Source organism: Micrasema longulum, unplaced genomic scaffold (genome assembly GCF_059751315.1).
Source record: "Micrasema longulum isolate JH-2025_06_02 unplaced genomic scaffold, ASM5975131v1 h1tg000916l, whole genome shotgun sequence".
Taxonomy (NCBI): Eukaryota; Metazoa; Arthropoda; class Insecta; order Trichoptera; family Brachycentridae; genus Micrasema; species Micrasema longulum.
The window spans coordinates 1-54,967 of NW_028278107.1; the positions used below are offsets into that span (position 1 = coordinate 1).

The 54,967-nt window shown below is 32.6% G+C and overlaps 3 protein-coding genes across 3 annotated transcripts; all 3 read right to left on the minus strand.

The window, feature by feature from the left end:
• Positions 1-1,718: 1,718 nt before the first annotated feature.
• LOC148278190 (circadian clock-controlled protein daywake-like) lies at positions 1,719-12,909 on the minus strand. Its single transcript, XM_088231777.1, has 5 exons — positions 12,789-12,909; positions 9,611-9,839; positions 6,997-7,127; positions 6,706-6,858; positions 1,719-2,027 (listed from the first exon to the last, which is right to left on the minus strand). Exons 1-5 carry the CDS (start codon positions 12,865-12,867, stop codon positions 1,876-1,878), a joined length of 744 nt encoding a protein of 247 aa, XP_088087903.1. The 5' UTR covers positions 12,868-12,909; the 3' UTR covers positions 1,719-1,875.
• A 6,055-nt stretch (positions 12,910-18,964) lies between these two features.
• LOC148278191 (circadian clock-controlled protein daywake-like) lies at positions 18,965-35,360 on the minus strand. Its single transcript, XM_088231776.1, has 5 exons — positions 35,239-35,360; positions 31,188-31,416; positions 28,832-28,962; positions 27,329-27,481; positions 18,965-21,724 (listed from the first exon to the last, which is right to left on the minus strand). Exons 1-5 carry the CDS (start codon positions 35,318-35,320, stop codon positions 21,573-21,575), a joined length of 747 nt encoding a protein of 248 aa, XP_088087902.1. The 5' UTR covers positions 35,321-35,360; the 3' UTR covers positions 18,965-21,572.
• Positions 35,361-46,953: 11,593 nt separating this feature from the next.
• LOC148278192 (circadian clock-controlled protein daywake-like) lies at positions 46,954-52,903 on the minus strand. Its single transcript, XM_088231781.1, has 5 exons — positions 52,876-52,903; positions 52,053-52,281; positions 51,228-51,358; positions 50,370-50,522; positions 46,954-47,114 (listed from the first exon to the last, which is right to left on the minus strand). Exons 1-5 carry the CDS (start codon positions 52,901-52,903, stop codon positions 46,954-46,956), a joined length of 702 nt encoding a protein of 233 aa, XP_088087907.1.
• Between the last annotated feature and the right edge of the window lie 2,064 nt (positions 52,904-54,967).

A 54,967-nucleotide genomic window follows, 5' to 3' on the forward strand; every position in this document is an offset into this window, starting at 1 on the left:
TCTGAAGCAGACCTGAACAGCAATGTGATTGGTAGACGTGTTTTTTAAATTTAATCATGACGAAAATATAAATAGAACCTAATTATTTGATTTTAATGTTAAAAACATCTCGAACGATGACATACGTAATGGAAATAATGTACACGAGTTAATAATTGCTGAGATAGCAAAAACAAGTTTTGTAAAAAAGCTATTGCTATTTACAGTGTATTTACATTTCCGAGCCTAAGCGTGAAAAATATCAGCAAGTTCCTAAGCTAACCAGGAATACCCCAGGTTAAATGTGAAATATAAATTGTTGGGTTTCTGGCATAAGTTGGTAACCAGAGTTTTTCGGAAGATGTCTTTATACGAGTAAATGGCATCCAATAATATTTATCTAAATATTTACCAAAAACTTTAGAGCCATGAATTGCGATATTTGTTTTTTTGCAAGGGGAGAAAGCGAAAACGGATGTGGTATATTATCGAAAGAATTCGGGAGAAAAATAGTTTGTGAATTTTGATACATTCTTAATATGGAATAATGGGATTGGATAATGCAAAAAAAACAATATGATGACTCTCATCTATGGAATAATCTACCCGCCAATGTCAGAGACGCTCCTCTTTTTTAATGTGTAATAACTATGTCTCTTTAGTGTGTAGATATGTCTACTGCAACGTACGCTTCCCTTTGTTAAATATCGATGAACCTATCCAAAACATAAATGTTGGGGGTTGGTAGTGTATCTTCGTAACTGCTTGAGAGAATTTATCTTCGCCGTCGTGGTGAAGGTATGACGTCCTTATCTTTCCATCATAATCGCGGCCCAGACTCAACTTTGATATATACATATATTTTGTTATACATCAATTATATTTTATATTATTATAATAGACACGAAACATGCACTTACTTCATAATTGGTAAAAAATTAAAACAGTGAAATAAAATTAACATTTTACAACAGAGATGAAGAACATTTAAGAGAAGGTAATATAGACGATTAGGTATTTATAGGGCTTATGACCTGTCAATGGCTGGTTTAAGTGGCAACTTTACACACTGTGTAACATTCACCATTCTGCCTATATTTGAACATATATATTTCTTCAATTCTTTCATCTGTTGATGTTTGTGAAGTTAAAGTTTTAGGCGTTGCTAGTATTTAGGTGAAATAATTCAATTAGATGAATCTCACCCGCATAAATAAAGGTTTCAGCTTTTTAACTTCACAAACATTTACAGATGAAAGAATTGAAGGAATATAGATGTAGGAGTATAGATGTCCGAAAAATTGGGTTGTGGTCCCGTGGCTAGTGTCTCGGACTCACGAATCAAAGATCCGTGGTTTGAATCCCACTCTACCCCAACTTGATTTCCATTTTCTAATAGTGAGTTATTTACAACTCGTTGAAGTGATCAAGCCCTCAAAATAAAATATTTGCGTAAATTATAAGAACGCAAAATGTATTTTTCCAAAAAAAAATTAAAAATACGGGCAGAATGGTGAATGTTACACAGTGTGCAAAGTGGCCACTTAAACAAGCCATAAGCCATAAGCCATAAGCCATAAGCCCTGTAGATGCCTAGAATTCTATATTACCTTCTCTTAAATGTTGTTCATCTCTGTTGTAATATGTTAATATAAACAGCTCCCAGGGAGTTGAATCCAGTCCTTGTCTACAAAAATTTGGACAAACTCAAAATATTGTTGACTAAAATAAAATACATATTTATGTAAATTCTATTTATTAGATTTAGATAGAAATTAAAATTTTTAAAAAATACTCATAATTATTGATTTATCTAGAATACTACAACATATTATTTTGCCGGTCCCTTGAAAGCTTGGAATGAGATTGGTTTCAATGTTTTTCTGTTCGCCTTGTTTATGGATCAAACATTTCGTCTATGGGAATGTTTGAAAACACATTTTGAACGTTTTCTACTATTGAGTTGGTAATGACGTTCATCAATGGTGCCGCAAGTTGGTCACTTATTTCCTTCCAGTTCTCGTTGGCGAAATTCAAAACTGCGTCCGCTGAAATCACCGGAAAGTAAATTAATGGACCGATGGAATAACTCACATACCTTATACTCGCACATATTTTTCTTTTTTGGTAACTTGAAAGGTGGTAATTTTCTCAAACATAGTAATTAACTAAATTAACGTAGGTCAAATCATTTTGTTTCAATACGCTTTTAACTTTTTGTTTATGCGATAGTGTATTTAAAAAAAATAGATAAAGAAATATATAATCGAAATACCATTTAGAAATTGATTTTTGCAACTTAATTATATACAAGTAAACACAGCTTTTGATACAAAAAACAAACAAATTATCACGCCGTTTCTCCTTAGGGGTAGACAGAGAGGATAAAACGCCATATCACTCTATCATACATCTTATAATGCACGCACGCCGATTATTCCTACTTTTGACAGGTCCATCTTCAAGTATTTGATGGACTTGATTGTGCCATGTCTTTCTCGACCTTTCTCGTTTTCTGCATCCATCAACATTCGCATCGTAGATCCTTTAAGCCGTTCTTTCGTTGTCCATTCGCTCTACATGTCCCAACCAACGCAACACCCTTTTCTTGATTTGGTCGATAATGCATCTCAGCCTTACACAGTTCATGGGTCTCGACATTTGTGCACCTATTATACATAGTTTTACCACACATTCGCCTGAGGGATCGCATTTCGACAGCATTTAACCTACTTTCATCATCATTTATCCAATTCCATACTTCGCTCCCATACATTAGAGTTGGCATTAGAACTCCATTGTGAACTGCATGTTTAGCATTTGGTTTTGATACTGTTAGTGTAATTGCAATATGGTCATGAAGAATGACAGTATTCAATATAATTATTTTTGTCAATCTCCACAGGGAAACAGGCAATGAAAGCAGTATAGTTAATTAAATAAAATAGCTGTTTGTAAAATGGAAATTTATAAAAATTAGGTTACTCGATTTTTAACAAAAATGTTTTTTTAGTACGAGCGAAATCAATAGGAAGACACCCGGTCTTTATAATGGTTTTCGGGTATCTGGATGGAGTGCTTTCACTGATTATCCCTTCATTCACACATACAGTAGCGTGCCTAGGGTTTACGAGTAAGGCAAGCCCATATATATATTTTTAATTCACATGTGGTGTAATTCTCTGACAGCCTCATAGTATAGTGGCCAGCGCATTTACCTACCATGTAAAAGGTCTCGGTTCGATTCCCGACATGGGTGATGTGAATATTTATTTAAAAGGTGTTTTTACACTAGAATGTGTCATAGTCCTGGCTGGTACTTGAAGCGTAAGACTGATCATCTTACCTTTATGTAGCAAAAATGATCAAGACACACTGCGATTGCAGTACTCTATGCACCATTAGGCGCGGAAAAGGAATGATGATAAATTCATTTGTGTGAAACATGATGTGAGCTTTCTTCACTACAGTTGTACAGTCTACAAAGCATCCAAAAGGCATATTATGACGAATAACAATATTTTTTTTAATATGCATACGATAATCTTTTGAGGTTGTTGCTTTTTGAAATAAAGAAAACACAATATACTTTTAAATAAAGGAATTCCTCAAATATCAACATTACCAATAAGTAACATCAATATAATATAGCGTACGTAGAGTTGAATAATAGTCATCGGAACCCATAGATACATAAATATAAATTATAATTGATGTAAGATATAGGAAAAGGAAAGTAGATAGGCAAAATAAAAAGAAACGTCGGCCATCTCCAAATTCCATTTTATATATGACGTTTGCACAAAATGAAGTAAATTATCGTAAATTTTAACCAGTACGGTCTTTATACAATTAAGATAAAAAAACCGTTTAAAATTATCAAATTCCGTAAAAAAGAGCATAATAAACAATCGTAAAGTTTGTTCGATACGAAATACGAGAGGCGCTCTCTGCTAACTTTACCTTAAAGAAGCTGGCTTCAGATTCCCATATAAAACTCAACATATACATACAACATTTGATGAGTTTACTGTTTGCATCACATGCGAGTTGCGCCGTGAAATAAGCCCCATAAGAAGCCCACGTGCGTGAGCAAGATAAGAGGAGATAGTGTCGTTCGCGCACACAGATTTCATGCGGTTCGGATCTCGGGATGCGAACAGTACCAACGTCGAACAGATCTCTAATTCTCATGCGGCGCGAAATTTAAACAACGAAATGAATTATTTTTAAGTGTTTGGTCCAGATTTGGTAATTTTGAAATAAAATTAATAGGCAAGCCCGGCTTATGGGCTTCTATGGAAATACCGCCACTGCACACATATATCCATATATTCACGTATACATAAACTCGTACATGTAATTTATACTATTTTATTGCAAAAATCATAATAATATCATAATAATCATAAAAACATTTTAATAACAAGTTCCGAGCCCTGATTACATTGGGAAGTTAAGAGATCTTTCTTCGACTTCAAGAGAAAGTAAAACCGAAATTTGCGTACAAAAACGCGAATATTTGTATAAAAACTCAAAGTATCTTTATCGGTAACCCGCAATTGAACATGTTTAAAAAAATGCAAAAATATTTAATTTTTGATACAGAAAACTTAATTTTGGACTTCCTATTGTAATACGATTACAAAGAGAAGTTAACAGAGTAAGCTTTACTTGTCTATAAAGAAAAAAACGATATTTGTGTACGAAAATAATTATATTTCCATACACATTTCAAATATATCTTTGTCAGTAACCTATGTATATATAAACATATTTAGAAGAAAAAGTTGTAAGCATATTCTGCTTTTCATACGGAAGACTTAATTTTACTTTGTAGAAATATTTTTTTCGGCCTCGTGGTCTAATGGTCAGTGTATTTGTCTACCATGCAAGAGGTCTCGGGTTCGATTCCCGACATGGTTGATATGAAATATTATTTGAAAGAGTGTTTTTACACGAGAATATTTCATTGTCCTTGGACTGGCACCTGAAGCGTAAGACTGATCATCTTACCTTCATGAAACAAAAATGATCAAGATACGCTGCGATTGGTGTACCAATGCAGTGCCCTATGCGTCATTAGGTGCGGAAAGGGAATGATGATGATGATAATGAGATGAAATTCAAGTTAAATGTTAACTTCCCATTGTAATCGGGGCCCTGGTGAGGTAACAGTGTCATATTTTATTGTAAATTAAAATTAAACGGTAAATACAAAGCTATTTTTGCATCAAAAATATACAAATTCATAGAGCTATTAAAAAAAATTTAATTTAACTATTCCGAGGTTCAGCCCGAGGTTGGTCCGAGATTCGAACCCCACTCTACTTCAACACGACTTCCATTTTATAAAAGTGAGTTATTTACTCGTTGAAAATGGCTCCCAAAATTGAAATAATTAGGTACATTTTAAGAAGGCTTATGCTTATTTTTTATTTAAAAAAAGGAAGAAATATGCCGTCATTGAAGTCACTGGTATACGACTAGTACAGTATAAAATTAAGGTCCAGGGGAGTCGCTAGATTGTTATTATTCGTAAAGAGATTGCGTATTAAAAAAGGTTGAACAACATTACTCTATCCGGCCCAGTGGTTCACACAGCACTTCATTGGTACTTCAAATACAGCGTGTCTCTATATCCTTTAAGAAGGTTTGATAAATTGTAATAAATCCTACCCTTCAGGTCCAGGAAAAATAGCTAATTGTAAAACTACATTTAAAACCTGTATTTTACAAGCCAATCTTGCCAAAAATTTTGGAACAGTGACCCTGAGCATGGTACCGCCAACCATTACACTACAAGGTGGACTTTGGGAGTACCTACCGAGTTGAAAACACTCGTCCAGGATTCTGGTTATATTTCTCACACATAACTACATCCGTCCATGGACGGGCGAAAAAATTAAAAAAACATGATTTACGTGGGTGATGTTTAAACAAAATAAAAAAGGAAATCAAGTAAAGGAAAAAGTGAGAATCCATTATTATAAAAATAATTACTTTGTTTAATCAGTATATTGATGTTAATTAATAAATGATCTTATTTGTTTTTGAAATGTACAGGTTTATCATTCGAAGTATTTTTCGATGGTCGTTTCTATTATTGAAAAGAAATAGCAGTGACAGGTACAGTTTCTTTAAAAATGAAACTGTTTTAAGAAACCGTTTAAAAAAAACAGTTTAGAGCAGATTGGGCAGTAAGAAGAGTCATTCATAAGCCCGCCCCATCTTTTTCCCTCCAGGAAATCTGAGACTGACCCCCCCCCCTCCCTACAGTTTCATGAAGCAGCTTAATTAGTGAATGCAAATATTATCTTGACTACGTTTTCGTTACAACCTTTTTCTATCTCTAGTTTGTACGTAGCTGTTTATTTCAGAAAAAATATACATATCATCATCCTTCCCGCACCTATTGTACATAAAGCACTGCATTGGTACACCACTTGCAGTTTATCTTTGCCATCTTTGTTACATGAAGGTAAGATTATCAATCATATGCTTCTGGTACAAGTCCAGGGACTATGAAATATTCTAGTGCAAACACGCCTTTTTGAATAAATATTTTAAATCAACCATGTCGGGATTTGAACCCGAGACCTCTTGCATGGTAGGCAGACCTGCTGACTATTACACCACGAGGCCGACGTAAATCTGTGTACATAAATAAAAAAAATAAAATATTTGATTGTTATTTTTCCAAACAAAACATAAATGTTTACTTACACAGTTCCTTGTTTCCATTAAAGAGATTTGAGAATTTGAAATGAACTTTTTTGGGAGAATACGTAACCTTCTTTTTAATAATATTCCAATAACTTTTACCATCTTTTCCTTTCACAGTGTCATAATAAATTTTATAAACATATTTGACATCAGCTGTAAATAAAACAAAATTAAAACATTAGATTTAGTTAACAGTAGCTCATTTAGGGTCAGTTGCGCAAAAATTATGTTCTTTGTTGAATTGGTATTAACATTGAGAGAGAAAATGATTTAATTTTTAAGTAAACGTACTTATTGTAATGGTACTTTTCCCTTTTCCTGTAACGGGAAGAATCAGCAGGCGACCATCAGCTTCATACTCAGAATCCATATATCCAGTATCGGTGATATAAATAGTCAGCTTTTTTTTATTTTGATCCAATCTAAAATAAAATAAATCTGAAATTAACATGTAAAGGAATGTATAATTTGGTTTTAGGTGGTCTCAAAGTAAAACGAAGAATACTGTCTTTTAATGATAGTGAAACCATGAACCTAAAAAAAATCGTAAAAAGTATATTTTTTTCAACAATGTTTTTTTAAAAATATATAGTTGAACCCCTGTATTTAGTAGTCTTACGTGTCATGTACAAGGCTAAGGTACTCTGAAAAAAAGGTTTTTGTTTGTCTTGGAAATGGGATATTCGATCACTTATTTTGGTTTATTACCTTTATGAGTCCAATCACCATTGTTGCAAAGTTCAAGAACAATGGCGCGTAATAACTACTTTTAACTACAGTGTGGATATCTGTTAAGAATATTCCATCTTTTCTGCATTCTGCTTCAAGATTATGGCGCTGTAAACTCAAAAATGGGCACTGAAATAACAGATGTTCGATACTCTGTGAAAAAATATCATCGCATGGACAATAGTCATCATTCCTTAATTTGAACCTAAATATATAGATAACTTCTCATAGCTACGTGTCCGGCAAAAATTTGGGTCGTTTCAAAAGTACTTTGGTGATGACTACGGAAGTTTGCTGCATCACCCAGCGTTGCGAAAAACATTTTAGTGATTTTACCTGTAGAAGAAGCGCGGTAATGATCCTCCCAACGCTGCTGCGTATTTTGTTTTACACAGCGTTTAGCAAAACTAAGGGGAAATTCTGAGAAGAAAAGTGCCGTTCTTTTACAAGTTGCGGCTCTTGCTCGTTCAACAATGTTTTAGGAGTAATTTAGATCTAGATCTGTTGCAACAGACAGGGAAAACATTTTTGAGAGGAACATTAGGAAGTTTTGGCATTTACAGGGCTGTCATTGGTTGGTTCAAGTGGCCACTCACTAAGCTTTAATGCTACCCGTTTTGACCAAAATTTAACAGTTTTTCTTTATCCAGTATTTTTATAAATCGGGAATAACGTTGGACAATCTTAATTTTAAGGGCAATCACACGCTTAGGGTCCAAATCTGAGATGAAAAAATAAGACGAACCCGTGGCACCAATGATGTTTTCGAATGGAGCAAAAACTAGATTTTATGCAAACAGAAAACTTCAGAATCTCTTAGCTAAGGAAATTCCACTTGGTCATTGACTTCCTGGTAGACCGTCTAAAAGATGGACAGACAGTTGAATTTCAACGCTCCAAGATTATCAGTTATCTGCCTAAACAGTTGAACTATTTAACTCTTGTGTGGCTGTGATGTCACACTAGTCGACATACTATACAAAACTTGATATATCTCTCTTATTTTTTTAAATGTTGAAGTTGTATTTTTGTAATCTTTAATTGGACATTTGTACACCGGATTCGGAAAGTCAAATTTATATAACTATGCTGGATTTTAATACAAAAATATTGAACTTCGCTACCCTAAGAATGATGTCCGTAAATACAGCAAAACATCTGTATTAGAGAGAGCATAAAGATAGATCACAAAACAAGGAAGACAGAGACGCTGTTTTCTGTAGCTGGTGTTGTATGACACTGTGTGTAAAGAAACCCAGTCGAAATTCAATCGGTTGCTGACAAGGTTGGGGGACGCACGCGTGAATTATGGTCTACGAATTTATGTTTTTTTTTGCTACAACAGGGATAAATTAAAGGTTTATTTAAAAAAAATATGTAAAAAGAATTATTAAACTTTGTTGTTATAAAAACTCAATGTTTTTTTTTCCAAATGTTGGAGCATTAGAATATTTCATCTTTTGTTTGTGGTAACACGATATTACGTCACCGAGCGCAAAGGGATTATTAACCACAGTTTTTTAAGAGTTTTACAAATATGAAATAGAAGGCGTTACGTCACTTTGACATCACACGTCATGCTCGCCGAGTGCACTTCTAACACACGTGTATGGCGCGGTAACGTAATACGTGCCGTTTGAATGTGAACATCGTATTTGGTACTATTCGTGTTTGTAATGTGGTCATGAGTAAGAATGACAATATCCGACCCTTCATATAATTTTCCAAACTCACAGGGAAAAGGGCAGTGAAAGCAGTAGAGTTAAATTCAATTAAAATCGTTACATACTAAATTAAAAATTTAAAGGAGTAGCAGTGGTTGACAAAAAACTTGCTTTCTTGTATAAGCGAAAGTGATAGGAAGACCCACGGTCATTAAAACGTTTTTCAGGTATGTGGAGGAAGTAATTTTTTGTGCCATTTGTCTCAAAGAGTGCAAACTGTCATGTTTTCGGGTCATTGAAAATATGTGTATTATAAACCACTGTAGAAAATTTATCCGTCGCATGGAAATATTAATAATATCGTTACCTTTGTAGTTTTTTGCGTGTAAATGTGAAAATTCACTTTTATTTCAAACGTTATTAAGGTGCTTTTTACTAAAATTGACTTAACTATCTCTCACTACTAGAAAATATAAGAGGGTGGTACAAAAAGTTATCATCTCGCTTCTTACTTGATGTCGTCTATCTGGCTCGCCAATATCCCGTATATTTTATTATTCTTGAACTGGAATTTTAGCACGGGATCTTTGCTCCGGATATCCGGAATCTTCAGAGGGTTCATGCTTGGAAGTTCAAGTTCAGGAATGGGCTTGCCGAGGAGAGGAATTAACTTCTGAGCGGCATTCTTAATGCACTCATTGAGAGCAGGGTCTGAAAGTCTACATTTGTTTATTCCTGATGCTGTAATAAAAAGCAAACAAAAATTCATGATAAATTCATCTCCCTAATGAACTTAAAACTATTTAAACTATTATATCAATATATCAATAAAAAAAACTCAAAGTGAATTTTTTTTATTTTTTAAATTTTATTTTATTTTATTTTATTTTATTAGGGAAATCAACAGTTTTACAAACATATTTTTAGTAAACAAACAGATATAGTGTATAAATTCAGAACTGATAACAGATTTACACATAGTATACAAAGTTAGTAAAGAAAATATATAATTACATATCAAATAAATACATACAATTTATACATATCAAAATGTTATTTTCATGTACTCAATAATCAAAGATATTTTAAATATTAATTTTAAGAACATTAAGTTACTGTAAATTGGGCGGGATAAGGACAAAAATGCTTGAAAAGAGGATAAGGAGGGGAGGGGAGATGTAAGTATTTATTATTATAATGTCTACTACATAATACATTTTTAGTGAAAATTTTAAATCTGACAGAGTGATGTTTGTGTAATCTTTATTTTTAAATTTTGTATTGTACATTGAAAAAGTCCTACGAAAAAAAGCATTTTTAACATACGATGTTTCTCTTATTGGTACATGAAACAGGTAGTACCGTCTACAAATCCTGGCTGGCACATGTATTGTTATTAAACCAAGCAGCTCTGTACAGTCAACCATTCCTGTCATAATTTTGTAAAGCAGTAGTTGGTCCGCACACACTCTGCGGTATTGTAGAGAAATGATTCCATGGAAGGTGGAGGCAGTGAGAGTAGATACATAAGAAATACCGGTTTTGTATTTAAGGTACTTTATAAATTTGTTTTGAATATTTTCTATTCTACTTGTATATATACTTATAATCCGAGTAAAAACAGCATTCTTTTTGAATTAGTATATCTGTATAATTATTATCTGTTCTTTTCTTTAAATCGGATATTTTCAAATTATTTTATTCTCATGTACTATATTTTCAAAATTATGTACCTTTTTTTTATATATATATTTGCGTTCTTATGATTTACCCAAACATTTCAATTTTGGGGCCATTTTCAAAGAGTTGTAAATAACTCACTATTAGAAAATGGAAACCAAGTTGTGGTAGAGCGGGGTACGAACCTTGGACCTCTGATCCGTGAGTCCGCGATACTAGCCACGGGACCACAACCCGGTACCTTCAAATTAATGAATAACTACAACAGTGTAAGTCACTCTCCAAGCACAAGAGCTAGTATCTGTTTTGGAATGTTACAGCTTAAAGATTAACTAAATATATAAAAAAATATCATTATAGGGAAAAAAAATGTATAAATTTATGTAACTGTATTAATTCATAATAATAAAAAAAATAAGCAAGTAAAACCACCACAGGAACAGTTTGAAAATTTGGTTTACTATTTTATGTCATTTTGAGTGGGTTGCGTACGGATTGATAAGTGGATTAGGCAAAATAGGAAAAAAATGTGTCTTTATTTATAACGTTTTTGATTGAAGTTTTACATGATTTGATCATTTTTAATGTGTTCGAGATTATGATTGTAATATGTATAGTAAGGCGAATTTCAAAATTATATACAATTTTTTCCTCGGCACGGGACACTCAGGTGCATTGCAAAAAGGGAACATTATCCTTAAAGTTAAGCAATAAGAACATTTTTTGAATCCATCAGCCCTTCGAGAAGATGGATACAAAAAATGTTTTCTTGCGTTAAATTGTATAGCAGAGTTTCTTACTGATAAATTGAAAGTATTATACTAATAAATATCGATTAAAACATATACATTTTTGAGTAATATAATACTACGCAGTATTCGGCCGAATAACGAATATTTAAAAAGTACCTGAATAGGTCGAATACAAAAAAGTAGCCGAATATTCCTGTCATCTCTACCCACCAGAGATGGGTCCGATTAGTCCCAGTAGTATTGAAAATTATGGAATATATGATAAGTAAGTTTTATGCGGCATTTTCCTATGCAAAATCGTAAAAAATCACAAAGAAAACTTTACTAAACGTCTTTCTATTGATTTAAAATTCATATTGATGAATTAATGCAAATGAATCAAGTGTACAATATTTTTTACAATATAGTGTTGTTGGATGAAGTGGTGCATATGCCAATATATGTTACCTCTTTTAACATAGTACGGAGATTCAATATTAAAGTAGTTTTAAAGAAACCTTCAACTTTCAACACGGAAAATCTATATAATTTTTTTAAAGTTCACACAGAAGGCACTATTTGTAAAATAAATTCTGTTATACAAATTTACAAAAAAGATAAAATAAATGAATTTAAGATGAATGAGTCACTCAGATACCAAAATACTACAAAAATTAGTAAATTCCACACCAATCATTATCAACATAGTTTTGTTTTCAAAGGAATAAAAATAACAATTATCTCGAAACAATTAAAACTAATACATCTAGTAAATAAATTCAAAGTAAAGTTTAAAAAAAATTTTGAACCCGAGTAAAAACAGCTTTCTATTTTAATTAGTACAACTGTATTATTATTTTTTGTTTTTCTTTACATGTATTATAATTTCATTGATCCTTTTAGTGTATATTTGAAATAATATAACTTAAAATTTCTAAATAAATAAAATAGTTAAAGTCACTCTCCAAGCACAAGAGCTAGTCTTTTTTTGGAAAGTAACAGCTTAAATGTTTAAAAAAATACAAAAAGTAGATTGTATACTAAATAAAACATAAATCAATAATGTAATTAAATTAACGAATAAAATAAATAAATAATGAAAAACAATGCCTAAAAAGCTACTTTTAAAACTGGGTCTAATCTGACCCACCACTGTCAAAAGTACGTGTTTTTAAGCCAGGGTTTTGGGCTTTAACAACTACTAATAAAATTCCTAAAAACTAAAAAATAAGAAAGAAGAAGGCAACAAAAACGAAAATAAATAAATAAAAATGCTTACGTAATGATGCTCCTTGAGAACAAATCACATACGCCAATGTAATAACAAAGACTATAGCCAAATTGCAAAAATGCGTCATGTTTAAGCCTTATCTGTTTGCCGAATCATTTAAAAGTCTGTCTGAGATATAATATATAGTTATCTCAATGATCAGCAAAAAAATGGCACATGAGATCAGGTTAATAATGTACCTATAAAAAAGATAAAGGAATAATGTTTTTTGTCCATTACATAATACCCGAAATGAGCATCCATCTCTAAATCCATTAACCACTATGCTTAAGCCTTTTAGGTTTGTAAAAAGTACGTACAATCAATTCGACGGTGCGTTAAATTACAAGGTTCAATTTGGTATTTTATCTTAATATTTTTTAGCATATTACAACAGGGATGAAGAACATTTAAAAAAAAAGAATTTGGAAGTGTAGGAATCTAAGGGGCTTATGAGGTTTATGTGGCTACTTTTCACGATGAGTAACGTTCACCATTCTGCCCAAACATCCACCTTATGTCAATTCTTCTAACTGTGATTGAGAAATCGATAGGAAGATCCACGATCTTTAAAACGGTTTGTGGAAGGAGTACTTTCAGTGATAGTTTTTATAAAATTAAAGTGCTGAAGCCATCATTGATGTGGGTGAGATTTATCTGACTGAATTATTTCATATTTACGTACTCGGCAACGCGCAACGCCTGAATATATTTTTATATTTTTTACTTCTGAAATCGGGACCCCGATTACAAAGGGAAGTTAAAATTTATCTTTAATTTTATCAATAGAAGTAAAATTTAGTTTCCTGTATCAAAAACAGAATAAGCATACATTTTTTTCATTCAAACATGTTAAATTATAGATTTCCAATGAGGATACTTTAATTTTTAATGCAAGTATACTCATTTTCAAAAACAAATGTCTATTTTTTTTTATGGACAGTCGAAAACAACTCTGTTAATTTCCCATTGTAATAGGAGCTCAGTTTATTTAATAAAAAATATTTTGAGTTTGTAAAAGGTATGGCTATTTAACTTTGTATTAAGTTTATTGTTTATTTTATAAATTTCTTGTATTTATTTATTGAAACTATCAGAGTCTTACAAAATTAGTCACTACCAATATGTTAATCTAAACTCCCTAGAGAGTGAAAACTAGTATTTTCATACAAACATTTGGGCAAACTCAAAATATTGTAATAAAACCAACTTGTGCACGAAGAAGTATAAAAATTGATAAATTGTTTTCAGGCGTTGCCTAGTATGTCAAATAATTCAATCAGATGAATCTTCTTACAACGGTTTCAGCTCTAACTTCACAATAACCAACAGATAGAAGAATTGAATGAAAAAGAAGTGAATGTTGCCCAGTTTGTAAAGTGCCCCCTTAAATCAGCCAATGACAGGTTTTCAGCTCTGTAAATGCCCAGACTTCCATATTTTCTTCTCTAAAATGTTCTCCATCCCTGTTGTAATTTGTGAACACATAAAAAGTAACAAAATAACTAGATCAATAATGACATTTAGTGGTTTAAAAACTAAATAAATTATAGACCAACAAACCTTGCCAACATTTAAAAAATATATTTAAAAACGGAGAGTTCTGCTGATACGTGAATTGGAGTTAACTTACTTTGAAGTCCGAGAACAGACGCAGCAGCCTCATATAAGGAGCGTCTTGAGGATGCGGCAGTGGCCCAGGCTTGGACACAAGTTACCTCTTATTTACCTCTTGCCGTCCCGGAAGGCCGTCGATGACGATCTTCCGGCTGTATTCTGGGGAATTAAGGGACGCAGAATTGACGTGGAAAGGCGAGAGTACTGGCTGGCGATAAAGTCTATTGGAGGCATCTTCTTCTTTTTCACGTGTCATGTCGGGTCCCCCCGGCGTTGACGATCACTTGTGAGAAAACTTCCCTATCCCGAGCAGTGCAAAACAGCTCCTCCACAGTTCTAATCCTGGTCCATTCTCGAATGTTTCGAAGCCAGGAAAGCTGTTTTCTTCTGACCCCTCTACGTCTCCCGATCTTCCCCTTCATGACAAGCTGAAGTATGGCATATTTATCAACACATGATCAAAATATGAAATCTTACGGAGCTTAACAGTGGTGAATAGTTCTCTATTAGTATTGGCTCTACGTTATACTTCATTGTGAGTTATCATATCGGTCCATGATATTCTTAACATTCTACGGTGGATCCACATTTCAAATGCTTCAAGGCGGTTTATAATATTAACTTTTAGAGTCTACGCCTCTTCACCGTACAGTAAGACAGACCATATATAACATTTGACGATTCGTTGTCTCAGCTTGTATGGAGGCATCTGGCGATGTTCAAATGCTCCAATAAGGAGAAAAGATAAAGAAACCGGAAATCTATCACTACACTAGTTACGTCGCTTAAAGAAGATCGTTTTTTTTTTCACTTATTATCAAGAAACATCACCATACTATTTAATGCTCTAATTTCCCTACGCACTAAATTTCCTCATTGCGGGTTTCACCTGACAACGATAATTCAAAATAAATTATACAGTTCACCAATCGTAAAAGGAAATGGAATAAGAAACTCGGGTGGGAAAAGAGAATAGAAAAAGTGGTAAGAGGAAACAAATATAAAATATTATTTAAAAAAAAAACAAAAATAACGAAGACGGATTGTGGTCACGTGGGTATTGTGTCTCCAGATCTAGATCATGATTACAATGGGAAGTTAACAGAGTTATCTTCGACTGTCTATAAAGTAAAATCGAAATTTATGTATGATAATGCGTATATTTGTATGAAAATTAAAACTATCTTCGTTGATAACCTGTACTTGAAGATGTTTAGGAAAAACAACGGTATGCATATTCTATTTTAAATACAAAAAAAAAAAAAATTTGGATAAAATTGAAGATCACTTTTAACTCCCCATTGTAATACGGGTCCAGGAGGTCGAGTTTTGAATTTAAATCTACCCCTATTTGTTTCTTCTTTTCTAACTAGGTTTTTCCAAATAAAAGAAAATTTTTTTTTTTTTTTTTTTTCATCTGTCAATTTTGTTCGTGAAATTTTTCTATCGTATTTTCAAATGTTTTAAAAATAATATTTAGTTTCACTGAGAAGGTCATTATAAATGCATTATAACAATAATTACATACGTATGTTGACATCCCGCTTAATTTTTCGCAAGTTTTTTCATTCATGTACGAACGTACCTAATTTATTTACCTCTACACATAGAAAATATTTATTGTTTTATTACAATGTAGAGGGTCTTACTAAGGGGGCTAATAAGGGTGAGTTTTTAAATTCTATCTGCTGATTTATTAAAATTCTATCGCTATTATTTTTAATCTTATTTATTTCTCAAATTTTCAATCTATTCCATATTTTCACTCTGTTCCATTGAAATATTGCGTATCGTATCGTTTTCAACTTATTTTTTAAATGTACCTGCACTTAAGATAATATTTAGTTTTATATAAATTATCCTTACACTGTATAATATTAACCAGTCTGAAGATGCCCATTAGAAAGTGAAAGCGCTAATTGGTCAAAATAAATAAGTGGAAGTGTACCAAGTATTTTTTAAATTAATAACTTATATGTAAATATAAGTTATTACATCATTACAATGGAATTCCATCACGAATTGTCAATAAATAATTTAAATGAAATATTTAAATATTATTTTTCTGTCACTCTCTCGCAAATGTCTCCCCAGTACTGTTCAAAAAAGACAACTGCACATCGGACTAATTTTGCATGACTTTAATTGACGTTTTGCTGTCCTGTTTACCGTTCCCCAAAACTATACCAATATTGTTTTTTTTAAAATAAAGTTTCAAAATAAAATTTTCTGTGTCGGTGTCTTTTGGGTTTTTCAAAAATCTTTATTTTGTTTGTACACCGTATGTCTGAAGACAGCAGATAAATCTCAGTACCTTTGAGCATTTTTGTATGGTTCTAGGTCCTTTACGCAAAATTTTATAAAAAAAAAACAAAACAATAGGAACACGTTAATGGTAAATCTCTATAGCGTGTGAAAAAACTGCTCTAGTTCCTTAATCCAGGGAGAAAATACGGGAATACGTATGAACTAAGAACACAAAAATAGAAAATACGTTTGAATCCCGCTCATTGAAATGATTTTAACTTTTAAATTTGACGATGAGTATGAGGAAGTTTTGTGCTACAGAAATTCAGATATAAAAAATTCTTCCTCTCATGCGGTAAAAATTATAGCATTTAATTGTATGGTGAAGTTTCTTGAAAATGTATGAAAAAAACATTGAGATATATTATATAGAAGTGACACTAAAGTGAATACAAATCCTAACTAAAAAGTCATCCCCAAAGGAAAGGGAATGACCAGCGGAGGGAGCAAGTTTCGTCACGTTATATCACGTCGACTTTGGCAAGCAAATAACGTTGTACAGTAAAAAGCACGGACTGATTACATCGGTCTAATGTAAGTTCTATTCAGTATGTCTCTTCATTTCGTTTACGCGTCACCTTTGTTTGTAGTTTCACCATACACCCAAATAACTGAGCAGGACAGAGACAGGAGATAACTCACGAATAGGTGACATGTTAATAAGACACTTTTTTCATTAAAATCACTATTTTAAACAAGTATTGATTACGATAAGAACATTACTTACAAGTGAAAGGTTACCAACGCTTTTCCAGATAGATTTGTGCAGTACCATAGCGTACACATAGGCATTTAGTAATTGCGAGGAGACAAAAGTTTAAAAGTAACCGGAGTTTGCTCGCAACAGACTAAAGTCCGTTCTATCAAACATGTGCCAATTGACCGCAGGTTGAGGGACCATATTTCAAACGCTCATGCTAACTCAAGTTATTTACTTCAATAGAAAAAAAAAAAAAATGAACTACTTTGATCTTTGGCACAAGTTTTTGCTGGTCAACCAATCAACTATAGCTTCGTATAGATTTCCGAAAAGCCAACTCTCCAGACGGACAACTCACCGACGACTACTAACTACTACTAAGTTTAGTAATTTCACAATTACTAAACTTAAAAAAAAGTAAGAGCTGATGATACAATACATTCAAATAAAAAAAAATATTTTGGCTTAGTTTGATAGTCTATTAACCAATATTTATTAATTAAAACCACTGAACATTCCGAATTGACGAGCGCCATCTTGTGAAAAAATTCTCAATAAATTTATTTTCAGTTAATGATAATATTATCGAATAAGGTAGTCATAAATATTGAAAAACAAATTTTCTGGATTAATTAATACAAAAGTCAACAGATGTCACACGTGTCTTTAGGCTCCCTAATACCTCAGTGAAAATTTTCAACGCTTATCAGTTCATGGTTTACCTTTTTGTTCTATTTTTGGCAAACGTTCACCCTTTTCACGAGAATTTCGATCACATTTTGACATAATTGTGGATGAATTTCGTCAATAACTCATCGAATTTCTGTTGGAAAAGGGAAAGATCACGTTGGAAAAAATATTTTTCAAGTAATAAAGATCTATGAAATACTGTCCAGTAAAAAAATTTTTTTTTGCTAATTATTAGTAGCATAAAAAATACTTTTAAATTTGTAATATTGAATTCCCGCAAAAACGGTGATTCCAGTCACAAATCATGTTTATTTGTTCCTGCCTTTGAACTTTGTGTAGAACAATTTCACAAACCTTGACGTTACAACAACTAAGGCCAAACACGTCGCGTTTTTCTACGAACGTATTATTATTGAATTTTTTTTTTACATTTATGTATGAAAACATTTCTCCATAATATCCATATTGACTTTGAAAATACAATTAATTATTCTAAATCCATTTCATATATTTTTATCGGTATTAGTAGAATTAAATATTTCCCATCTGTGGATTATTTACATTCACTTTTCCCTTCAAAAACTCCCGAAGAAAGAAAATTCAGTGGTGTCAGATTACACGATCTTAGTGGTCAGTTAACTTTTCTCCGCCGCGAGATAACTCGTCTTGGAAATTCCGTTTGCAATAACTGCATTGTTTCTGAAACCAAATGTCATCAGCATCAATTTCACCAAAAACAAGCCACAAAAAGTTGGTCAACATGTCGCGGTAATGAAGACTTTTGACAGTAACTGCATTACCGGTTGGGTTTTCAAAAAAATACGAAATAAAAATACTTAATTATTTATTTTAATTTATTAAATTTACTCCTGTTAATTATAATGACTTAGCACAGCCTAACAACTCATTATTAATTCTTTAGTTTGTGTTTATTGATTTGAAACGAATGAACTATTAAGTATATTTAAGGTTTTATGATTTACGACATTAAAAAAGTAAAAGGAAATGCAAAAAGAAAACAATTGACAAAATTTTATTGTTACATTTATACACGATCTTGAATAAAAATATAAAAAAAATTATATCTGCACTGTCAATCAAAGTCTCACGTTGTTTTGTAATGTCGGTAAGTTTAATAAAGAAAAGTTTCAAATATGTTCAAGTAGGTGTCTGTTTATTCTCGAGTTTCATTGTAGGTTTTTTCCTCTATTTTTCCGTTTTTTTAAAAAATATTTTAAACCATTTTATTTGGTTTTGTCGAGTTTTTTTCTTTCTTTTTTCTAATTGCTGTTTTTTTATTTTTTAAAATCATCAAAAATGAAATAAATATAGACTCAATATTTTACACAAGGGTCCAGCGGCAGATTTCCGATTTAAAAAAAATAAAGTTTTTTTTTTATTACTACAAATAGAAGGCAAAAGCAGATTTTATTTTTTAATGATCACATTTTCTATATGTCGATGGTGGTTTTGTATGCTCTCCTCCAACCAATTCCTTATATTTTTAAAAACAAGACTGCTCAGTGCACTGAAAATCACGTTTATTTCAGATCGGATATTGTCTTTTGACTGTGCGATACTGGCAGACTGATTTTTGTACAAGAGACTTTTGAGATACCTTCACAAAAAAGTCACTTGTACTAAGATTGGGAGACCTTGCGGGCTAGGCGATGTCGCAAAATCTGGAAATTACTTTTCCTGATATTAATGCACTAATTGCATTCATTGATGGCCGGGCTGTTTGGGCAGTTGCACCATTTTCTTGAAACCTTGTGTTTTGATTGAAGAAAAAAACACTTTTAACGTGTCTCTGCGCCCCTTTCGCTTTCAAGAAGTAAGGTCCTATAGTGTATTTCGCTGAAACAGCATACCAAACAGTGTTTTTTTACTGTTCAGTGGCATCTCATGCATTTCTCCTGGATTGCCTAGACCTCAGTTGGGACAGCTTTGTTTATTAACATAACTGTAGTGATGAAAATGTGCTTGATGGCAAAAAAGATGTCCTCCATTCGATAATCAGCCAAGAATCTCTCCAATATCTGTTCGGCATACGATTTTCTAGATATGTAATCATTATCTTGTAACTTCTGCACGATTTGAATGTTGCAAGGGTGGAACTTTTTTTTTCGTATTTATGTTTATTTAAGAAGGTAAACATTAATAGAAAATATAAAAAAAAACAATGAGACCCACTAAACCGCGAAACCGGCTTGTCAGCAGGTTTTTTTATTTTTCCTTTGCAAAGAAAAACGTTAGAGAAATTATATAAATTTAAAAATGAATACAAACATTATTAAGTACTAAAAGCAAACGTATTTTTTACACCAAATTGTTTTACAAAAATTTTAATAGATATCTGTTAACGTAAAATAATAATAAATAAAAAGCCTTGTTACATATTAGCCATTTAATTAATTTTTTTCTTAAAAACTTTTTCAACATTTTTAAGAAAAAAAAAGTGTTCTTTGGCTATACTTGTTTATAAACCTCGGTACTGACTGGTACTCTCGCACCCGTAGAAAACACTTTTATCTCGCATATTTTGTGTGCAAACACGCAAGATAAAAACTTTTTCTACGGCCGCGACAGCATTTTGAATACCAGTCGCTGAAGATACTCAAAACCGTAGAGCGTTTGCGGATTGAATGTCGCGGATTTTCGGGAACAGAATCACTGACGCGTTGCACGTTTTCTACGGTTGATATCGTCGGTCTTGGACCCGGCTCCGGTTTCTTAATTGCTAAAGCTGAAGCTCTAAACCATGTTTTCCAGACCTCAATTAATTTATTCAATGGCGTATTACGAATGCGGCGTATGTTGAAGCGAGCACAAAACTTACGCCGCGCGGATTACCGTTACTCCTATTAGGGAGAAAAGTCATTGGTAGGTACGCCTCAATAGCGTAAGCACGCTGCTCTCAAGCGGCTTATTCTGTCACAAATTCGTTTCGTAAGTTCGTTCGTTTGCCACCTATCCATCTCATTTTAAGGCCATATTTCGCTCTCGTTCCCTCTCATAAAATACGAATGAATTGAAGAAACGAATTAGTTACAACATAAGGCTACCGTCCAATGCTCCATAGTGCCTTACAAATCAGCTACGCTAACGATACCGAAACACCCCCCCCCCCTCGCGTCTCTCCCGCACTTCCCAATCGAAAATTAGTTGAATTCTAAGTCGGAAATCTGCCGTTGGACACCTTGATCGTTTCTTAATAGAAAATCAATCAATTAAATCAATTTGAACTTGAATACCTATAGTTATTTTGTGTGTGTACAATATTATGTCTGTACGCTTTTATTTGAATCTAAATACAAAAACTAGCGTCTGAGCACTATTATTTAATACTTCATCGCGACAAATATGTTTTTATTCTTATAATGGATAAATATTGTAATAACATTTGCATTTTATTTAATTAAGACTAAAAAAATAAATAATAGAGCACTATCAAATTGATCTTAAATTGTTGGCGCTGATCAAGGGATAAACATGTCTTCGACAGGAACTGCAGCAAAGAATGAATTGATTATAGTGACAATTCCTTTAGCACCCTTTGACATCATACTAGGAGACAAATCCGCGAAAATGGACTTCCAGTTTTCATTTACCACCTTATGTGTAGTTTCAGCTGAAAAAGAAGACGTCAGAAACAATTAATTCATAAATAAGTATTATTATTCGACGTTTGAAATGTCATTTATTCCTCTTTTTTGTTTTTTTGTTACTTCAAGTATATTTTTTTTGTATTATTTGATAACCTTTCCTTAACTGTCCTAAAAACATTCTCGCGTCACGTGCAAAAAATGAAAGATTTTAAATCGGAAAAAAGTCATATTCAATTATTTATAGTTGAAGTCAAGAGTCATAATGTTTTTTATCTAATAGCTAAAAACATGAAAAAAACGTAAGCTCATGCTCCTAGCGCGGGCAAAAGAACCACCCCTGAAAAAAGTTAAAGAGCTTCTAACTGGAGTCTGGGAGAAGTACTAAAAACTTGGCTGTTCGCGCGTGTAACGTATAAAATTGTCTCGTTCGTTCCCGAATATACATGTATTATCGAGAGTGAGGCGTAAAAAGTGTGTGAGACAATTAATAATTAGGATAACTCTTTTCCCACGTACTTCGCAACATTTGACATATTGGTAAACCTGTTATGTCCTGTTTTTGGTGAAATTCTTTTTTTTTTTCCTAAAAAGCATTCATTATTTTAAAAAAAACAAAACATTTTAACCGTTTCGTAAACGCATTGCGAAGAAATACCGAAAATCTCTGCTGGCGAGCTCATACTAATGAATTAAGCCGCAAAATATTTTTCAGTCTACACTCACTTAGAAGGTTGCAAAAATTCTTACCCATAAGTACTAAATGCACTCTTGCACAAGCATTACTACTACCCATTCTAGATTACGCTGATGTTTCCATGACTGATTTAAGCTGTGAGCAACTCGATAAACTTGAACGACTTCAGAATACATGTATAAGGTACATTTTTGGTCTTAGGAAATATGACCACATTTCTGATTATCGTAGGCAACTGAAATGGCTCAAAATTAGACAGCGGAGAGACTATCACTCCCTCTCACTTCTGTTCAATGTACTTTATAGTCCTAACGCTCCTATATACCTGTGTGAAAAATTTCAACGCTTATCAGTTCATGGTTTATCTCTTCGTTCTCATTCTCAAGGCATTCTCTTAATACCCATACACAATTCCACTTTCTTCTCTAACTCATATAGTGGTGGTGTTGAAACCAGTCCTTATCTACAAAAATTTGGACAAACTCAAAATATTGTTGATAGTGAGGGTGCTAAAAAATATTTATTTCTACCTTCCCGGTAATGTGTAGCTAGTTCTGCATCACACACGCATTGCATCTAATAACTTTAATATCTCAATAAATATATGAAATTATAGGTTATGATTTTTTTTATTTTTTTTTTATTTAACTTTTTGTACATAAATGTTATTTGTACATTGGCGGGCTTATTGCCAAATGGCAATTTCTTCCAACCAACCAATAATATAAAAATTTTATTTTTATAATTCAAGTTACAGAACATATTCAACACAAAAAAAGGTTAAAAAGTAAAAAATAAACGTATTTGTTTATAAATTACCTTAAATCAAAACTATAACTCAATGACAAAAAGAAAAAAAGATAAAAGAGGAAATAAGAAAGGAGGAGAGATTCAGGAAGAGAAAAGAGATGTTTCTTCAGACGTGATTTAAACAGAGATAATGTAGTAACATCTTTGATGGTGGATTGGAGATGATTCCACAGTCGAGCCGCATGGACACTATATGAGTTAGAGAAGAAAGAGGAATTGTGGATGGGTATTAAGAGAGTGCCTTGAGAATTAAAACGAAGAGGTAAACCATGAACTGATAAGCATTAAAATTTTTCACGCAGGTATATAGGAGCGTTAGGATTATGAAGTACATCAAACAGAAGTGAGAGGGAGTGATAGTCTCTCCGCTGTCTAATTTTAAGCCATTTCAGTACACGCTAATCAGAAATGTGGTCATATTTCCTAAGACCAAAAATGTACCTTATGCATGTATTCTGAAGTCGTTCAAGTTTATCAAGTTGCTCACAGCTTAAATCAGTCATAGAAACATCAGCGTAATCTAGAATGGGTAGTAGTAATGCTTGTACAAGGGTGCATTTAGTATTAATGGGTAAGAATTTTTGCAACCTTCTAAGTGAGTGTAGACTGAAAAATATTTTGCGGCTTAATTCATTACCATGAGCTCGCCAGCAGAGATGTTCATCTATTTGTACTCCTAGATTTTTTACGGATTTCCTGTATTGAATATTGGTACCATTGACAATAAGAGGATTAAGTGAAGGTATGTCTAGCTTACTAAGCAATCTTTGACTACCCGCAAACATAATTTGTGTATTAGATGGGTTAATTAGTAAACCATACTCTTTTGTCCATGTTGACACGCAATTTAGTGTATTAGACATCGATTCTATTGCTTCGCTGGTGTTTTCAAGTCTACAATGAAGATATAATTGTTAATCATCTGCATAGAGATGATATGAACAATTGAGACAATCTGCAATCGGATTAATAAACAGGGAAAATAGTAATGGTGATAAAACTCCACCTTTAGGTACTCCAGCGGCAATATCAACCCATTCCGATTGATGATCTGGTGTTTTGATGCACTGTTGTCTAGCTCGTAAATACGATCCGAACCATTTTATAACCGGTTGTGTCATATTTAGTGTTTAAGGCTTAAAAGCCTAGCCAACAAAACATCGAAATCCACAGAGTTGAAAGCGCTGCTGAAGTCGAGTAATGTTATCAAGGTTAGCATTTTGTTATTCATTGCGTATCTAAAGTCATCTGTAACCTTGATTAAGGCGGTAGTTGTACTATGGCCCACACGAAAACTTGATTGATTGGGATCAAGAAGATTATTTGACAATAGATAATTATTTAGCTCATTATATACAACTCGTTCAATGACTTTGGAAAAAATTGGAAGAATAGATATAGGTCTGTAATCTTTGACAGAAACTGGTAAAGAAATTTTGGGAAGTGGTATAATGAATGCTTTCTTCCAAGCTTCAGAAAAATCTCCAGTATTTAAAGAAAAGTTTATAATGTGAGTAATAACCGGTAAGATAATAGGAAAAATAAAGTGTATCAATCTCATACTCAGCTGATCACTGCCCATAGATTTGGTTTTTATAGAAAGTAAAATACGTTGAATATCAGTTTCTTGACTGGAAGAAAATAAAAACGGTGGATAATTGTAAGAAAGTGCCATACTTAAACGTCGGAGAGTGTTGGATTTAGTGCTGACATCCAGTATTAGTGGATGTGTCGCAAAGTGAGTATCACCTAGCAATCTTCTTTGTGACGATAATATAAACCTTAAACTGAGACAATGAATGGTCAAATGTTATATGTGGTCTTTCTTACTGTACGGTGTAGAGGCGTGGAAGCATTTGAAATGTGGTTTCACCGTAGAATGTTAAGAATATTTTGGACCGATATGATAACCAACAATGAAGTATTACGTAGAGCCAATACTAATAGAGAACTATTCACCTCTGTTAAGCTCCGTAAGATTTCATATTTTGGCCATGTGTTGCGAGTTGATAAATATGCCATACTTTAGCTTGTCATGAAGGAAAAGATCAAGGAACGTAGAGGGGTCGAAAGAAAACAGCTTTCCTGGCTTCGAAACATCCGAGCATGGACCAGGAGGAGCTGTTTTGCACTGCTCAGGATAGGAAAACTTTCATGACACGTGAAGAAGAAGAATAGGATCAATCTAAAAATTTTAGTAAATTTATAACATTTTCTTGGTTCACTTTTTTCAACTAATCAAGATGGCAGTTCTATTAATGGTTACCAAATAGTATTTAAACATTCAGTTTAGTGCCGGAGTAAAAACAAATATTAAGATATCTTGGGTATATTCTAAAAGCAATTTTGAAAAAAAAAGTTGGGGTTATTACTGTTTTTATTTCGCAGCTCTGCACGTTTCTGTAAAAAAAATACCTTACAACTCACCAATAAGAGGCGGTCGTAATTTGAGTTCCACCCACATTCTACTCAAGCAACCAGCACATCGGGGTGTATTACATATATTTTTTGATATTATTTTGGTAAAGATGTTATCGAGCTTCAAATTAGTAATAAAACCAGAATAGCGGATATCATGGATCGCGTAGCAAGAGTGAGTGGCAATGGGCAGGACGTGTTGCAAGACAAGACCCCACTAGATGGATCCCAAAAATTTTAAGATGGAGACCTTAGGACAAATAAAGAGGCATCAAAAGACCTAAAAAAATATGGTTCGACGACATAGCCGCTGTGAGTGGTTGCAGCATCCGAACGATAGAAATGGAAGGATATGGGAAAGGCCTATATCCAGCCGTGAAGAACAGAAAGCTGAAGAAGAAGAAGATGAAGAAGAAGTTGTCGAGCCCTTGGTCTATGGGCATATGGTTTAAGAGCATATGTTTATCTATCATACTTAAACGAGACCAAAAACCCGGCTCCTGGAGGATTTAGTTACCTTCTCAGTTCTCACTAGAGTAATTCTCATTCAGAGCGTCCACGTCGCGGAAGTGGGCACCTTCCACTTCAGAAGACCAAAGTGTTTAGGTAACTACATTTGGATGATGACCCAGTATTGTGGGGTATATCACGATCCTTTGCCCAGGGCTACGAGTGAAGACCTCAACGGCTGAGATGGGGGAGATGAAGTGCATCTGTAAGGTGGAACAGGCGGAAGAGGCACAAATCTTCTCTCAGGCCACCCGGACATACTTCGGTTTATGGGCTGTTAGAAAACAAGGGCGTCGGGAAGGACGTCGTGTCAAAGATGGCAGTGGAGGGACAAAAGTCGATGGTGGCATCCTAAGCCGCAGTTAGCAAGAGGGGTTACTGTCTCTGCGTCAGGTGGCAACCGGCTGTAAAACAGGAACCAAACAAGAAATCTCCTAGTCCAAAGTGTAGACTGAGGACTTGGAGGGCGGACTCCAGGAAGAAGTAAAAGACGTTATCAAAATCAGATTCGATATCAAATTTTAGCATCATTCATATTTTTTTTTGTCCACCTACTTTATTTACCGACTCTGTGACAAGTTTGACGCGTATATCGACAGATTGAGTAGGGCACGGAAAATTAAAAACAACAATCTCAGTCAGAGTTTCATCTTGCTGAACTAATAAAAAAACCTCCATTGTCAAATTTCAAATACTCGGACGACAGCTAACATTTCACAATTACAATTTAGTTTTAATGCTGCAAAACAGCCTTTATCTGGTATTTGAAATACATATTACAATTACCCACTAAGTAACTACGCACTGAGTCTAAAGACTTTCCGGTGGTGCACATGTTTTTAAAGTCAGGTTTATTTTACTCGTGGGCTTCGTGGTGTAGTGGTCAACGCGTTTATCTACCATGCAAGAGGTCTCAGGTTTGATTCCCGGTATTGTTGACATGAAACGTTATTTAAAAAGGTGTTGTTAAACAAAAATATTTACATAGTCCCTGGACTGGCATCTGAAGCTTAAGACTGATCATCTTACCTTCATGTGACAACAATGATCAAGATACGCTGCGATTGGTGTACCTATGCAGCGCTCTATCTACCATAGGTGCGAAAAGGAAATGATGAACGATGAAAAGCCTCATGGGCATGAAAATTATAAAACGTGTAAAAACTAAAATAAAATAAATTAAACATAGTCTTACAAAGTGCCTTGTTTCCGTTGAAGAGATTCGCTAAGTGGAATTCAACTTTGTCCGCAGTATACGTCATTTCATGTTTTGTAATTTTCCAATGATCCTTTCCATCTGGTCCTTTGTAAACTTCGTAATCCATTATGAAAATATAGTTTAGCATAGCTGTAATAATACATATTTTCATTACGATAATATTGAACACAAAATTAATTTACTTGCAACAATTCGCAAACAGTATACTCATATAATGCTATTTTAAATCGACTCCATGTACTCGGCAATAACTATTTCAACATTGCTGATATTTTAAACAAAAGTATATATTTTTATTTATATCCCTGCAGAGATGAGGTAGAATTTTTTCAAATTCAGGATTATGGATATTCGAGCGTTTACAGGGCTTATGACCTGTAATTGGCTGGGTTAAGTGGCCATTTTTAAGTACTACAACATTCCCCATTCCGCTTATTAGCGAATATCCACACCAGGTAACATTTTTGATTTTTGTATTTATGTTACGAATTGAGAAACCATCCACAAGCGAGTTGGAGCGCCATCTATGTATTGATATTGAAGTATGTTTAATTAATACATTGTATTAAACTATGTATTAATTAAAATACTTAACTTCAATATCAATACATAGATGGCGCTCCAACTCGCTTGTGGATGGTTTCTCAATTCGTAACATAAATACAAAAATCAAAAATGTTACCTGGTGTGGATATTCGCAAATAAGCGGAATGGGGAATGTTGAAGTACTTAAAAATGGCCACTTAACCCAGCCAATTACAGGTCATAAGCCCTGTAAACGCTCGAATATCCATAATCCTGAATTTGAAAAAATTCTACCTCATCTCTGTAGGGATATAAATAAAAATATATACCTACTTCCCCCTTGGGAGAAAATCCAGATTTGTGTGTGTACAAGTACACGTACCAAAAATAATGTTGAACAAAAGTATAGTTCATATAAATCAACTCTATGTAATCATTTCAAAGATGGGGAACGGTAATTCACATTTGTAAGCTGTGCTTTCTATGTCTATATACTTCATACTATACTTTGTTTTTTTTATTATTATTTCAATTGTTAATATTATAACTATTGTTTTTGATATTTAAAATAATTTTCACACTGTGTGCCGAGTGTATTGATAAACAAATAAAATAAATTTCTTTGACTTCACTTAATTCAACAGATGGAGGAATTGAAGAAAAGAAGGCAAAATGGTGAATGTTATACAGTGTGTAAAGTTGCCACTTAAACTAGTCAATGACAGGTCATAAGCCCTGTAAATCCCTAGACTTCCATATTCCCTTATTAAAGGTATTCTTCATCCCTTTTGTAAGTTGTTAAATGAAATAGTAGCAATGCCACGCCTAGACTCAAAACTGTCATATTCCCTTCTCCAAAATGTTTTTTCTCTCTGTTGTAAATAATTTTTAAAAAAACCTATTGAAAAAAAAATATTTTTGACTATTTTGAATATTTTTAGACGAATTTCTTACTGAACAAAATGTTTGCGGTTCCTTCCCCTTTGATTGGTATAACTAGAACTTTTCCGTCAATTTTGTATTGTCCTGAGATCGATCCATTTTTGACTACATTCAGATAGATTCGCTTCTTCTGAAAATCAATGCTGAAAAAAACGTGAAAGTATAATTAAACCTGACTGACGTAGTCTTTTGAACAACATGAAAAATTATTATATTACTAATTTAGTTGCTAAGATAAAAATCTGCACTTCTCGTCAGATTTTGATTCAGATGATTCACAAATTGCCACATGTTTAGAATAAGCAAAGTCAATAAAACAAACGTGTGCGGATCATATATTTTTGGGTTGTTTAATAAGATATACCAATAAATTTGACTTTGATTCTTCATAAATAAAAGCTTTCAATCCTGTCATTGTAACATCGCTTCTTTTCATCCTCAATCCTGGAAATATCCAACACACAGAAAATTTCCCATTTAAAATGCCGTCAAAATTTAAATTAAAACCTTTTTTTTTACATTGATTCCTTAAATTGTGTAAATTTCCCATTTTTATTTTAATAAATTCAGTACTTTTTTGCAAGTAACGCAAAAATAATCAATAAAACATGCGGAAAAATAATGAATAACGACGGACGCCGCCTTTTAAATTCTTTGTCATATTTTCCTTAAATTTTTTAGGCGTAAAGTTTAATAATACGAGTAGTATGCTGAATGATTGAAAGAACAGAAAAAAAGAAACGTTCCAAGCTTAGCTTAGAAAAAAATATTTCGGGAGTATTCTTGATGGTCCCTTTGGATCTTAATTTCGAGAATGTGAAATAACAAACATTATTGGGAGATTCCATACAACTGAACTGAGCGCGCGCCGTGCCCACACAAGACCAAATTTAGACCCGCACCCGCAGCGCATTGACGTCACCTCGCTACCCCCCTCTTGTTTTAGACAATTTATTCCCGGTAGTCAACAAAACGGACTATCCAATCATAGGTTTAGATATTCTAAAATCTTTATAGTTTTTGCACACGAGGGCTACGAAAAAAGAAACATATTGGTTGCGACAAAACCTTACAGACACCGAGATCGAACTATAAGATGTTCATTGGCATTCACATCAGAGGCGGTTTCTTTGTATGTGCATAAGTGCAGTGCACTGCCAGGTAAAAAATTGTGTAAATAAATGAGTAATTTTATTGATGGTAAAAATATGTTATAAGTAGGTAGAAAGAAACAGGGATTCGTTGCAATATTATACAAGTAAACATCACAATATTCAATACTAGCGCCAAAAGATCTAGCGAAATCGACTCTAGCGGACGATTTTTTCATCTTGTCTACGCATGTGAAATCGTCCCAGTGCATATTCTGTTTTGCACAATATTTTACCCTAAATTTGTAAGAACTATATTATATCTCCTAAAATCGTCATTTTAGCGAGACAGACAATGCTTCATACCGATGAATTGTGCGTTAGAGAGAGAAGATAATTAACATATTCCGGGCAATGCTGACGCATGCGCAGATTTGAAATTCGTTTGAAATGTCACTTTGAACATGCGTAATGACATGATATTAGTACAAATTTAGTTAACTATAACGTGCGTATTATGTTGGGCGCATTTAGCGTTTCTAGTTACGATGCGCGGGCTGTCATACTAGTGCGCGCAGACCTATCATATTATCATAATATTATTGAACTTAATAATATACAAGTTGACAACATGTAAAAAAATGCACTGCCAATGTTTTCGGTCAGGAGCCGCCCGTGATTCACATCCAAACTTTGTGCAGCTCAGGTAGCGCATCCAACTAGAAAACCTAAAAGCGTAGCATTTATATATTGTACCGTAATATAAATATTTCAGCAATTATTTTCTACTTTAGTGTTGGTAAGATGGATGCATTGTATGTACAAATCTAATAGTAAAATAAAATAAACATAAAAATCGACAAGAGTAGGCTAAAGGAAATATTGTTTTTTGGGTTATTTATTTCTTATTATGAATCGCTTCTTTTAAAGATCATGTTCATCTCACATTACAATTCCCATATTTACAACGCAACATGACAAAAAGACTAGATTTATTAGCTCCATGTTATGTTCGATGTATAGTATTTAGGTATTTGATAATGTTAAGTAATCACTGTTAAAAATAAAATAGGCTTAAATTCATAAATTGAGTATACCTTGATAAAGAAGCTTGTGAAACCAATCGGTAGAGAAAATAACTTGTTTAAACAAAGCTGTTTTACATTTATTTTATTATTATGAGTAACCAAAACGTTAAAGCTTCAAATATAAATCTTATTTTTTTAATTAAAATAAACGGTTTTAAAATAATTTTCAGGAAAAAAATTGAATCTTACTTAAGTTCATTGATTATAGCGTCCTTTAGCCCATTGCTCTTAGCCTCTCTGAAGGCTATTTTGATGGAAGGTTCGTTAGAGATAATATCATCAATTGAAATCGGATCTATTCCTAATACTCCTAATGCCGGGATTCCATCTGCCATGATCTTTAAGCTACTTTGGGCTGTCTTCCGAAGGCAGCTGCTCAAATCGGAAGACGAGAGACTGCATGGCTTGATGCTGGACGCTGAAATATAGGCAAATAAATATCTAATCTAAAATTTAAGCGTCAAATAAAAATCAAAACTTATTATGATCCAAAGTTCAGAAAGACAAATTTCAGAAAGTATAATAAGCATAAAAATGTTTTTCAATAAAAACAAAATTTCAGTGAAAAATCACTTCACTAAACCTCTGTGATTTTTGTCTTGTGTCGAGTTTGAACAAAAAAAAAGAAAAACGCAAAATTGTCAAGTTTATTTTACAATCAAAATGTCCACAACTGATATAATTATTTGCTTTTTTTTGTTTATCATTGGTATTGACAATTTTTTATTGCAGTCACATGGTAGTATTGCATTCTTTGGATTGTACTGTTCTCTTGTAAGAAGTAATTTAGATTTTTATTCATCAATATGGTCACCCTGCTATAATGTTCATGTTTATAATATAGAAAACATTTAACATAAATTTCTACGATATATAAACTACAAACTAAACATTCCAATTCAAAATGTGAATTATGACTATTTATTAACACTGCTTAACCTAACAACACTTTCTGAAAGAAGAACTATTAATGATCTCATTGTACTGTATAAAATTGTAAACTCTCTTTTTGACGCACCAAAAATACTTGAATTGATTAATTTTAGAGTACCTGCTGTCAACACTAGGAGTACTTTATTGTTTCATTGCTCCAGTACTTCTTCCAACCAACAAAACAATTCACTGATACCGAGACTGCATAGGTTAGGTAACACTTATGGAACCTCTGCAGACATTCTGTCCAATTCTTTACCATCTTATAAGTCCACAATATCAAGTTTATTTGTAGCTGCTCGTCAAACTATTATTGACAATTCAATTTCATAAATTAAAAAAAAAAATACTTACTTGTTTATTTTTATTACCTTATACTTGTTTTTTATTTTTTACTATTATATCAAATTGCACTGTAGTATTGGCAAATACGCATTTCATAAATACATATTTTTATTTCTTATTTTTCGTGATAATATATGCTTGCTTGTTTATTAATTTAACTTAAAAATGTCTTTCTTGCTTACCGTAACACTTTATTTATTGTTTGCCTTACAGAATTTATTTCATAAGCTTATATCTTTGCATGTTTTGTTTATATGCTTACTGTTTTTTCTTGCATACCTTTGTTATTATTGTTTTTTTTCTTTTTTACTTTGTAAAACTTTTTATCATATCCTTTTTAACTAATTTCACTTTTTTTTTCTATATATTCTGTTTATTATTTAGTATGTTAGCATGTATTTCATTTTTATTTTTTGTAAATGCCTTTTAGGCGTTAATGAACAAAATAAATAAATAAAAAATAAATATATAAATAAAAGTACAACTATCTTTCGTTCTTTGACTATTTGATTACTATTCTCAATCAAAATAGTTATATAATTTCCAACTACAGTAGAACTCCGTTTATCAGAACCCCGGATTGCCAAATATCCGGATCGTTAACGGGAAATAAAACCTCGAATTAAGAACGTTGCTGCTCGTCAGCAATTTTCGTGAAATATCACCTGAAGGGTGCTCTACAATAATCATATACTTAAACTTACATTATTACTAAGCTTAAGTGACAGCTAATATTTTCTGATTTAAAGTTGAAGGTATGATAAACTAAAGAAGTGAGATTTTAATTGGGATCTGAACTCACTGGGAATGTCGATGATTTCTCTAATACAGAGGTCCGATAAGTCTTGGAGCCATTTCATGAAAGGATTTGAATACTGTCAAGCAACGCTTGTGTTTTATTCTCTCTGGGTTTTTAACCAGTGCAAATCTCGAAAATATTGTGAGATTTGAAAATATTTTTTACTCCCATAATAATTCTTGCCACGGCATTGAAAACAGATTGAAGTTTATCAGTTTGGTATTTTGGGAGATTTGTGTATATTCCATCACAGTAATCTAAACGCGAAACGACATATACTTAAATAGGCTCACGGGGAACTGTATACACGAAAAGGCCCTAATTTTTCAAAATATTTTGCCATAAAGTAAGTTTATTATTGAAATAAAATATGAGCGATAAATAAATCCACAAACTTTCACCAATAATTATCACTTAAATTTTTTCATGTTTTGTGTAAAATAAAAGTGCGAATATCTAATATATAAAAAACGAATTAACCTTTTTTTTACGTGTCTAGTTTTAATTATAAAAAATGTTGAGTAATGTAACAAAAACGGCATTTACGTCACAAAACAGTTTTCTCAATTGCTATTTTTCACATTTCAACCAAATTACTCACCTACGTTTGTAAATTGATATTTAAATTTATTCAGTTCGAAAACATTACAAGAAAAATAATGAAAAACGAGCAACGAATAATTATTATTTTATCTGACACCATTTATATTAATCCTTGGTTCGTGTACCTATTAAAATTTGTTTTAACTTTTTTGTTTTGCATACAATGTTATAATAATTATTTTGCACAATATTGGCAGGCACAAGTTAATACTGGTAGTGTCACTATATTCCATTTTTGTGTTTTTCATCTTGTGTTTTGTTGTGAATTTTTATATGTTTAGGTTTGTTAGTTTAGATGTTCATTTGCATTTTTACTTAAGTTTACTAAATAGATTACCAATAATATTAAATAATGATTAAACGAAATATACCAAAATAAAAAATATCTAAAAAACTACTTAATACATATGTAGATTAATTACCTCTATCCTTTATATGCAAATAGCATTTCGTCAGAAAAGTGGAAAAGCATTAAGTTCATAATTTTGAGATGTCTTTGAATAAAAAAAAATATAGTTAACTAAATATTTATAAATATACGGTTCCACGAACCCGTTAAAAAAATAACAGTACTGAAAAAATTACCACAATTTTTTATTTTTTTTAAACAAAAACATCATTAAAGTATACATTAATAGAAATTAAAAGTTAGAAAAATATATCATCTGTAACAAATATGAATGTATACCTATTTAAAGATCTGAAACTTTTATTTATGCGGGTAAGATTCATCTAATTGAATTATTTCACCTACATACTAGGCAACGCCTAAAAATCTTATTTTTTCAATTTCTATACTTCTTCATGGACCAGGTGGATTAATCAACGAAATTTTGAGTTTGTCCAAATTTTTAAAAATAATAATCTTTTTTAGACTTCTTAATTTGTAAATAAATCTTTTTTTTTAAATGCTCTATTACTTATAATTATATTTACATAGATATATGTATATTTAACTGTAGTTGTAACTAATATGTAAAAGGCACTAAGTGCTGTTAATTTCAATAAAATAAAATTTAAAAAAATATAAAAAAAAACTTCAGTTTGAACGGAATGTTTGGAAGTTAAGTTTTATACAAAATAACCGTTATGAAAAATAAAAATCTTATGTTCTTTCCAGAAACCTTAAATAATAAAAAAAATAATAAAGCAAAATACAATAAGGTAAAAAGCAAAACATCTCAGAAGGAAATTGACTTTTTTCTTATCACTGTCTGTAATTTAATTTTTCGTGAACATACTCTTACGACTCCTACAACCTTATCACATTCTTTAAGATTATAAACTGAGTTCTGAAAAACTTTTGGATTTGTTTGTTTTAATATTTCAGTCGTTGTTATACATTCTAAATAACACTCGCAAAATTAAAAAAAAATGCGATGCTTACGTAGATCAGAGAAATATCTGTAATTGTTTTCTGATCTAGTGGATTTATTAAGGTAACCCTGTATTAAGGCAGGAATTTTAATTTTTCCAGTTGAGTCAGAGGGTATTCAACACGATATTATTATATATTCAACACACTACATAATATTATTGCAATAAACATGTCTGACTTACGTAGTTTATTGCAGTTTCCTATTGTTAAAACAATACTCAAGCACACAAATAAGATACAACAAAAGTATTTTGCGTCCAACATTTTAAAGCCGACTACTAGATCTAATGACTAAAATGATATTGTTTTATAATTTTAAAAATAAAAGTATTTATATGTAGAAGGGAAAATGGAAAGATTTATGCCTGCCTCGCTCGTACCAGGCGGCAAAGATTTTGATGAAAAACATGTTTTACATAAAACGAGTGTACTTTGTTCGGTGTAGTCAATTAACCTGAATTAAATAAAAATTATATTTTTTTAATATTTCCCATAGTCAGAAAGACGTCTTGTTTCATCTTAACGCTAGGTTCACACGAAGACAATACAATAGAGAGGACAATATTGCCTTGTCCCAGCTCCGCTAATAGCTTTGACCGCGCAGTACAGGACACAGGTACAAAACGTAACAAAAATTCGACCGCAGTTCACATGTTAGGAGCGAGTTAGTGAAAAATATTATTTTTTTTAAACCAAGATTTATAAACACTGTTGGAGGAAGAAATACATAATAAAAAGTTATGGATGAAGGTTAAAAAAAAATCTGCGGACATTTTCAGCAGAAAAAATGCGCGGGAGTGACACGTACGCGCCCAGAAACTCGCTATTGCCCTACCGTCCTGTCCGTGCGTGTTCACACAATACGGCTGCGTGCAGTGGTGGGGGTAATCAATTGTCCTGGCGAGAGGCTACTACTCGCCCATCTCTGTAATAATGTCTCGGTCCATTGTCCTGTCCTCCGGATTGCTGTTCAGACGTGAACAATAGGTCTGATGCTGAGACAGGGCAATATTGTATTGTCTTTGTATAAACATTGCTTAATGCTCCAATTTTTTTTTGGCCTCCAGGCTAGGAGGCCTAATCCCAGTGGAAAATCGCTGTACAAAACACTCAGACTTGAGATTTTATGCTTCAAATAATACAATCAGTCCAGGGACAGTGAAACATTGCAGTAAAAGCACTCCCACCATGGGACTAAAAATCCTGTGTTGAGATGGGACTAGCAATTAGTTGACACAGACACATTTTTTTAAAATTATTATTATTATTATTATTTTTTTTTTTTTTGCACTACAACAGGCCAGGAGGCCTAATTACAGTGGTTAATTACATCACAGAGCACCCAGACTTGAGAAAAATCACATTTTAATTTTTGTGTTCTCACCGGGAATCGAACCCGGAACCTTCCGTGCGTGAGTCAAGCGTCTTGACCACTACACCACGGAGGCCGCCACATGAGTATATCTCCACAAATATAGGATCAGAAACACAACAAAATATTTTTTTTTAAATACATATATACATGGCACATTAATATGATAAACAGCCTTCTTGTTCCAGCCGTTGGAGTGTTCAGTTGTTTCTAGTACCCGCGCTCCTCGTTAATTTGAATATTTTAGTTTGTCTAATTCAGTCAAAAATAAACGTAGTGCCGATCGGACGTGTTAGCTCGTCGTCGGAGACATTCATATTTTACGAATCGAGAACCATTTAAAAGTTGATTTCGTGGCGCGCAGACGTGCCGGTCTGAAAAAAAAAAATTAAAAAATTAAATAAATTAAACAATAATCGATTTGAGTGAAACTAATAAAATAAATGTGTTTTCCATTTTCCGGAAAATCCTGAAAGATATTTCTCAAAAGTCGGAAAAGCTAGGAAAAACAGTATAATTTCCCGGAAAATCCGGAAAATATTATTATCTTCCATATTTTCCAAAAGCAACCCGAGCTTCCCGAGCTTCAAAGCATTGGAGACTTTAACGACAGGGATTGCAACTCGAAGTCTGTAAACAATATAAAATCGTAAGTAATAATTTATTTTTATTTTACTTTACGAAATGACAGACTCTGCCAAAAAATTTTTGCGAAGACCGAACTCAGAACCTGCCTCTAGGTCGGCTTCTCCAGGAGGAGATCCGGAAATAATTGATAACCCCGGAAAAAAAGCCAGAAGTTTAGCAAACATTATAAATATCGCAATGAATTCTGGAGCAACTATAAAGCGTGATATCAAAGAGACTGTCTTAACGGCCACAAAAGAACTTCTTCAAATTGTCTTAAACATGTGTGATACCATGAACATTACTGGAAAAATGGACCAAACCTTGGCTATGGTCCAGTCTCAAATTCAAAAGTCGGAAAAAAATATTGAAAAAATTCTTGAAAAGTTAGAAGAGAGGCAAACTCCGACATTACCGTTGGAGCCAAAACCCACTAGCTACGCACTTATCGTGAAATCTGGAGACCCTATGAAAAAAAGCGAGGAGGTAGAGGGTCTGGTAAAACGTCATATAAATGTTCGGTCAACAGGAATAGGCATAGTTGGGTTGCGAAAAATTAGTAACCAACAAATTTTAATCAATTGCTCCTCAAAAAAAGACCGTGAAAGAATGAAGGAAGAAATAAAAAACAAAACCCAAAATCTCTTAGTAGAAGAAGGTAAAAAGAAAAATCCTCAAGTTATATTTAAAGGTTTAATCAAGGGAATCACTGATGAAGATCTTAGCGAATCATTGACAAACCAAAATAAGAGTTTGGAAATTAATGACGATCTAAAGATCAAATACAAAAAGCGAAACAGAAATGCACTTCTTCATAACGTAATATGTGAAGTAACCCCAAGACTATGGAAAACTCTAACCAATGCAGGAAAGGTGAACATCGGATACCAGAGGGTTATAGTTGAAGATGAAAGTCCTGTGGTGCAATGTTACAAGTGTCTGTCCTTTGGACACATACAAAAGTATTGCAATGCCGAAGCTAAATGTGCGGTGTGCTCAAAGGACCATGAAACAAGAGACTGCAAGAGTAAAGAAAATCCCAAATGCGTCAACTGTTTTGAAAGGAAAATGGAAAATAATAATCACTATGCAACGAGCATAGCTTGCCCTGTGAGAACTCTTATGGATAAAAGAGCCAGAGAAAGGGTAGAATACGAGTGCTAATGGCAGCCATGCGAACAATCGAGGCCATTTTATTAAATTTGTACAATGCAATCTCCAAAGATGTAAAGGTGCTACAGAAGAAATAATAAAAGCGTGTTTTGACAAATCGATTGATATTGCGTTAGTACAAGAACCTTACACCGGAAATACTGGCACGATTAAATCAGTTCAAAATGTGCAAATTTTTCAGAGTGATAATTCAAACATCGACCGTAGAAATAAATCTGCTATCTTTGTAATGAACAAAAACCTACAAATTTATAAAGCAAAGAATATCGATAACAACAATATAGTATGTGCCATTTTACCCAAAGAAAATATTGCTTTAATATCAGTGTACTCAGAGCCTGGTGGACATATAAACAAAACACTCGACGATTTAGAGTACATTAAGGTTAAACTTAATATGAGAAAGATTATTCTTGTGGGAGATTTTAATTGCAAACATATGATGTGGGGTTCGCCAAAAAACTGTTCCAGAGGAAACGACCTTGTAGATTTTATAGCTTCCAACAATTTGTGCGTTCTAAATCAGGGTAAATCGCCTACATTCAGAGCAATTAGATAGGGGAAAGTATCCGAAAGCATTATAGATATTACCTTATGTACATACAACATCGTTCAAAAGATAGACAATTGGGAGGTATGTGAACAAACCGTCCTATTATCCGATCACAACGCAATAAAGTTTAACCTTAAATCGTGTACCTTAGGAATAGAAAATAATCGCACAAATACTAGAATATACTGTACAAAAACTGTAAATTGGAAAAAATTATGTGATAAAGTCAAAGAAATCATAAATGTTAATAAAGAACTTAAACCTGAGAAATTTATCGAAATGAACAAACATGAAATTGACACAGCTGTGCTTTTTTTTAACTGAATCTATTCAAAAGGGGTGTGATGAAATTTGTCCAAAAATAAAACCCTTTGTCAAGAAGAAACCTCCATGGTGGAATAAAGATATTAACACTGCATCGATAAAACTCAAACGATTGAAAACGAAAATGTGTAATTCACGAGGACGAAGAAAGACTGCACTTTTGCTTGAATATCTTGCTGATAAAAATACATATTTAAAAATTATCGAGGACGCTAAAATACGTAGTTGGAAAGAATTTTGTCAAGGTCAAACAAAAGATAACGTTTGGGATCGAGTGAATCACATTATGGGTACGTCAAACACAAAAATTGTTCCTGCTGTTCTTAAAAGTGGAACAAATTGGTGTGCAAACGTAGAAGATAGTGCTTCGCTTCTTGTTAATACATTTTATCCTGACGATGATATTATCAATGAAAATCAAGCTCACAAAAACTTAAGAAGTGAATTAAGAAATAATTATTATTCTTTTGAAGACCCTCCTATTACCAATGACGAAATGGTTTATGCGGCAAACGGATTAAATAACACAAAAGCTCCGGGAAATGACAATCTCAGTGGAGACATCTGTTGCAAAGTTTTATTGGAAAACGCTGAAATTTTTCTATCGCTTTATAATCGTTGCCTAAGCATAGGTTACTTCCCAAAGTCTTGGAAAATAGCGAAAACAATAATAATACCAAAAACAGGAAAAGACGATTATCATGAAATAAAATCTTATCGTCCGATTGGTCTATTACCGGTTTATGGCAAAATTTTTGAAAAAATACTTTGTGCTAGAATTACTTGGTATTTGTTAAAATTTGAAAAAATATCTAAAAACCAATATGGTTTTCTTCCACAAAGAAGTGCCGAAGATGCCCTCAATGCAGCAACTTCTTTTATTCAGAAGGAAAGAGACAACAAAAAATTTGTCCTGGTTATTTCTCTTGATATTAGAGGTGCGTTCGACCATGCGTGGTGGCCTGGCATAATGGCGAATCTAAGAAAAAAGGAAATACCTCAAAACATATATATGGTTTTAGTTAATTACTTAGAAAACCGCATTACTGAAGTAGAACACTATAACGAAAAGAAACGTAAAATAAATACCAAAGGATGCATCCAAGGCTCTGTTCTGGGGCCTACTTTATGGAACATAATAATTGATGAAGCTTTGGAACTTTTAGAAGGACATATAATTTACAAGCATGCCTTTGCGGATGACATACTCATAGCCATAGCGGACAACGACCTAAGAAAAGCAGAGTCTCAAGCCAACAGTGTTCTTGAAATTCTAAGCCAATGGGGAACCAAAGTCAAGCTTTCGTTTGCTCCAGAAAAAACAAATTGTATGATCATCACGCGAAGAAAAAACTTTCAGACACCAATTCTTTATATGAACAATATTGCTATTGCAAATGTCACCAATTTTAAGGTCTTAGGTGTGATTCTCGATGACCATTTAGCCTGGAATGCACATCTGGATCACATTTGTAATAAGCTTAACAATATTTATAAACAACTATCACGAGCCGCCAGGGCCACTTGGGGACTAAAGAGTGAGATTTTACAGATATTATACAAATATATAATAACGCCAATTGCTACTTACGGCGCAAGTGTATGGGGTGATTCAGTCACGAAAAAAAAGAACATTAAAAAGCTGAGCAGTGTACAAAGAATGATAGCCATCCAAATTATAAAAGGATACCGAACTATTTCTACCGAGGCATCGCTGGTAATCGCTGGTACTAAACCCTTAGATATTGCGATAACTGAAAGATCTAAAATATATCATGCAAAACGATACGGATATGTAAATGACATTCCCGAGGATAGAAATATTCAGCGACGCATAGATTATAAAGATCTACGACACCCAGCCACTCCTACTAAAATAAATATAATTATTGATGTCGAAATCACGAGCAATTTATATGAAATAAACATCTTTACTGATGGCAGTAAAATGGAAGGACGAGTCGGAGCAGCATTTGTCATTTTTAAAAATAAAGTTGAAACTGCTAAAAGACAAATAAAGTTGGCAAATGAGTGTACTGTCTTCCAAAGTGAACTAGTGGCTATAAGAGAAGCTTTGAAGTGGACACTAAAAAATGCCAAAAATTCTACAATTATGCTACATAGTGACAGCATGTCAAGTTTACAAGGATTGAATGATCCAAAGTCCACAGATCCAATTATTTACGAAATTAAAGAGCTTGCTGAAAAAAATACCGAACATGTCAAAAACGAAATTGCAATGACATGGATTAAAGCACACGACGGCAACATGGAAAATGAGCGAGCGGATGAATTAGCGAAAAAAGCTTCCAAAATGAGAACTCTCCCTACCTATGACCACATTCCAATATCATATATTAAGAAAATAGTGCAAGAAACATCATACGATACTTGGAACAAAAGATATTTATCAAGTGATACAGGCAAAATAACGAAATTGTTTTTCAAAAATATAAAAGATGCCGAGATATTGGATACTTTTGGGCGGACTTACGAGCTGACTCAAATGCTTTCAGGTCATGGTGCTTTTCGAAAGTATCTTCATAGGTTTAAAAAAAGAGATAACGATTGCTGCCCTTGCGATGGACTTAGCTCTCAGGACGTCCTCCATATATTACTAGATTGTCCTATGTTTGATGCCGAGAGGTTAAACTGCAAACAAATGTGCGCACAATACAGCCAAATTTTTGAAAACCCAGAGGAAGTTATAAAAAATGAAGCTACTTCCGAAAAATACATTGACTTTCTAAAGGCCATAGTTACAAAAATGAAAAAAATTAATGAGGGAATTGACTCAGACCCGTGAAAAATAACTATTGTGCAAAATATACACACCAGGAAAAAAAGCTTTGTATGCATAAGCAAAGCAATGAATAACGGGAACAAGAGGGAAAAAAAAAAAAAAAAAAAAAAAAAAAAAAAAAATATGATAAACAGTAAACTCAAACATTTAGAAAATCATCAAGGAGTTTCCTACTCAAATCCCTCCCACTAAGAAAAATCCAGTCCTTAACTACTTTTTTGAAAATAGTTTTTGTCCTTGAGAGCTTAATACGCTCTTCCCAAATATTAAACATTCTCGGTGCGATAAATGAGAGATGTCTCTGAGCTAAAGTCGTACGGGTTTTGGGTATGACATAATTCATGATCTGGGAAAACCTGGTACGGACATTTTGCGGAGACCTCTCTTTATTGTTCGACCAGAAGTGTGTAATTGCTTCTTTTAGGTACAGTTGTCTCATATCCAGCACCTTCATGTATTGGAACAACTGTTCTGACGGGTGTGTTGGAGGGCGCCGGAATATTATTCTCAATAATAATTTCTGTGAAATTATGAGAGGCTTTAAAATAAATGCCGCACAACTCCTCTAACCAGCTATCCCATAGGTTGCAGTAGATTGAAACAGAGCAAAATACACACTTCTGAGAGTGCCAATATCCAGAATGTCTCTAAGAGAGCAAAATAGATGATATAGCTTTCTCAACCTAGAGTTTAGTGACTGGACCTGAGCCTCCCATCGCAAATTTCTATCAATGATAACACCAAGGTATTTTATGGAATCTACCCGTTGCAGAAGTTGGTATGTTTTATCACAGTAAATTTCTAGATTAAGCGTATTGCTTGGTAGTGAACTATTATTTATACAAAATGTCAGATATTTCGTTTTATCGATATAAAGTGAAAGAAGATTATCATCTAGCCATTGTTAAACAATGTTTATTCCACAGTGATTCAAGGATTGGGCAAGAGTAACCTGCTAAGGCTATATTGCAAAATTATAGTTTGTTTTGACAAAAAGCACAATAGATTTTGCCCTCTGCAAAAAGTGAAATCGGAATTAATTTTTCTTACTAATGCTTTGATTCTGTAATCATATTCCATCATATAAAGTACTTAAAAAACATATGATGATAATATCATTTAATACTTGATATTATGTACTTACGACAAACTATAAATCACATTTCATTACGTCATATACGACTATAAAATATGTTTTGTAACAATGGAAAACATATGTATAAGATGACGCATTTTATTGTCTCTGGACTGGCACCTAAAGCATGAGACTGATCATCTAACCTGGATGCTTGTTAAAAATGATATGTATTATACTTTGTGAAAAAAAAGTATTAAACATTGAATTAAGATTCCTTCTAACTAGCAAAACCAATTTTAAAGAGGACAGCGCAAACTTGATTCATATAGTATTTTTCTTCCAAGTCGGTCCCTTAATGCTGAGGATCGTGATCACCATGAACACTTCTGAGTAGTCTGTTCCACTCCAGTCTGTCCTCAGCCCGATGAACTGACTCATCAAATCTTAGCCCCGTAGCTACCTTTATTTGGTCAGCCCATCTTTATGGGATTCTACCCTGACTTCTCCTACCTTCAACTTGGCCAGACATTATTGCCTTTTCTAGATTGTCTGGCTTACGTCTAGCAATATGTCCTAAAAAGACAGTATCCTTCTCAAACACACCACTGATAGACGACTTGTAATATGGAGCTCTACTAGTATCGATGCAATCGTCCTTTTGGCTGTCCAAGGCACACGCGGCAGCCTTCTATAACACCACATCTCGAATTCATCGATCCTTTTCTCTCGTAGGCACGCATTGTCCACGTTTCAGCCCTATATAGGAAAACGGAGAATACCAGGGCTTCCATCAACCGCTTTTTTGTGTTTGTTGATAAACCTCGACCTCGGCAAGTCTTCTTTAAACGGTTCATTGCTTCTTTGGCCATTTGAATCCTGCGACCAATCTCAGCTCAGGTTCTTCATTGTTTTTATAAATGTAAATAATATTACATAAGTTAGTATGAACATAATCTCCACCAACAAGCTACAGAAAGTGGCTCGGTGGGATTTTAGTTTTAGTAAAAAATATAGCAATTGAAATTTAAAAAAAAATGTAAAAATGAATAATTATATTATTTAAATAAAATAAAAAAAAATACAAAGACTAGCTCATCCTAGCAAGTATTGCAGTTTTTACTGTTATTTACTTAGTCGTGACCACATATCTTTTTTCTTCAATTTATCATAAAAGATTTTATTAGTTTTTGATATTTCATTCTACTGAACTAACATAGGAGATAAAATGGGCATTTATATTTCAAAAATCAAAAAAAAAAGTAGTAATCTCGTTTTTGCAGTGCACCATTCAAATAAATTATCTGCCGTTCTAAGCAAAAAGGCAGAGACCCATGTAATTGCATTTTCATTTCTTAACAACCAGAAGGTAAAAAAAAAAGGAGACATTAGTTTTCAACTGACCCTCGTATTTATTAGAGTAAGTTGTTAAAAAAGATTACAATTGTTTATCAGATGGCTGTAAAAAAAAGATTTTTTAATTTTTGCTAGATTCTGATTTTTGCATGGAACGGCAGTAATGTACAACACATTTCCATTGCGATTCTTGTAAAACTTGTTTAATCTCTTCACGTTAATTATATCGATCGTGACACTAAAAAGACTGGAGGGTTATTATGCGATCTTATCTAGACTTATTATGTGGCTGATAATTGATTGCGTAGTAATTAAAAAATGCATCTACCACACTCTACGGTGCAAATTGCATACTTAACTAGTAGTGCATAGTTTTAAAAGTCTTAGGTTGACGTAAGTTGAAAATAACGTACTTTCGAGTAAACATTATTTGTGTTTAAAAACTAAAGATACAGTTAATTAAATAAATGTTATAACTTATATTATACAGTGTGTAGAGAGTATTCACTTAAACCAGCCAATAATAGGCCATAAACCCTAAGAAATGTTTATTTATTTAACACTTCATATACATATATATTTTATATACATACAGGGGCGGGCTTTTAAGCAATTTCTTCCTACCTACACTAACCGTTCAGTTTGAGAAAATTAGAAAAATATGGACATATTATATGAATATAATATAATCTTATAAACATTTGTTTGCCAAAGTAGATGTTTATCGCAGGAGGCTAAACTAGCAGTTCACAATGGAATTCTAGTGCCAACTCTCATGTATGGAAGCGAAGTATGGAATTGGAAAAAAATATGATGAAAGTAGGTTATGTGCTGTCGAAATGCGTTCCCGCAAGTGAATGTGTGGTAAAACGATACATCTTGAATGTTTTCCATATCTTTTGTAATGTGTCAAGTTTTCTTGGATTTTTTTTCTTCCAACTGGCGGGAACCCGCCACCCCAGTTTCACAGTTGGCCGTCTAACTAACTGCGCCATGATGCCTACCTATTTAGAAAACTTTAATTTTGTAGTTGATGGCTCAAAAGTCATTACCCTTGCGAAATATGGTATTATATTTGCAAATTATGTTATGTCATTACGACATTCATATTTGTGAAGCAGAAACAAAACACACGCAAATAAAAAAACATTGTCACATAATCGGTGGACAGTTTTGTCTCACGTGAATTGACGAGGCGCATTTCTATCTATGCAGATACGTGAAAAAGCAAACTCGTTTTTTTCTTTTTGCCGTTTAAAAAAAATAATTTGTTTTTCTGTATTTACTCATATTTGTTTTTTTATTATATCTTTTTCTTTATTTCTTACACTGTATTTTGTTTTAACTACATATTTTACTGAGTTTTTGAATACGTTTTTTTTTACTACATTATTTACTAGGTATTTAACTTTGTTTTTCACTCTATTTAAATTTTGTCTACCACCTTTATAATTATTTCTATGTATTGATTACTGTTTTATATATATATATTTACGACTGGCTTAGATCAGGGTTAATAAACTTAGCAAGATAGTCAAAGTAACTTTGTAAAAATGTATAACTTTTGAATTACACATTTTCCCTCATATTTTAACTGATATTTTTATTGACCAATTTCTCAGTGACCCTGTGCCTTCATAGAAATATATATATATTTTTATTTTATAGTACTTTCTGATGCCTGACTCATTTTTACTAAAATCTGACATCATCATCATTCCCTATCCACACCTAATGGTGCATAAGGCACTGAATTAGTACACCAAATCGCAGCGTATCTTGATCATTTTTGTAAGAAAAAGGTTTTTTTTTTTTTTTTAATTGAAAAAGAAATATTTGCGTTCTTATGATTTACCCAAATATTTCATTTTGAGGGCCATTTTCAACGAGTTGTAAATAACTCACTTTTAGAAAATGGAATCGAGTTGGGGTAGAGTGGGATTCGAACCACGGACCTTCGGTCCGTGAGTCCGAGACACTAGCCACAGGACCACAACCCGATTTTAGATTATTAGTCGTTAGATTATTAGTCTTACGCTTCAAGTACCAGTCCAGGTATTATGAAATGTTCTAGTGTAAAAACACCATCAATTCTTAAATCAACGCCCAGATATAAAAAATTGACAATTTCATAGCATTTTAAAAATCCATACAGCAAATTAGTCTGAAGCGTAAGACTGATCATCTCACCCTTATGTAATAAAGTATATAAAAAAAAATGAAAACATATTGTTTCAAACGTTTAATCATAAAGATTTGTATTTTTATGTATATCTAAAATAAAATTAAAAACACTTTGTTCTCAATTTTGAAATAAATTGAACCATATTTGTAATTTAAACAATCTTCACCCCCTCCCCCTCTTACTCGATACCCACAAAAACTCAAAATAGTACTTGACATAAATCCTTGATTTACTACAAACATGTTATGTATTAGATTATCCCATGAAGACACAGTTAAAATTATTCAATGGTATTGAATTTATTTCTTTATCATACCTCGATAAAAACAAAACTATTCTTGTATTTATTTTTTCTAAATATACTGTTTGAAAAGTCTAACTTGTTTCAGTAAAATTGGTAAAATTGGTATTTAAAGTGAATTACTTCAATTATTTGGGTAAAAGGGGTAAGAGTGTATCATATGGTACTTTTGCATAGAATCTGTTGATGATGTTGATAATTTTCTTTTGAACAACTTTCACCGAAGGTGGTCCCATTTCATCAATAAATGCTCTCCAGTTTTCATTCAAAACGTCGTTAAATATTTTTGCTGAAAAAAAAAAAACAAATGTATAAATAAATATGTATGCTTACACGGACGTGTTGATTCATTACTGTATTATTAGCTATGGTCAAAGATGTACAAAGAGGATGTTCAGTTTTAAAAAAAATGTTAATAGCATAAAATTAAGAATAGTCCAAAAACCGCATACGAGCATTGAACAGAAGGCGATTAAACTACTCAAGAATGAGTAATTTTACGTTTTGACCCATTAGTTTCTTTGTAGACGTCGCTCAGTACGCAACTCCTGATTTGAATTCAACTATGCCGTGTTGTGTCCCTTAAAAGTGTAGAAATACTGCTAGGATCTTAAAGAAACAGAATGGGATCACATTTCATGTCTAATTAGCAAATGAATGTGTAAATAGCAAATATATTACTTGAAAATTGCATTATTTTTCCATTTGTCAAATTGTCGAAAAAAACAAAATGAACATTTCGTCAGTGTTGCCAGGGTAGTAAGTTTTTTTTACCATACTTTGCTTATCTAACGGGAGAACTAATGAAAATTAGACCTCGGATTAAACCACTCTGTGGTGGACATTTGACCGAAATTATCTTTAAAACATCAAATATTATTTAAAATGATACAAAAATATCCGTTTTATGTAAAATAAAATATGTTTTATATTTAAAGTTCAAAGTTTAATAATTCAATTACTATTATAAAATGACCCTAAACTTATCTACCCTGTTGTGCCAATCAATATTTCCGCGTGCACAATAAAATTTTAGAGAAATTAACATATTGCTTTTTTTTACCTTACATTTGTGTTATAATTATATTTTTTCCCATCGTGCAACATTACGCGGCGACATCACAAATGCGCTCGGCAAAAGTGGGGCATGGTGAGGGAATTAATAGACACAGTCCGATGTATTCAAATATGACTACGCTTCTTCTGGACTATTCTTAATTCTATGGTAAATACACTATCAAATAAGGCCGAAAAAAGTTTGGTTTTGTGTACCGTATTATGATGGTTATGATTTTTTAAAGTTTTGTGTTTTTAAAATCCCCACCAAAACTCAACAATTGTATTGCCCACAAAGTCACGAGTTCAAGTTTGTCTTTTAAAATGTAAACCCTGAACAATTCTATTCACAAATTATTTGTACTCGCTAAACGTCAAAACACGCTAAACGTTGAACCAAAACCGAAAATACTTGCCGGTTGCCAGAACAACGTAACAACGCTATAATGTATATTGGTTTTTGTAAAAAAGCGGCCACATGTACCTGTGACGTTGCACAGTATTTAATTTTTATGATTTTTTTCACTCGTTTTCGAGAAACCTCGCCGTACAATAAAATGTTCTAATTTTTACCGCGAGTAAGAAAACATGTTTTATATCCTTTTTCCTATAGCACTGATCTGTCTCATTGTTGATTCTAATTTTTGATGGAGTCCACATATAGCTGGTTTATTGAACATTCACGGGTCTGTGGCTTATGCCATTGAAAAGATTCGACAACTTACTTTTGTAGAAATAGCTACGACTGGGTGAATTTATTTCAGCAACTTTTAAAGCATAATGTCTTACGGTTTACTGCTGTGGGAAAATTCAGCAAATGAAGGCGGTTCGGAGAATTACTTACAAATAAGTTTAAAGAGATTGGCACATTAACGGTCACATGTCAGAATATTTATTAAAATGTTATGTACGCAGGCAAAATATTAATGACTTTTTAAAAAAATAACGATTTCTGTAGTATTAACACAAAAAATAAGTTCAAACAAGATGTGCCCATTTCTAGGCTCCATGAAACTAGCTATTATTTTCAAAGAAACTATGCACTTTTAAGCAACACGAAGTTGATATAAAATCTTTATCTATAGAATTCTTCTGTACGTGTGATGTCACCGTACTCCTTCTAAACGGCTTAACCGATTTACGTGCGGTTTTCAGAGAAATATGGATCTTTGCGCTGTGCGTGTTCGTAGATATTAAAATCTTTAATCGAATATGTAAAAAAGAAGTTAAGAGCAAACATGTTTTATTCATCGATCTACCAGGGTTGCATTCGAGGAGAATAAATTTGCAAAAAATGGAAAGATGTTGTTTTTTTGTGTATAAAAAAAGTTTGTTTTTGAATGTTTATATACATCATTTTTTTTTGTAGATCTCAATCAGATATTTTCCTTAAATACCTTAAAATTTCTACCCATTTATTTCTTTTTATTGGATTTTTGGTAACACTAAAATAATATTGATTTCAATACATTAAAAAAAACGTATTCCTACATAATTACACCCCTTTGTTGGTGAGACGACCGGAGCTTGATGTTTGCAAAAAGAATGCTGTATTTGAAAAAAATATTCATTTTATGTTTTGGAATTCAATCATAAACAAGTACCTACTTAAATTTGAATATTAACTATTTTTAGTTTTGGAATTTAATCACAAGCAATTAGCTAGGTAGGTACATACTTATCAATATAAAGTATTTTTCCAGGGCAAGCCAACGTTCGGGCAGGAAACGTCTGTCGGGTCAGCTAGTAAAATTATAAAATAATATTTGCCCTTTTTTTGTATTAAATTGTAAATCGGACTTTTATGGTAATTAATTAATTTACATTTGCAAAAGATTTAAATCTTGTACAGAAATATGAAATATAAATTATCATTCGATGTTTTAAGCTTGGATGATTTGATAATAAGATATGAGAAAACTGAACATAAGGACAAAATAATTTAAATAATTAATTGAAATATTTTGACCAATAGATGAAAAAAAACTGTAGTTTCAAACTAAACATTTGAAAAAAAGGAGCTTCCCGTAAGATACTTGTAGGTAATGAATATTATTATTGTAAAAGTATATATTATTATTTATACTTTACTTTCATAATAGAACACGAGATTTCTTTATTCAACAAAGGCTTCTAAGTTACTATTTTTTTAATTAGATGCAAACTAGGTTTTCTCAAATTTATCGCTTTCCCTTTACCGTATAATTTTAAAAATCAATATTTATTGGCAAACTTTATTAAAACAGCATGTTTTGTACAAGACGCCTGTAAAAAATAGTATTTTAAATCGCAAATAATTAAGTATTCGATATTGGATTTGTCGGGATTCGAACCAAAATATCCTTTTCGGAAGCTGAAACCACTTGCCACACCCGCAAGGCAAAGGTTATTAAAGGTTATTAACCAATGTGTGTTCAGATTGGTTCATCTCCTATTTTAAAAATATCTACATATATGACACATAGAGTATATTGATTAACAAACCTACCTAATTCTTTGTCATTTCCAAAGAGTCCATCCAGTTTCATAACAAAGTTCTTTAGTTCGTATTTGCTATCAGCGTCAGTGATATGTGCGTAAATTTGGCCATCTTTTCCTTTCTTCAGGATCCAATTCCAAGTAATCACCATGTCGAAATTGACTTAAAAACAAATAATGACATGAATAAAATGTATGACATAAGTCTTATGTTAAACAGAGGTTTGCCATCGTGGCTGATGCAGTAATCCGGTGTATAAAATACATTAAGCCTAATTCATTAAGATGATTAAGATTTAAGATTATGCACGGAGTAGCAAGAGTAAGACTACCCCTGGTATTAAAGATCTCTTTTCAATTAAGTGTGAAATTGGCAGGCGGAAAAATTAATAATAAAAAGACCTTGTGAAGAGGATTTTTATAAAAATGATGAGCAAAATTAAATAAACATTTTAATCTTTTTAACATCAATAAATTATTACATTGCGTAAAACAAATAAAAATAATCAAATATCTCTTTTATCGACAAATTCAAAAAAACATATTTATGGCAGCATTAGTAAAAAGTCAATCACGCACACCAGCAATGATGCATTTATAAAGCAATTGTCTTTTTTAAAAATTTTAATTTATTTTTTAAAAGGTACCGATGTCACCAATTATTTATGAATTTTCACGTAAGTATAATTAAAACAACAAAAAGTGCCATGTACACGCAAAAAATATTGACTCAAACTATCACTCTTTAGCAAGAATGCAGAACATAATTAAATCGCACGAGGAAAAATAAAAGTACTTTAAAATCCTCGAATACGGAGACAAAGAGGCAAAATGATTATGTTATATTTCTTGAATTCGATGAACTTACTCATTTTCAGATTAGATTTTCCAGAACCTTTGATTGGGAAGGATATAATCTGTCCATCCATTGTGAAGTCTGCAGAAAATGTGGAATTTCCCAACATTCTGCATCGTCCAGTTTTTTTTTCGGTATCTATGCTGAAATATCCATAAAAAATAAATAAATTTGGCAGAAAAAAAAGACTAAAGAACGCAACCTAATAATAATTTATTAAATATTGATAGAAGGGACTGATATTAAATACTATTTAAAACGAGATTTACAAAAGTAAATTTTTTAAATAACATACACGTTTAATCTCCATGGATTAAATACATATCCTTATGTTTTTGAAAATGTTGTTGTAAATAATGGGTGTCTCGAACCCAAGTTGAATTTTGAATTTCGAATAATTTTCGTTCTTGCTAACATAGAATACGGATATTTTGAAGTTGTCATTTCCAAAATTTGAGGTTCAGTCATACAGCGTTTTTCAGTCGAACAAGGCATAGAAATTCTGAAAATTCCCTACCGCAATGGTGAGAACCTTACAGAGACGGTTCAAAAATGTCACAAATTTTTCGGTCACCATTATGCACCATCTCAAGCTGCTGTGGAGAATTTTAATATATTTATAATTTGAGTGTTTTTTGTACCATTTTTGTAAAAATGTATGTATTAACTAATAAATAAATACTCTCAAGCCAGGTCAGCGTCCCCTAGTTCAGGCATGAACTATCAACGAATTTATGACTAGAGAATCTGATGTTTTGTAAAGTATGCCAAGCTCCCAGGAGGCATCCGTAGTACCTGCATCCACCCGAATGCACAATTATTTATAATTTAACTTACAATAATTCAGATAAATATGAATCTCTGATTCCTGTCATCACAGAATTTTCATTTTTAATCTTCAACGAAGGGTGCATAATTTCAATACGGCCCAAATTAAGGGGGTCTAATGGGGGCACTCCTAGTTCTGGAACCCCATCAGAGAACCGTTTAAGAACCTTTCTTCCTTCTTTTACTAAACATTCTGCAAGGTTCGGACTATCTCTATAACATGGCGTGATGAAAGATGCTGAAAACAAAAGATTGTAATTATATCAAATTAATTAAATGAAAGTGCTTAGTAAAGAAATTTTGCAACGAAAGTTCTTAACTAATTCCTGGAATGTTGTTGTGATAAAGTAGATTTTATCGGTCGGCGTGCATTACCACTAATCTAATATATGAATTTTTTTCCAGGAAACAGTAAAAACTGTTTTAAAAAATCCAATCTAACACATTATTTATTCCGATTCGCGGTACTGTTCTTCTTTAGAAATCTCGCCTACTGTTGATCCCACGCGTATTGTATGATTAGGGAACATTTAACAAGAATAAAAAATCTCCTGATATGAAAATATAATTTTTCCTAAAATTGTAGATTGGCGGAAATGCACGCCGACCAACGATATGCAGACAACAATTTATGTAAATAACTATTTAGCCTCACTTTTGAGGATATTAACTTCACTTTGAATCAAAGCATTTATCGACAATTTTTCAAGTGCTTATAGACAGACTGGATTTCCTTCCTATGGAGTTATTTAAATCTGAATTTATTGCAGAAGAGAGGGCAAATATTTTAAGAAAGGAATACGGAAGTCTAAGTATTTACACAGCTAATAACCTGTCACAACTGGCAAATGATTTTCCATGATAAGTTAATAGAATTTAAATCCGTTCAGGGAATAAGATAAAATATTCCACTCCAGTTTCAAAGTTGGTATGTTAGCGTTTCTTTTATCAAGGATACTGATATTCTTGAAAAAAAAATGAAATTCATTGTTTTTATTTATTTATTATTAATCCAACATTAAATATACTTAACAAACGAAAATATTTTGGTATAAAAACATTTTTTTTGTTTTTTTAGAAAAAATAAATATTTGCGTTCTTATGATTTACCCAAATATTTAATTTTGAGGGCCATTTTCAACGAGTTGTAAATAACTCACTATTAGAAAATGGAATCGAGTTGGGGTAGAGTGGGATTCGAACCACGGACCTTTGGTCCGTGAGTCCGAGACACTAGCCACAGGACCACAACCCGATTTCAGACATAAAAAAACAAGTCCCAAAAAGTGACTTTATTGCATGTAAAACACTGTGGTATTAAGTGTCATCAAAAATGCGTCATTGCAATACTTTTTTATTTGGTAAAAAATATGAAAAAGAAAACCCTATTTTTATATAAAAACTTATTTGAAATAAAGTTGATAGATCAATGTAGTATTTGCTATAAGTGGCTTTAAATTTTTTTTTGTGAATGTATTACAAACTTTTAAACTAAACTCTAAACTAGTAATTTTGACTTAATGCTACTTAATTTATTTCGACAGCCTACGCCTTTAACAACGCATAAAATAATAATAAAAAAACACTTTTTATTTAAAAAAATACAAAACACCAGTAAACAAATGAAGGAAATATAAATACATAAAATAAAATCAGCAGAAAATAATGAAATAACACAGGAAATTAAAGCATAGGTTTGCAGCAAATTAACAATAGATAAAGAGTTTAAATGTAAAAACTGTTGAAGTAACAGAGGCGATGTATCAAAGTTAACAGTAACGTAAATATAACACTAAGTACGTTTTAATGATTAAGAAAAAAAAAATAAAAATTAAATATTTGTATCAAGATAAATGAAATAATTTTAAGTTTCCATGTTTGTTTGCTTACATGTAAAGCCGTGGAAAAGGTAAGTATTTAACGTAGTTCCAACTATGCAAATCAACAAAAAAATTAGTATTTTGTCTCATTCTACGCTGTCTCACATAAAAATTTATACAATTTAAAAGTTCGGGACTGTCAAGAAAATTATTAAATAACTTTTGAAAAACAGGACTAAATCCGAAATTTCCTTTCTATCACTAATTTTAACTGCTTCATTAAAGAGTTAAGAATTAAACTCCAATTGGAATGTTTAATTTTAAATTTATGAATCATTAAAACTTGTGTTGGACCTTCTCCACACTGTTTATATGGGTAACATAATGAGGAGACTAAATTAAGAACCCATATTCTAATTGACTTCTTACTAGGGTCATGTACAATATTTTTAATGCATCAAAAGACTTAAAATCTCACGTTGTTCTGACAACAAATATATATGTATCTATTTTCACTGTCTTTAGTGGACAACTTATTTGCCTACCGTGTTTTCGGGTTTCATTCCCAATGTTATTGATACGAACAATTTATTTCAAAAATAGTATTTACACTGGAATGTTTCAAAGTCGCTGGACTAGCATCTGATGCGCAAAACTGATCATCGAGCCTTTACGTAACAATTGCAGTAACAAGTAGATGATAATAATGGGTTGCTTATGCCAATGATAATGACAATATTGAATTTTTTGGAAGTGTTGTAATTACTTACGCAGATTTAGTGAATCCGAAACTGTCAAAAGTCCGATTAGAAAAGTTATCACGGACAAGTGCATTATGTCACAAATATTCCGTGATAACCAATGATTGGTGTTAATCCCAAGCGGTTCTTGCGTAAACTGAACTTTCAATGTATCGGTGACAACGTTTAATATATTTATAACTTGATCCTGTGACAACAATGTCAAGTTTACTTACCTACTTCGTTTATATAGATTAATTATAAATTCTAATAATCATTAAACATACTTCTACCATAATGCTTTAATAATTATTTTATAACTGATTTAGTCTAATTAAGTAATTTTTACTGAACTACAGCGATT

Coding starts and splice junctions, on each gene's coding strand:
- LOC148278191 (XM_088231776.1), bottom strand. CDS start 35,320: ATGTTGGACGCAAAATACTTTTGTTGTATCTTATTTGTGTGCTTGAGT. Junction 28,963..31,187: donor GCTATAATCAATGAACTTAA/GTAAGATTCAAT, acceptor CGTTTTTTTCAG/CATTGATTTTCAGAAGAAGC. Junction 27,482..28,831: donor AACCGCAAACATTTTGTTCA/GTAAGAAATTCG, acceptor GTATTATTACAG/CTATGCTAAACTATATTTTC.
- LOC148278192 (XM_088231781.1), bottom strand. CDS start 52,903: ATGGAAAATCATTTGCCAGTTGTGACAG. Junction 52,282..52,875: donor TCATTTGCCAGTTGTGACAG/GTTATTAGCTGT, acceptor TTTTGTTTTCAG/CATCTTTCATCACGCCATGT. Junction 50,523..51,227: donor AAAATCTAATCTGAAAATGA/GTAAGTTCATCG, acceptor TTTGTTTTTAAG/TCAATTTCGACATGGTGATT.
- LOC148278190 (XM_088231777.1), bottom strand. CDS start 12,867: ATGACGCATTTTTGCAATTTGGCTATAGTCTTTGTTATTACATTGGCG. Junction 7,128..9,610: donor AGCCAGATAGACGACATCAA/GTAAGAAGCGAG, acceptor ATTTTATTTTAG/ATTGGATCAAAATAAAAAAA. Junction 6,859..6,996: donor GAAAAGTACCATTACAATAA/GTACGTTTACTT, acceptor TTTTATTTACAG/CTGATGTCAAATATGTTTAT.